Source organism: Babylonia areolata, chromosome 8, assembly GCF_041734735.1.
Source record: "Babylonia areolata isolate BAREFJ2019XMU chromosome 8, ASM4173473v1, whole genome shotgun sequence".
Lineage (NCBI taxonomy): Eukaryota > Metazoa > Mollusca > Gastropoda > Neogastropoda > Buccinidae > Babylonia > Babylonia areolata.
The window spans coordinates 9692810-9757809 of NC_134883.1; the positions used below are offsets into that span (position 1 = coordinate 9692810).

A 65000-nucleotide genomic window follows, 5' to 3' on the forward strand; every position below is an offset into this window, starting at 1 on the left:
TGTCCAGTAGAGGAGACCTCATACATACTGCTGGTGGATCACTGTGTTTGCCTGTGTATGTGTGTGTGAGTGTGTGTGTGTATGTATGTATGTATGTATTTGGTTTGTGTGTGTGTGTTTGTGTGTGTGTGTGTGTGGTGTGTGTGTGTGTTTGTGTGTGTGTATGTGTGTGCATGTTTTTGTGTGTGTTTGTTTTTGTATTTGTGCATATTCCTGTATTGCCTTGAAGCACAACTGTTTTTATTCAGATGGTACAATGATACAAGTACTCAGTTTCCAGAATTTTTTTTATCATCTTGTTTGGGGAGAATTTTCATGATTAAAGAAAAGAGATGGTTTTGTGCAGCCCTGTGAAAGACACAGTCGTCACCAATGACAGATGGGGAAATGGAGTGATGTGTCATCATGGAGGATTTTTTACCTGCTCAGACAGGTACAATCCAGGTAAGTAGATAATGGTGTCAGTGAGGCTGCACTCGATGCTCATATGTTTCATGATTCTGGTGTAACTACTCTTCAATTTATGTGCTGTAGTTTTGTTGTAGTTACTGTCAGTATTTATACTGCAGCCAAAATCAGAAATTGAATTGGAAGTCATCTTTGGTAGCATTGTTCATGAGCAAAAAGTACACCTTAGGAATACAGGTGACCATGATATCTGGCCTGTGCATTGCAACAATTTTACCCACCTCATTTTCTAAACGGTGTGTGAATTTTGTGTAAAAGCTTGCAGTATGTTGAATGACCACATATGTTGTCTGTCTTGACAGGATATGGCTTCTTGATCAACACAACAAATCCTGTACAGATTGAGGGATACATGCAGGGTTGTTTCATTATTAAACTGCTATCTTTGATGAATTAAAAGTGGTAATAGAAAACAGGAACAAGTTCAGAAAATGTGGAAAAGTGAATGCTCCGTATAGTTCCATGCAATTTGATATATTGCATTGAGAGCAGTCTTTTACATTGTGTTTGATTCAAGTTGTTTTGTTTAGGGTCATCCTGTGTGTTTGTTGTTGCTTATCCAGGAGTGTTGGCTTTAAAATCACAGGTCACTGATTGAAGGGAGTCTCTGGGCAGGTGTACTTCAGAAACGAAAATGGGAGAATGCTATGACACTCGACAAGCAGTCTTGGGGCTTCAGACGTACAGCACAGCTGAGTGATTACCTGACCATGGAGGAACTGCTGGCCACCTTTGCTTCCACTGTCAGGTCTGTGTCTCATGCACAGCATATCAACATGTGTGACCGGTATTGTTTTATGCTGTCCCATAGTCTGTATGAGAGAGAGAAGGCCATAGTTCTCACCACACTGCCCTATGGATGTGAATCATGGACGGTCTACAAACGCCACGCCAAAAAGCTGAACCACTTCCACACCACCAGCCTCAGAAAACTTCTCGGCATAAAGTGGCAAGAGAAGATCCCTGGCACAGAGGTGCTCACTCGTGCAAACTTGCCCAGCATCTACACCATCTTGATGCAGGCCCAGCTGCGCTGGGCAGGCCATGTAGTTTGCATGCCAGACCACCGGCTCGCCAAGAAACTGCTGTACGGCGAACTCCAACATGGCAAGCGCTCCTATGGAGGCCAAAAGAAGCGCTTCAAAGACACTCTGAAAGCTTCTCTGAAGTCCTTCAACATCAGCCATGACACGTGGGAGCTGAATGCAGTGGACAGACTAAAGTGGCGTTCAGCTGTCCACAAAGGCGCCAAATCCTGTGAGGCCAACAGAATCGCTGCAGCAGAGCAACGCAGACAGGCCAGGAAAAGCAGTGCCAGCAAGTCCCCGACAGCCGCCACCATCCCCTGTCAACACTGGCACGGATTGGCCTGACCAGTCATCTGCGCACCCACAGAGCCCAACCCACCCAGCCCCAGGATGACTAGATGGTCCTGGTCAATCCCGACGGACGAACCACACACGAGAGAGTGGGTTGTAACTCGGGCAAGAAACTCTCCATTGTAATCAAGTTCTGGCCTAGATAGTCAGGACAGCAGCTGCCTCCTCTGCTGTCCTGATGGTCCAAGTCGGACATAACTGTCATACTTTTATAATTATGGAACTCTCATGGTTATAGTAGGACATTACTATCATACCTTTATGATTATGGAACTCTCACACCATTCGTTCTGGATTACCCCATGTATAGCTGCATCAGGCATCCCTTCCTGCTGGAATTTTTTCCCTGCAATATCTGCAGCTTACTGTCTGTTTCAGTATGTGTGTGTATATATATATATATATATTTTTTTTTTTTTTCTTTCTTGACATTTAAGATCCATTATCTACAATGTGTGGATTGAAAGTGTGAAACAATGGATATGATGCTTTTACATGTGTCTTCATTATATAATCAAATCTGCTTTTAAAATCATGTTGCCATTTGAATACTGGTCTATGTCAGGATACTGCGTCTAGCCTAATTTATGTTTTAAGATGATCAAGTTATTATTTCATATGATCTTATCTTGAATAACTTGCCAGCTCAATCGTCTATTGAAATAACAGGAAGCTTCATAAATCAGGCTCATTCTGTGGCAGTCCAAATTCCAGCAGTCCAAGAAGGTCATTGTCAGAAGGCCTCTTACAACACATTTTGCTTTGTCATTGATAATGGTATCAGAATCACTTGTCATCTGCTGCATAAGCTTCGTATCTGAGGTGCACTCAGTGATTTTGCTGCTGTCGCACTGCAGTGCAATTCACAATTGGACTACATATCCCAAGCAAAGTCATGCAGAAATTTGTTAATGAGAGTTACTATTTTTTGTAAACATAATGTAATATAATTCATTAATGAGAGTTACTATTTTTGGTCATTTTTGGAGTGGTTTTAGGATCATGCATCAGTGGATAAATTTCCAGCTTTACTCATGTACAAATCTCATTTGTTTTAAAAGCCTTTTAGGTCAGTCTCAAGGGGAAAAAGTTGCAATTTACAGACTGTATATTACTTAGGTTCTATTACAATCCTTTTCAAAGTGTAGGTAGGAAGGAAATAGGAATGGAGGAAGAACACAGGGAGATTTGAAAGTAGATTTGTGAGACCAGGCAGAATGTCAGTGCAGAGACTGTTAGAACTGACCAGTTTAGTGGAAGAGGCCTGGCTTGCAAGAGCTGCTTTGCTTGAAATACTCACGTTTACTCTGTAAATGTTCTTTTCATGAACACCCAGATGTTGAGATGTATGTGTGTGTGTATGCATGCTGCTTGTGGATGTGATGGGTGTGTGTGTGTGTGTGTGTGTGTGTGTGCGCGCGCGCACATGCCTGTGTCATTAAACATTTGTATGTGTCAGTGTGTGTGGTGTGTGTGTGTGCATGCACCATGCCTGTGTTATTAAACTTGAATTCAGCTTTTAGCATAATACCATTTCAGCTGTGGAGGTAACATGCTGGTGAACGTGGGACCCACTCACAGCGGAATGATCGACCCTATCTTTGAGGAGCGTCTCCGACAGCTTGGCTCCTGGCTGCATGTCAATGGGGAGGCCATTTACAAGTCTCGACCCTGGTCCCATCAAAATGACACCAAAACACCCGGAATCTGGTGAGATATTGAGCCTGTTATTATTTTCTTTGCTGTGTATGCCTCTAAATACACTGTCTGCATGCATATTTGAGAGGTGTGTTTGTGTGGGTTTTGTTTTTGTTTTTGTTTTGTTTGTGTGTGTGTGTGTGTATGTGTGTGTGTGTGTGTGTGTGTGTGTGTGTGTGTTTGAGTCAGTCAAAATGATCTTTATTGAGGGTAAAAGAATAAGTTTATACAGCTTTTTGCCCTCAGAAAAAAAAGAAGAAAATACAAAAAAGGAAGAAATGGGGGAATTAGGGGTCAGGATAGGATATATAAAAATAAACCAATTAAAGTAACACACAAGAAATTTTATAGAAAAAAAAACAAAGAAACAAACAAACAAAAAAACCCAAACAGGAGCGCAAATAGCAAACAAACATCCACATATGATACTGACTCAATTATAACATGCAAAACAACATCCTTACACCTTTTACTTAATTCAGGAAGAAAAGAGCGAGGGTAAGAATGAGAGGGAGAGAGAGATGACAGACAAGAAGCCAGATAAAGGTGTCAGTCAAGAGAGGGAGTGTGTGTGTGTGTGTGTGTGTGTGTGTGTGTCCTGCTCTCACAGATAGTAGCCAGAGTTGTTAGCATTCTGGATTGATTGTTTAAAGATTGTGACTTGACCCTTTCATAACCAGCTTTCCATGTGCTGTTTTCAGCCCTGAGTCAGTAATTCTGCAGAACATTTATGATTCAACTCTTTCATTACTAGCTTTCCATGTTCAGTCTGCATTTCTGAGATCATCTTATAAACCATCACAGCTGAATACCAGTTTCAAGTACCAAATGATAAATCATCCCCTCTGATTTTAGTGGCAATGTATGCTTTCTAACCTTTTTTTTTTCATATGTCTTTTAAAGGAATATCATAAATGGTATCAACTGATTTTATTTTTTCAGTTTCACATCAAAATCAGACTGGGTGAATCAGTGTAGTACCCAGTGCTCTGTATAGACTTTTGCCAAATTTTCTATTCTGTGAGATAGTTTCTTTTCATAGGTTAATTTAATTTCAGTAATATATTTATGTGTTGTTCATATAAGTGGTTTGACATTAAGTTTTTCCATGTGGGTTGGGTTGATGTTTGTTTTTTTCTTTAGGACAGATGCTGGCTGCATTGTTTTCTTAAGACAGTTTTCATTCTTGAGACATATACAGGGTTTGTGCACAGTCAGAGAAGTTTGGAAAAGTCTTGGAATAATGGCAGAATCATTTGCAGGGTTGGAAAAGTCTGTGAAAGATACAGTTTGCCCTTCAGGGTATTGAAAATTCTTGGAATTTTAATAAAATTATTGACCAGTATCATTCAACGGTATTAGGTTTCTTCATGCGTATTTTGAATCAGAACAGACAGATCTGTTTAACTTAACCTCAAAAAGGTGAACACTTTAATCACGTTACATTGCTGTCTGTTCAAGGTATACAAAGGGGACTACAGCAGACGGAGGATACAATGTCTATGCCATTGTGTTGGAAATCAAAGGGGAGCCACTCTTCCTGGGTGCACCTCAGCCATCCCCCCAAACCACCGTCAGTATGCTTGGTTACCCTGGCAACTTTCACTGGGAGACTGGTCTGGATGGGATAATCGTCAGCATACCACCTATATCTGTGAATGACCGCCCTTGCCAATGGGCGTGGGTACTGAAGTTGACAAATCTTCTGAATTAATTAATATTCTGTCTCTTTTTTACCAAATACTGTGTGATTCAGTGAACCTTTTTTGTTTTTTTTTGGTATGTGTCTTTTTGTGCCATTCCAAAAGCTGTGCAGCAGGGATGCAAACTTTTGTCATATCTATTTTTGTGAGTGACGTTTTTCTGTATTTTGTGTGTGTGTGTGTGGTTTGTACTTTGTGTCTTTTATGTATGGTTTATGTTTTTCTTTTTGTGTGTGTGCAAAATCTGTTTTGGTTTTGGACAATTCTACATGTCTAGTCTTGATCATGTTGTACTTTAATGTTTGATTCAGCTGTTGGGTAGCACCATTGCACTAAAACAAATGTACTTAAAGTTTCAGTGTATTGTGCAATGCTTTTAAAGATAGAATGTTTATTCCAGTAGCAGCTGAATGTTAGTGAATAAAAATTGACATAATTTTGTAACTACAAGACTTTTAAAAATAATTTTTGTTTTGTATTTTTATATTTTATCATAAATATATATGTTGGTCATCTACGATATAAGGACAAATACTCTTGTTTATACAGGTGAGTCTGATTTGTACATGTTTCAGGGCCAGTATCAATCAGCTGCTTGTATCAATCAATATTTTTGTTAAGAAAGGAAATAGAAGAGTGTTGGTCAGGAATGTGAAATTTGCTTGTGCAATACAGGTTTTAAATGTGTTATCCTTGCTTGTATGCACTGGACTCAGTGTAATCTTGTCATTTATTTTTGTGTATCTGTTCTGTTTGTATCCACATCACAATTAATGTGTGTGTGTGTGTGTGTGCGTGTGTGTGCATGTGTGTTTGTGTGTGTGTGTATGTGTATGTGAGTGTGTAGTTATTTGTCTTTTTTATATCAAGATCATAATTTTATAAGTATACATGGTTCAACCATGAATAAACTATTATTTGAAAAAATGAATTCTGCATTTCACTACATCATTTGATATGTATGTATTTTGTTTCTGTGCATGCACTTTACAGCTTGTGTGATCATTAGAGGGAGAGAGTGTGCAGGGGTGTGTACACCCTCTTTTAATCTTATTGTTTCTACTTCACTTCTTTCTTCTCTGTTTGTCGGCCCTGGGCCAGCTCTCTCCAGCACATGTTTTATTTTTATCTCTCCTGAACCTCCTACATGATTAATGTCCAATCTCTGCAAGTTATTGTACATTGGATGATCGTTCTTGTTCCTTTATTCTCAAGAAAGAGTGAGTAAAGCCCAAATAATGAAGACCACTGACTGTTTACTGGAAAGTAAAATGTTCATAAGGGTATTCAAACAATAACTTTTAGATATCTGAATCAAATTGGATTGAGTATTCTGGAGAGAAAGAAGCCAGCTGTTATTTATATATTATTTAAAGATCTTTCATTGATGCACTCAAAGAAATCAACATTTTCAAAAAAGTCCATATCAAAGGCAAACTGTTTATTCAATGACATAAATTTTCAACAACAAAAAAAGAGGCAAACTCTTAACTATCTTACCAAACCTGTGAAACAAGAGATGACGGTTGAAGGCAATGGTATACACAGAGTATACATTAGCAGTGATATATCCTTCTATTCTTTGTTTACTTTTATCACCTTTTGATCTTGATTTTTATTTCTGGCCCATTGTCTGCACCATTCCATTCCATTACTCCCACGCTCATCATTCTAACTTCCCCACATATGGCCACACTCAGACTTGTCTGTCACAGTCCCAGCATCAACAGTCCACAGGGAGTTATTGATGTTAGATTGCCAGGAAGCCACAGGCTGGAAGAGACCCTGCACTGCTTCTGAGTCACTTTGGTGATGTTGTTGATGTCAGTTATGCCTGTTGTGATTGAACATTTGCAGAACACCACCTACTAAGTGCCCCTACAAACTACAATAATTACTTAGTCATGGAACCAGACTGAGAGAGTGTGCCCCCATGGTGTGGAGACCACCACCACATCCTTCCAGTGACGGTCTTCCATGATGACTTGGACACTGAAGACTGACAAAACCCATCCCAACCATGGGCATCAAGGCTGGGGGGTCAAAACTGAATAAGACACCATGAGAGTTGGGCATGAAAGGCCACAGAATTTGAGACATTTTTTTTGTATATTGATGATGAATGAAGATGATGAAGATGCTGTCCATTTAGGTTTTGAACTTAATGACAAGGCTGTACTCAATGCTTCCGTTCATAATGATATCCTGGCATTAACCAGGCCTGAGAGATACATACACACGGTCAGGAAATGCATATGTGAATTAGATAATACTTAGCTGCGTGGTTCTAGTCTTCCCATTTATGTCCATAGCACACTCAGCTCCGGGTAGGAGCTGGCTATGGGCCCAAAAAACACTACCGCCATTGGGAATTGAATCTACAAGTCCATAATACTAACCACTTTGCCATGGTGGCTGATTTTTTTTTATCAAATTGTTGTTTGGTTTTTTATCATAGACTGACAAAATCTGCACCAAGGCATCAAAATTGATCCTGTGATGTTCATAAATATAACAGCAGGAACAGACAAATTATAAACTGTTCATGGACAAACACACTGGGTACAGGTAAACAATTCATTATTAAAACTATCTCTAATATTTTTGTTCATACTAATGCACACCACACACGCCTGCATTCTTGCATGCACACACAAACACATTCTTACAGCTGCACTGAAAATACATGTGCACATGTATACACTGACACACATAAATGGCACATATGTGTGCACATACACATGCATACTTAAAGTGCTGAAGTGGATATATAACACATGACTGTGCTGTACTGATCTTCCACATACATAAACACATGATCTCTCTCATTTCGTTCTCTCTCTCATTCACATAATGTATGACATTTGCACATATACATGAAATAACATATGGCTCTGTTGTCCTGATCTTCCACACACACACACACGCATACAAACATACACACTCTTCTCCACACACACACACATATGTGCCCATCACACATAAATGCACACTTCAGTTACTGAAAAGAGGCATCACAAACTGCATTCAGACAAATCCTACAAATATGCAAAGCAGATGCCTGACCTGCAGTGTAACCCAAAGTGCTTAGTCAGGCCTTGAGGAAATGCATGAAATATACAAAGTAATATTTGACTGCATCTGTGCCACAGCACAGTCTACCTTAATTGATGGGTACTGGCCAAATAAGAAAAAGAAAAGAAAATTTTTTTTGATGAAATTCAAACTCATATATTCACAAGTCAAACTGCATCCATTCTTATTCAACCTTTTTATCCCTATTAAAAAAGAAAAAGAAAAGAAAAAAAAAAGAAAAAAAAAGATTAAGCTTACTTAGACTTGCACACTTCCCAATACATTTCGTCAGTTTGGCCTCACCCCCTCCCAAACTTTCTGTTCCAAACCTATTTATTTACTGCAATTAATTACATATTCAGTGATAAATCCAGATTAATACTTCAATAAACCATACAGTGAAAATACCAGCTCAGTAACGTAAAGGAGACACGGTGGGAAATGTTCTCAGAAGGACGTGTTCTGGTTCGATTCAGTTTCGGGCTGTAATTTTTACTCGGACTGCAGTCGTCCTTGAGTTGTAATCTGGTCAGGCATCTGCTTGGCAGATGTGGTGTAGCGTATATGGATTTGTCCGAACGCAGTGACGCCTCCTTGAGCTACTGAAACTGAAACTGTAATGTGGGTGCTGGTTTTTCAGTTGATACGTGGAAACTGCGGTCATATGCACAATGTATACACATGAAAAACAACAACAAAAAACAAACAAAAAACAAACAACAACAACAACAACAAAACAAACAAACAAACAAAACAAAACAAAAAACACCTTCAGCAACAATAAAATCATCCGCAAAAAATTCACTTTGATGTGAAGAAGAGTAAGATTGCGAGTCGGTGCATGCTCTCCCTTCTTTGTTCCATTTTAGGACCAGCATCAACATGCTGATGCATTTTGTCATGGATAATACATGCTGTGTAATCATATGCTTCCATAACCCACAATAATGATCTATACGACACAACACAATACAAAAAAAATTCATTACACCCCAGCTCAAGAGCATGCATCCAAGGGAACATGGGAACCATGTTAAGTGTTATTCAGTTTGTAGTTCTAACAGAAAAGTAATATTCTCTAGTGGTTTTTGTAATGTCTGTAGCAGTATCCGTGGCCGTATCGATTTCAGTCATTTAATGCTGTTTTTGACATTTCGCAAACACATCTCTCAACACCATAATTAGCATGCGGGGTTTGTTTACATCGAACAGCTGACTGAGATCTCGCGTGTTGAACTGAACTGTCAGTCACTTGACGACCTCTGACCTATATTTTACAAGGGCATTCATCTGTTACAATAAAAAATCAAAACGAAATTCTTTACCTTGATATAAATAAGATATCATTGATGGAAAACACTGAAGAAAACTGGTGAAAAAAAGGTGAAATATGATTGAAAATGGGCGTGACAATGAAATCCACGTGATCTGACGTCATTCTAGCAGAAGACTCCGCCATTAGCTGTTGTGTTTTGGAAGAGTTCGCTTGGAAGTAGATCATTTGGGTCAGTCGTGCAAATTTTTCTCCACAATGTCATCACCAAGTCCTGGCAAGCGTAGAATGGACACTGATGTCATCAAACTGTATCCTTTAAGAAAACTGTGTGTGTAGGTCATTGGTGAAGTGTGACTGATAGAAAACAAAGCCGTTTTCTGACGAATAATTCCCAGATGCAGCGATCAAGCTGAGGTCACAGCCGTGCTTTTTCAGCTGCCGAGAAACTGTTTACACGTCATAACTGAAGATTTGCAGTAAAATAAACCATAATGAAATTGCATTGAATAAATATGTTTCTATTTGATGCGCTAATATATTGCCTTGATTTTATATGAATTTCGCAAAAATAACGAGAAACCTCGAACGAAAAACTTCATGGTCTTTGTCAACTGTTCGTGCAACTGCAGAAACAGGTCAGAACTGGACCCCACCACCGCTTTTGTGCTGTAATAACTTAATCTGAGGAACACTTCAACATTAATCCTTTATTATCGAAGATGAAAAGAAAATATCGCAAACCTGATGTTTGTTGTTTTGTTTTTTTATACCAGTGGTTATTTGGAATATTTGCTATAAATTTTGTTTGTTCGGAGTGAGAGTGGAGATCGCGTACTTGTTTGCCAGGAGCTCGAGTCTGTCCAGAAATAAACCTGACATAAGTAAGACCTGACCACAGTACAGTGTGTTAGTATAATTAAATCACCCATTCCCAAATTCTCTAAGTTATTTTTATGACAGCTTATGTAATCAAGGTATGAACAGTCGAGTGTACAATATAGTTTTTTGGTGTTGACAAACATCCTGAAACATGTGATGTAGTATCACAAGTGACACCATATGTTTATAAATAGATCAGTAAGTTTAAAAGATGTAAAATCACACAGGTTTGAGCATCATTCAAGCAGGTTTTTCAAACAGGTAAGCACTGCATATCATTTTTCTATGGTCACATTCTATTTTAGTTGAAGAGGAGGACACCAAATCTGATTTATCTTCATGGATTTTCTGTGGTCATTAGTATCCATATTATTTAGTTTTTATCTTACTGGGAATATTATATCTTACACCAGTGTCTGGTTGTAAATAATGGGTATCACATATTTCTGTGTGTTTTTGTTAAAAAACTGTTAACGTGAGTCTTAGTATTTGAAACTCTTTGCCTTGCCTTGATCAAGACCTATAACTTAATAGTTTCAAGGCTCCTCCACCAGTTTGGAATTATTTTGATATATATTGCGTAATGTGTTACATCAGTTCTAACAGTTAATATATCATTCCAAGTAGCTTACAAAACATGGACTTGTCCAAACAATACCATATTAATTTTATTTGTTACTTTTTCTCCTTCCTGGTTAGTTGACTGTGTACTGTTTATGTGATGAAGATGGCTTACATGTATGATATTTATTATTTTATATATATGTATATACTGGTATTCCACACTGGGAAATCATTGTGAAAGTATGAAGGGAAGGAAGTATGGAAGGGTAGAGGGAGAACAGTGAGGAAGTACTTTGTTGGTCATAGTGTACACTATAACTTGTGTGATTGAGACACTTCTTTCATGATCATGTGTGCTAATTTTGTTTGTATGACTATTAGTCACACATAATTCCACACTATATATGAGAGGTCTGATATAAGAAATGACTTGATTAGATTATTGAATCAAATGAAAAAGTAAGGGGTCTTTGATCATGTGTATTTCCTTAGGCGGTGGCGGGGGTAGGATAATGGAATTTATGCATGTGTTTTCATAATTTCCTTGACACTTGTGTAGCATGGAAAGCAAACATGAAGTTACACTACTGAGTGGCCTGAATGAATTCATTGTCAAATTTTTTGGGCCACCTTCAAGTGAGTACTCACTGTTGTGAAAGTGATTGTGCTTGATGTTTAATGTTACATGTACTCATTGTGCTTGATGTGTTTGATATTATATGTACCCGAGCCAAAAGACCAATTTCTATGCATTTACAGACAATAAAGGTGTATCCTATCTTACATTTTTTGTAGAATTAGTAATTTATCATTTTGATATTCTGAAAGAGTCCTGCTTTCACTTCAGTTCACCAACATCTTCCTCTATTTCAGTATTTGTACAGATGCCAGTGAAAAGAGTGAATAACTTAAGTATGAGTGGTGTGGGAATTATACCACTGTAAAGGTGCAGATGATGGGGCAGTTTGAAAAAAAAAGTAGGTCATAACCTATTTTTAATTTCACCAGTATGTAAATACTGCGTCACTTTCTAATGTCTCCCATGCAACTATGCCCGCCCATCCCCACCCCACCCCTTTTTTTGTTTGTAAGTTTCACTTCTGATCCTATGCAGTACAGTTGCTTTGAAAATTTAATGAAAAATTGCTCATAGTATAAATAAAAGTATACTTTTGGTGTCATATGCTGTACCATGTCAAACTGATGCAACAAACTCCTCCTTTTTCTTTGGAGGAGAGGGGAATGATAGAGACCCATGGACTCTTTCTACACATGGAGCTTTGGAAGTCTTTATTTTTAGGACTGCTGTAATGAAGAGCATTTCAGGGTTGACCTTGCCTGAGGTTTGCTCAGACTGTGTTACAGATCTATATTTCTTAAGGTACTGGTACACTGACTTGTAGTTGTACTCAGGATGTGGAATAAATTTTTTTGTTAGACATTATTGTGTGTGGGCTTTCATAGGGTTGTAGATATATAAAGAAATGAATAGGTCACTGAAGAAGAGACTTAGCAAAACATTTAGTTTCTGCGTGCATGATGTATGCTCACAAACCAGGACTGCACACACACACACATGCACACGCACACACATGTACACACATTGTGCACAATCACATCTATAGCACACATCATAAATAATAAATTTGTTTTCTTAAGAATAGACATTTTTAATTGTAATTTGTATACATGTAGATGTCCGACTACAAGACACTTTCATGTGGCTGAGGAGGCCATTGTCTGACACTGACACACAGGCTGTTGTATCTTATATTGATAGATTTGAAGAAAGATTCTTCCCTACATGTTGTTTAGAAATACTGCAAACACGCTTGGCTGTCTTTGTCCTTGTCCTTCACCACTGCAAGCTATGACTCTCCATAAATTGGCTACACACACACACACACACACACACACACACACACATATACACACCCTATACCAGCACACAAACATACATGCATATATATGCAGACACACACATGTGCATGCACATACAGGGATGCTTACACACACACACTCGCAGACGCTTACAGATGAATATAAATGCACTCGCACATACTCACATTTGGGATCACATTCTTAATGGGGACTTCTTGGTGGTTTAAGGTGCAAATATCACTAGTCAGTCCTTACACTATAGATATTGGTACCACTGTTGCTTTGGGATTAATGTCACTTTATCATTGGACCAGCTGCATCGCTTAAGTGGAGATGGACATGCAGACTGTTGCCTGCTCCATATAGTCTTGCATAGTAAGGAGTCATTTGGATCAACATATGTTGCCCATGGCAACCTCACCAGTGTGTGTTTCTTCACAAGAAAAAGAAAACTTGACAAAGTTTCAAGAAGTATGGATTTTAGTGCATTGTATGTAATTCTAAGTATGCACACATTTTGTGTTGTTGTTTTCAAGATGGTTTATTATTCATTTTGATTTCCTGTCTGATGTGCTTCAGAATGATTGTCCCAATCTTGAACTGAATCTTGCTAATATATTATCTCTGCTCTGAGCTCAAAACAAAATTAGGTTAAATAAGATGGCATAAGAAAATGTCATTAAGGAGACTGGTGCAGGTTGAAAGTCTCTCTTTTCATTTCTCTCTCCTGAGCCTCTGTGGTGTCTCTGTGTGCGAGCTTTGTGTGTGTGTGTGTGTGTGTGTGTGTGCACTTGGGCGTGTGTGTGTGTGTGTGTGTGTGTGTGTGTGTGTTTGTGCGCACTTGGGCGTGTGTGTGTGTGTGTGTGTGGTGAATGAGAAAAAGATTGAAAGAGGTTAGCACTGAAGTGGCTTTTAAATACTTTGCCTTAACTTTGCATAAGTTAAAATAGTATTTAAATTATAGATGATGAAAACATACAAGCACTTTCTCTGACAGACTGAAAACTTGAGTAGCACACATTACATAAACACATGATCAGAAGAATAAGTCTAAGAGAGAGAGAGATGCACATTATTATAGTTCATATACTTTTAAAAAAAAACAGCAGGAGAGGTGATGACCATTTACAAGACAGATATTTCAACCACACGTTACATGTGTGTGTGTGTGTGTGTGTGTGCGTGCTTGAACACATGTAGGAGGATAATGTGACAAAAAAGATATTTTGATTGGTTGTTTGACTCGGTTTCACGCTTGGTTTGTTGTTGATAAAATTTACTGTTAGTTCACTGAATTCTTGCAGCAAGTCGATTTGTGTGTGTGTGAAAATAGTAGTTTTTTTTTTGTTTTTTGTTTTTAAATAGATAAACCAAAGAACAAATCTGGAGATGGCTTGACCATGGCATTCTTTATTGCCCAATATTTGGTTCAATATTATGCAGGTCTTCATGAGAGGTCTTTTTACTGAAGCTCCTTTCAAAAGACACCTTTACAAAGACGCTTCTAAAGACCTTTGAAGCTGTAATATCACACAAAAATATTGAGCACTAAATAACACCACAGCTAAGCTGTTTCAAGGTTTGTTCTCTTTTTGATAGCGTGATGGTTTATATGAGTGGCTGGTCTATTGTGAAGCACTGCCTTGGATAATATATATTAAAATAAGCTCAAGTTGTAATCAACACAGATCTTAGGTGATTGGATCTGTGAAGGTTATTTTTGCCATTTTGACTGGCAAGCATGATGAATCGTGAGGGGGGGGAAGAGAAAAAGTAAATGATTCTTGATTGAGATGATGATGATGATAATGAAAATAAGGGGGGATGAGGAGAGAAGTGGTGGGGTGTGAATGTTTTCTATTTTTTCATTACCATTTAAAAACTTTGTTTTAAACTTAATGTGCTGTCAGTATACCTGAAATATTGTAATGCTTTTCAAGACTAATTATGGATGTATATTGTATATAATGCTCCTGTTGGCAACTGGTTGACATGTTTAAAAACAAAGAAAAAAAGGCTACATGCCTCAGTATCATGGGTGAAAAGGTGTTCTGCTGATTCATGCTCCTCTGTGTCTTTATTATATTTCTTAAATTTTGGAGTCAGTATAGCCGTGTCACAACAATGCAAGTAGCTTAGAATTCTTATAGTTATGTCATTATGTGTGTTTGCTCTGTATAGCTAACGCACACTATGCACTCATACTCACACACACACACACACACACACACACACACATTCACACAGTCATATACAGATACACACAGACACAGACACACAGATCCCCCCACCCCCACCCCACCCCCAACACACACACACACACTCATACCCAGCAAGGACTCGGCAGAGATAATAACTAAGTCGTATCAAATCAATTGAGGATGCAACACATATGAGCTGCAGCACACACACGCACACATACACACACACACACACACACACACACTCTCTCTCTCTTTCTCATTCAGTGATTCACTCACTCATTCACACACACTCACATATGTACGTGTAAACACATACGTTGTTCCATGTGAATGCAGGCCCTCATGCATGGACAACTTCCTATGCAGGGCACGCATCACCCCATCACACCCCATGTCTTCCACAGCTTTGCAGGCAGGATTCAATTAATTTTCAGTTACTGTGATACCCAGCCTATCCAGAAATCAATAGAAGGTGGTTTGAGGTTGTAAAAGGTTCCCTGGTCCAGAAATCGATAGAAGGTGGCCCTGGGGTTGCACACAGGGTTCTGTAGTTTGGGTAGAACTAGAAGGGGTGTGTGTGTGGGGGGGTGGGGGGGCTGTAAATGGGATGGTTATTTTGTTTGGATGAATGAGGGAGTGAGCATCTGGCGAATTGTGTTTGCCAGCTGACCAGGTTGTCTGTCTCCTGCACTGCACATTCAGTCCCTGCTGTGGCATGGAGGTTAGTTCATTACACATTGCCCGCTTTTGGTTTCTGCTCAACTTTTGAGGAAAAAGGGGCAGGGGGGGTCTGGGATGGTGGGGGAAAGAAAGGAAGAGGGTGTTGACACAGAGAATTGACGAAAGGTGAGAGTAGGCTTGTGTGTTGAGAAGTGAAGCTGTGTGGATGTACACAGTGTGTGTAACTCTGCTGTTTGCGTCTGTTCCCAAATACTTTAATTAAAGGAAGGTAAAAAATTGTCAGTGCATGAACAGGTTTGTGTATGTGTGTGTGTGTGTGTGCATGTGTGTGTGGGTGTTTGACCCAGGTCCAGGTGAGACTGAAGAGGTACATTTTGTGTGGACTGTGAAAAAAACAAAAGACTGGAACAAGTGAAAAACAGAATGCTGTTGACAAAAAAATGCTGTGTAGCCATTTACCATTACAAAGGTATTGGAACGATACATATACTTGGTGCTCATTTCAGCGCCCTATGAAGGAGGGGTGTGGAAAGTTCGTGTTGACCTGCCAGAAAAGTATCCTTTCAAGTCTCCCTCCATTGGTAAGATGACAGAGATGTGATGAGTATGTGTTTTTTTTTGTTTTTTTTTAAACTAGTGTTCATGGAATGTTTAAATCGGGAAAGAAAAAAAAGTTTTGTGTATGTTATGTTCACGATACTAGGGAAAAAAACAACAAAAAAACTAGATGCAGCTTGAAAGTGTGTTATTCTGCTGTGTAAGGGAAGCCTTTCAAATGATCTTTCCTTTGTCTGTGGCCTTGATAAGTGTGTTACAAAAGTATTACTCATTTCCTGAAGTGATTTAAGTCATGACTCATCCCTGTGGTTGTGTAACTGTTAGTATACTTTTGGACAGGATATGTTAACACAGCACCTAAAGTCTCAGGCATTGTAAAACCATAATTTTTAAACAGATTGTTTTAAATTGAATTTGTGTGTTTGAAACTGACATTGTGTGTTACGTTTAGTATGGTAGTTTTTTTATGCACTTTAAATTACTCGTTTGTTCAAAGTAATAAAATTAGGGATGTATTGGATATGATTTAGAATTTATTTGAACAGCTCCTAGGTATCACATGTGGACAAAGTGTTAATATTTTAAAAGAATTACCCATAAAAAGAGGTAATATGATATGGTTGTGTGTTTAGAAGTTGTTTTTTAATCTGCGTTTTTCCCAGTCATCTGAAACTAACAAGAAAAGATATAAGATGGAAAGAGAATGAAAGCGCTTGCTTCAAAAAGCACAGTAATTCATATAATTTAAAATGGCAAGTTGTATTAAGATGCATTGCGTGAATCATAATTGTTACGGGTTATGTGTTTATCTACCTGTGGCTGACTTAGTTCTGTTATTTTCTGTTTCAGGATTCACAAACAAGATCTACCACCCAAACATTGATGAAGTGTAAGATATTATGTGTGCATGACTGATTCTTCCTTGTCTGTCATTATGTCCCACTGTATACCATGTACTTTTCTATTTATTTCAGTCTTGTTTTGTTTTTCCAGTTTTTGTGTGGTGTAGTTGCATTCTAGTATGATGTGTATGCTGTCTTTTGCCCAAAGATCACAACTCGGTTGGATAAACATATTCAAGTTGTATCCATTGTGGGGAGAAAAAAAAAAGGGGGTGTGGGTGGGTTATATTGGAAAGCGTCTATGTTAAACTGAATATTTTGTCCCAGCATTATCTGTTTTATTTATTTATTTATTTATTTATTTTTTTACATGTTATTAAGTGTGTTGTTGTAATGCATATGACAATATGACTGCAGACAAGTCGTATGCTTGTATGTAAACACACACACACACACACACACACACACACACACACACACACACCAGTGGTAGATTTACTTACTTTTATTTGGAGGGTGTGGAGGGATTTGTTTTAATTGAATTTTTTTTTTTTTTTTTATTGGAAGAAATCTGAAAAAATGATACCAGTGAATGATGTGAAGTATATTTTGAGACATACTAATTGAGAGAACATGCACTATACTGCTTTCAAACATTAAAATTATGTATTTAGACTGTAGAAAAAACACACAACAACAACAATCACTTGATAGATTTACTTTATCAACCTTTTCTTAACAGTATTACATATGTGTATGTATATATGCATTTTTTTTTTCTAAAGTAATAAATGAATTAAATAATTTCAGTCGTGGTTTTTGTTTCCAATGCAGGGTGAATGTGATGTGCTTTGTTTTGCTGTGATTTGGGCCTGTGTGATTTGAGACTGTGATGGTGCCTGTGTTGATTTACATATTTTTATGTCACTTAGTCTCAAATCTATATTAGTATATAGGTATATATTTTAGCCAATGTCATGTGACACCGTGTTGACTTTGTACATATTTTATGTCATGTGGTCTTAAATTATTTTTTTTTTTTATTGTAAAGCGCAGTGAACCCCATTTGAGATGGGGGTACTGCACTATATAAGACTGCATCTGATTATTATTGTTATTAAAATGAGTGTTGATTGTTTTCAGGTCTGGTACAGTGTGTCTTGATGTCATCAACCAGGCATGGACTGCACTCTATGGTCAGTGAGCTTTTTTTTTTTTTCTATGTTAATTGAGTTGCGAGTTTGTGTAGAACAGGTAGAAAAGAAGGGCTTCACAGCCTTTTGTCTGTTATCTTAGGTTTGTTAAAAAAGGGATTTGTATCTGAATCAGTCATCCATCTTCAAAATTCAGTATGTGCTGTTGATGTTGAACACCAGAAAATTTCAGCTTGTTTTCTTTATGCATAAGACATATTTCTGTGAGATCACAGACAATAAACTTGTCACTTCTCTGTCTTACCATATGTATGGGTGCTTGTGTGTATGTGGGGAGAGAAACTATAAAGGAACTATGAGGAAACTGACATAAGCAATTCGTTTCCAGCCATATTTGGGTGTACCTGCAATAAAAATGAGCTGATTTTATTCAACGAAGGAAGTTTAAAAAAAAAAAAAAAAATGATAGGAGGAAGCTGTCAGATTACCATTATTATTACTGTTATACTGTAACTGTGTCTGATTTTCTCCCCCCTACCCCCATTTCCTGAATTTTGTGATGTTTTTATTTTTTAAGGGAAAAACAGCAAAAGTTTTCTGTTTTGTTTTTGAGGAAAGGGAGATGGCATTTGAGGGAATTAAAAACTTCAATACAGTTATATATAAGAGCGAGAAACATGAGAACAAGAAATTTGATAATGGAAGGGAAAAAGAAAGGAATAAAGGAGGAAGTTGGGTGGTGATGGTTCGGGCAGGAGGCTGCGTGACTAGATTTAGTAATATTTTGATAACCCCTGGAAAGTTTTTATCCTTAACAATCACCTTAACAATCACCAATCTCCTGTAAAATACCAGCAGTTTCATAGTCAGTCTGACACTTTAACAGTTCTTGTTCCTGACTGATGTAGGCTTTTGTTTTGATTGTGTGTGTGTGTGTGTGTGTGTGTGTGTGTGTGTTTCAGATCTGTCGAACATCTTTGAATCCTTCTTGCCTCAGCTCCTCACCTACCCCAACCCTGTGGACCCCCTGAATGGGGATGCCGCTGCCTTGTACCTCCACAAGCCAGAAGAATACAAGAAAAAAGTGCAAGGTTTGTTGTGAAATAGTGTCTCAACCTTGAGAAATAGTGTCTCCACTAGCCATGCCTTTTTTTTTCTTTCAGTTCTGTCTCACTTTCATTGAGTTTTCTATTATAAGCCCTGATGTCTTTTCCAGCCATGGTTTACTGCTGCTTTCTTTTTCTTTTCTTTTTTTAATTTTTTTTTCTGAGCTTTGATGAATCTTAGTGATTATCCAGCTTTGAAAAAGTGAAAATTGGGTGGGAAAGTACATGTTTACTGGAAGGAGACAGTTTTTTTTGTTTTGTTTTTCTTTTATCTTGAGTGGTAGCTGCTTCTGTTCTGGCTGCATAGTGCACAGGATTCCAGGTGAACCTTACATTAACCCGCCGCTCCCCAAAAAACCCTACAGAAGTGTGTGTGTGTGAGTGAGTGAGTGTACTGCAGAGCAGATGTCTGTCCATCTGCCTTATCCAGTCTTTGTCACTGTGTGATGCAGAGATTGAAAGGAAAATGGTGTGATTTCCACTGCGTTCATTTTGGCAGTCTTCCAGAAAGATTCACTTGGTGTTTTTGTGTGCCAGAGAGATTCACTTGGTGCAGCCAGTGCTTTTGACAGTGTGCCAGAACAGATCCACAGGGTAGATCCTGTATGTGGTTCCTGTTACACAGGAATATAAAGGTCTGCATCAGCTGATAAAAGTGCTGAGCAGTTGCACAAGTTTAACAGAGACCATACTGATGTTGATAGATGATGTTGATAGATATAGACTATGGATACATGCAGTGTCTTGCATATGTTAAATCAGAACAGGCACAGCTGAATATACCACCAAAGTGATTCAGCAGCAATGCAGGCATTTTCTGGTGGGTGGCCTCACAGAATTCCAACATGGGTGGTTTTTGATAGACGGGGATTGCAACATGAGCATGGTTGTGGCTTTGGAAAGGATGTTAGATGAATACAGTGGGGTTTTGCCACAGAGACAGCATGTTGTATACATGTGTGTGTGTGTGTGTGTGTGTGTGTTATACAAAGGTTTTGTGCATAATAGTGTTTTGATTTGAAACTATTTACTGTCTAAAATGTCTTGCATTGTATTGAATTATATTTCTATAAATGTGTGCAACACAAGTGTTTTAGATTTAGATTGAATAAATTTAGACAGTTGAATTTGCTAAATCAGGTTTTTATTTAAGTGAAGACATCAGACCGATTTTTTTCATTGATGCAGAACTTCAGTTAGTTACTCTTGATTTCAGCTTTTAATTGAAAGGATCTGTTTTGTTTGTTTATACAAAATTATGGGGTGTCTGTTTTCCAGATTATGTCCAAAGATTCGCCACAGAAGAAGTTTTAAAAGAGCAAGAGGGTGGCGGTTCCGACTCTTCTAGTGATTCCAGCTTGAGTGATTTCTCAGAGGACGAAGCCCAGGACATGGAGCTATAACCCTTGCTGCTCTAGTGATCATTGTTTTCCAATTGGCTCATCTGTCATCTGTACATACAACATTGTGTGGGTATGCACACCTTGTCTGCTGTGGTGTTCACAGACCTCCTACTATTATACAGAGAAGCAAACATTTAAATTTTGAAAAAAGCTACCTTGTACATCTTTTTTTTTAATAATATTACTGAACATTTTTCCTCAAAGCTTCACAAATAGGCGGATGAAAGATGTCAGCATCTTGGGAGTGGACCTGATAAACATGACTTTGAGAATTAACAGTATCAACATTACTTGTTTCCTTCCAACTTTCATGTCTCCCATTTGTCCCTCAACCTCGTCCCCTTCGACATGTTCACTCTCTGCAAAAAAAAAAAAAAAAGTGTTGATAATCTTTTAAAACGTGATGGAGACCACAGTTTTTACTTCTGCTGAGATTTTATGGTAAGGTGTTGAAATTATTCAAATGGGAATTGGACTGTCAATGTGAAATACCCACATGGAGTCCTAGCATTAGGAAAACAATCTTCGCAGCTCTGAGATGTTTCACACAGTCGGCTCATTGATGGACAATGTAACCTTTTTTTTTTTTTTTTTTAGAAAGAAGTTTTTCAGCAAATTGTAAAAATATAAATTGAAAGCTTTCAGTGCAAAGAAGTTGGCTGAAGAGTAAGTTTGAGTCCAGTCTAGGACTATGCTGGGATTTGGTGATGCATCTTTGGGGAATAGTTTGTACCTAAAAACGAAAAGGTAAAGACGGTGATTTCAAGGGGACAGGTTCTACCTGTCAGTTGCTCATTTTAATCCTTTTATCTATAATAGTTTTCCTGTCAGCTGTTTTATTTCAATTCCCTTATTTTACACAGTGATTTTACTCATCAGGTTCATGGAATAAACTTTGTACTCAGGAATTTGATCAGGGCGACATTAGTGTGAAACTGCACAAAGTTGCAAGAACATAGTGGCACACATTTGGCCATGTGTTTATGGCACATAATCAACAGGTATAACTGAATTGCTTTGTATTGTATTGTATTGTATTGTATTACTCTTCAGTCAGAGCAGTTGTTTTTTTCTGTGTGAAATTTAAGACTACTCTTTCCAAGGAGGTCACAATGACAGGCCTAAATCTACATGCATCTCAGACTGGTGACATTCTGGTAAATGGTGTGGTTGTTGGGGAAGAAAATGTTATATTTACATTTCTGCATTACAAGATTTCCATCTGACTTTTCTGAAAATAAAGTTTCTGTGTGAAGCTTGTAACATAGAAGACAAGGTGTGTGTACGTGTACTTTAGCTGAGGTACTTTTTTTCCTTATCAGTTTTGGATGGTTGATGTATATGAAGTGAAAATGTTCTGTGTTTTAATAGATTGAACGATTGCGTCGATGGATACAGAGGAATGGACAAAGTTTATTTTTCACAAAAGATGTCTGTGCAGTGTATATTCTTCATACCCTTCCCATAACATGTGTGGTCACAGGAAAGGTGAAAGCGCATTTGATGGCAGTCCCTTTGTTGCAAACATCTTTTTTTTTCTGATGTTAATATGATTTCTTCTCTTTATTAATCTCTTTTTTCTTTTGGAGGAGAAATGAACAAAAATATTTCTTTGATAAAATGATTAGGATTCATTTTTCTCTATTTGTTACATTAATAAAAAATAATAAAAAAATGTCCAGAGAGAAATTTTGTAGGATATTGACCAGTGGTAATGTGCACTGGTCGTTTAGTTGATTTGGCATAGTTGGTTGTATGAGACGCATTGATTTTAAAGATTGGATTAACAGTTTTAGTTGATTCTGAATGAGTCTTGATTGGATGGAACTTTATTCATTTTATATACTGTATTAAAACTTCAGTTTATTTATGAAAAAAAAATCTTGTTGATAGAATTTTCAGATTCATCAGGTTGATATTGACGCATTCAAGAATGAAGAACCCTAAGTGAATCTGTCAAAATAATGACTGATGTGTTTCAGAAGGGGCAAGTTGGGTTTTATCATGTAATTAGGTCTGTTCAGTAGAAGTTTTTCTTTTGTGAATGCAGCTATGTGACTGCAGTAAACATGCATGTCAATTGAACAGAACTTGGTTGAATAACAGAACTTAACCTTCTGTCAGAAAGCATTTGACTTTGGTTTACCTTAACTCTTCAGTTGATGTGGACATTTTTTTTATCTATACTTTTCAGTGCACTGTATATATATGTGTGACTGTCTGTGTGTGTATGTGTGTGTACGTGCATATGCTTGAAGGTGACAGAAATTATGCAGGAAACTTCCAGAAATCTGTTTATTGTGTATCAAAGAATTCCAGTGTTTTATTAACACGGAGCAGCAGTGTAGAATATTATAAATGACTGTTCTTCCCCAAACTGCTCTCCTTGCTGTCACTCTGTGCTGCATCAGATGTGCTGTGGTTTACTTTGATACATTCAGAACTCTGGGGATTTTTTGTTTGTTTTTTCTTCAGCACTGTTCAGTTCTGCCTGCCTGCTTTTCTGGCTGTGGTTGTTGCCTGGATGCAGCCGTTATATGTTGTGTTGAAGTGAGCATGCATGTTTATGCCCAACTGATAGACTAGGAGAGTTCGTGTATGCAGATGCGTAATGTGCAGTCTTGTGAACCAGTTATTAGCCAGCTCACGTTTTGGCTTGTGTGTGTGTATGTGTACACACACATTTTAAGTCTCAAGACACTGGAACAGTGAGATTGATATATAGTTTGACATGCCTGTTCACATGAGTTATCAGTGCTTTGTTCAGTTGCTCCAGAAATGGAAACAAATGATTTTAGATGGCTTGATGGTGCGTGTATGTCTGTGTATGCGCACATTTATGCATATGCCCTAATGCATGGATGTTCCATTGTATAACTTTTTTGTTTATGAACCAAATTACCATTGGAACAGGTACTTCAAGTTCAGTACTTTAACGGATCTTAGTTTTAGTGAAAAATGTTTCCAGACTATTTCCAGCATGAGAATTTTTTTAAATTATTTTAATGAAGAACTGACAACTGTCTTGGATGTCTATGATTTACAATGCATGCAGTGTGCATGGAGCTAACTTTTCAAGGCAGGCACTGCATTTTAAGGTCACGATTTTTCAACCTTGGGAATGACAGACCTCAAGACTTGAACAAGAGCATTTTATTGCTCTTTACATTATGTATGTTTATTTCTCTTCAAAATTTGCTGCTAACCCAACATGGAAAATGAGTTTTAAGGGACAAGGTGCTTGTTTTTATTGTAATTGAATTAGGTTTTAGACGTCGATTGATGTGTCTTGACATCGTCTGTGATCGGAGCTTGTGATTGTTACTGTTGATGGAGAAACACTCCGGCACTTCCTTTTCCTCAGTGTTACTTGTTTATTGGCATATCACATTATCAGTGGTATGCAGCAGTCTTTCCTTCTGATTGCAGTTTACTTCTGGGCATTGATGAAGCTGTTAAATCATTCTAACTGGATAATTTCTCTAAAGGAAATACCGCCAGATCTTCATTTACATCGGTAACTTGCGTTACTGGTACATAGTATAAAAATTTTTTTAAAAACCCAAAAAACCTGAGGTTGGTTATTGCGCTCCTAAATAGGGGTATGTCCGAGTTGTACGACCTTAAGTGGTTTACAGCATGGTTGAAATAACTGAAGGCAAGTGCAGTAATTTATTGTTGACTCAATATTCCAGATAAAAAATCATCTTGTTTGTATATTCTCATTGAAAGTGTACCTTGCAGTGTCCCTTGCTTTGGTCAGGATCTTTGATCTTGTAACAGCAAGAGCAACTGTTTAAGATTTCCGGTGTTCTGTTGCAAGTCAGATTGTTTGCTAGCCTTGGTCATTCTGGACTGTTATTATTTCTCCCAGAGTCATCATGCCATTGTAATATATTCACTTCTTTTACGTTGATAATGGTCTGGGCAAATCTTGGGTTTGTGGAATAGATCAACACGGACAGTGTTTGTATTAACTGATCCCACAGTGATCAGATAAACAGCAGATATTTGTTCAGACTTTTCTGGCGATATTTACACACAAGTTTTGCATCTGTTTCAAACACAGAATGACATGGTTGATGTTAAATTAAATCACACTCAGAAATGGTAGCTTATAGTTAGATAAAGTCTGTAGGTGTAACTGAATCGCATTCGTCAAGTTTTAAATGATTTTTTGTTTTGGTGTTGTTGCTTTGTGTCACCAAAATTACCCTCTTCCTGAAATTGCTCTGTTAAAATTGCTATCTTGAAACACCAGTGGATCGTGTGTCTTGACTTTTTGAAAAAAAAAATTAATGAAGTTTTAGACCATGAAATGTAGTAGTGCACCACAAGACATAAAAGCTTATGAATTTTACATGAAAATGTAATTGATAGTTGTGACTACGTTTGTGGTAGAAGTTGATGATTGGTGATAAAGTATCTTCAGATTTAAAAAAAAATGAATTTGCTGTTATGTCCACTTTCCATTGTTTAATTTAAGAACATTGAACTGATTACAGACTAAAAATGGTAGTACCGGGTTGTTTAAAGACAAAATAGGGAAGCACTGTGAAGAAATGGACAAAAGGGAAAGCTGGTTTGGTTTGTGCTGTTTATTGATATGGATCTTTAAATTAAATGGATTTTTTTTCCTGCTTTACAACAAATTTCAAATTGGAGGCAACTACTTTGTGCAGTGGCAAAAAAATATGAACTGTCAAGCTGCAAGTGTAAGTGAATACATACAAATTATTGATCATTTGATTTTTTCCTTTTTTTTGTGTGTGTGTGTGTTTTTGCTTGGATGTCATGGTACTTCATGTGGAGAAATGGATAATGGTAGAATTTGTGTTTGCATTGGATGCTTGCAGTCTGACTGTGAACCATTCTTATGGAGAACCCAGGGAGTTGAGCACCCAGTGGAATTACTCAAATTTTGTTTGCCCCCATTAATTTTACTCTCTTTTTTTTTAAATACCTAATATAAATCAGGTTTTTCACCCCTCTTCTAATACGCTTTTCTACCAGGTCATACATTTGCCCTTTAATATTACCATTTCATTTTCATGCCCATTATTTGAGCAGCCTGTTAAAGACAGCTATAAATTGTTACAGCAAATTGTTTCCCGTCTTTTCTTTAGGTGGTACTGCAAAAAATGCCTTTGTTTTCACCTGGTTTAATACTTGCTCTGTGTAGAAATATGAAAGCATGCTGCAGTTGAAAATCCAGTATATTTTGTTTGATAAAAGCCTTTTTTCTCCCCAAATAATTATATAAGCCTTTCATTTTTCTTTTGGGAAAAAAACCCCAAGGTATTTTGTATCATATCCCCTCCTTTCACAATCCATGTTGTCATATTGTGGTATGCAACAGAATCTCCCTTTCAGCATCTTTTCTCCTGTTCTCAGTCTGTACTATGAATGGAATCGGGTTATCATCAGCACCAGTACTAACCATGTCTGCCTGTAATGACTAATGGACGCCTACCAGATTTTCACTGAATTATGATGCATAGTGTGTGAGGTGTTGACTGCCATTTGTGATTGTATTACATTTTATAAACTCTTGTATATATTATTTGAACTGTTTTAATGGTCATGTACTAACGAATAAAGAAAAGCAAACCTCATTCAGAGTTTTGTTGAATTATGAAAGAGGAGTGTTGAACTGTTCAGTGAGTACTGTTGAGTGCTTTGTGTGCAGGGAAGCATGTTTTCAGTAATGCAATTACATGCATCCAGGAACATGAATATTGTTACCACCATTATACTTTTCATTGTCATTTCAGCTTCTCGCATAATCCCTCCACTTTCCCTCTCTTCTTCTCAGAAAGAAAAATGTAATAAGCCTTCACCAATAAACGCCATTTAGAACGTATGTTTTCGTACGAGCATAAAACAAAAATTTTGATGGTTTGTGCCTGCTGATATTTTGTCAGTTCCATTCTCCCTTGCATTTTCATTTCTCTTGCTTGCATATTTTAAATAGAAGCGCTGTGGCAGACTGGACTTCTTCCTCCAGTGGTCGGGGTTCGAACCCCTGTTTTGGCCTATGTTGTGTCCTTGCGAAAATCACTTTACGCCGATTTTCTCACTCCATCGACTTGCGAGTGGGTAGCTGACTTGGTTAGGGAAGGTTAAAATGGAAGGAGAGAATTGGGGCCCCACCTTTCCTTGCTTGAGCCCTTGACACAGCGGACATGAATTCACTGCCCTGATTGCCAAAAAAGGCTATGGAAATTTTAACCTTTAACTTAAATATGAATATTTGGTTTGCTTAAAAAAAAAAAAAAAAAAAAAAAAATGATGATACAAAGTGAATATGAAATCTCAGGAAGGACAAATATTTCCGTAAGTTACATTCTTGTTTCACTGTTAAGGCTACCAGGACTGAAGCACACTGAGCTCTTGAACTGTACTGAGAACTGGGCTGTTGTATTGCTTCATTATTTTAATTATAACACAGGTTTTCTTTGGGGTGAATTGACCAGTAAAAAGCAAAAACAGAGGTAGAAAAGATTAAGAGGAAACTCCTGGTACATAATATCTTGAAGGCAGGGAAAAATATACTGGATAAATGTTCCCAGTATCCCTTACAGAGTCACTGACCAAAAGCTATTGAGTGAGTGTAATTCTTCACTTATTCCAGGTGGCTTTTCTTCCTGTATTGAAACAGATTCTACATTTCCAACAGCAAAATATAAATGTTTATTCACTTTCTCCACTCAAGAACTGACAGAAGCACATGAACACAAATGGCGAACAACTCTCACTCCAGCAAAGTTGTGAAATTAGAAAATAGAAGGAAAAACATTCTACACGTCTGAAACTTCAATCAGAAGGAGGATTTAACGGAAACATTTTCTGGAAGAAAAAAGAACTACCTTCGGATTTTATTGGTGGATGTTCTGATGTAATACTGGAAAAAAAAAAAAACTTTAATATTTTTAGCAGTTTACTAACCTCATTCACACAATTTTTGCCTTTCAGAATGTGATAAATCATTAAGTCAGTAATGGCAACAAAAGACTACAGTGAGGATACAATGAACCAGTCAAACTAACATATCATGACAAAGAACTTTATGCCTAGAATAGTATCAATCATTCCTGAACCCTGAACAGGTTTGAAATCATAACAATTCAAGTTCTTCAAGGACAAAAAACATCGATCACACAAAAGAACATGAAGTATGGCTTTTAGTGCAACTAACATTCAATCCAAAAACAAGTGTGAACAAACTATATATAACACAAAAACATGACCAATATCAACACATCAACAGAGACAAGATTCATGAAGGCTGGTGCAAAAGATACCGACTGCCAACAAAAATCCTCTTAGATTCTGTTACTTACTGGAAGTTGTATAATGACTGTGAGATGCAAATTGATAATTGAATGTTTGATACGACAGTACAAAATGACAAGTTTTCCATCAACATCATGACACTTATTGTATTGTATTTCTCTTTTTGTCACAACAGATTTCTCTGTGTGAAATTTGGGCTGTTCTCCCCAGTAGAGCTACACTACAGCACCACCCTTTTTTTTTTTTTTGCATGCAGTTTCATTTGTTTATCCTATTGAAGTGGAATTTTCTAAGAATTTTGCCAGGAACAACCCTTTTGCCACAGTGGGTTCTTTTATGTGCACTAAGTGCATGCTGCACACGGGACCTCGGTTTATCATCTCATCCAAAGGACTAGCATCCAGACCACCACTCATGGTCTAGTGGAGGGGGAGAAAATATCGGCAGCTGAGCCGTGATTTGAACCTACACGCTCAGATTCTCTCGCTTCCTAGGCAGACGCATTACCTCTAGGCCATCACTCCACTGTCAAATTCCATAATCTTTTGCTAATTTTTTTAAATCATACATACCAAAAAAACTGGCTGAATGGTCTGATACTGAAAAAAGATGTGAAGATTTTTTTTAACATTACTACTTTATTTGTATGTTCCTTTTCATATGATTATCATCAATACATACCTGTACACAGATCTTTTACAGATGTATCTTTTTTTTTCTATGAATCTATTACATGGAGTATCTTTCAACTGAGCAGACATGAACATTATACACAGTTAAAACTTCCCAAAATTTATGTTTCATACAAATTAAGCATCTCTCAATTAACAAGGGTTGGTAAAAAAAAAAAAAAAAAAAAAAAAAATCCCTGTCAGGTCATGATTAACCAAAAACAATATAATAAAACTGGAAACTTAAAAAAAACCAATCTCCTAACCTAATGACTAGAGTGCAGTATATTGTCATTTGCATACATGCACACACACAAACCTAATGACTGCTGCCTTGTGCAAAAGCCGAAAGTTGACTCCTTGTTAAGTTGTTGTTATTAAATTGGACAAAAAGGACAATGAGCAACCATTTCTCAGGCAAACCATCAAAGGAAAACTTTTTCAATTATGTTGCACCATAAAGAAAAATCCACCTGAAAACTCTCTCTGTCATAAAAGGAAAGGAAAAGGAGAATAACGAGTAACCCATATTTGGATAATATCAACACAGAACATAAAAAAACCCTAAGAATTAACAAAGAGCTAAAAAGGTGCAAAATAATGTGCATTTAATACTACTTACACAGCTAAAATAAAATATAACCAAACAAAACACACTCAAAAGCAAAAACAATAACAAAACAACTCACACACACAGACACACACATGCAAAACAACAACAAAAAGACCATACACACAACACAAACAAAACCAATGAAAAAAAAGCCTGGAAATTTGGATTTGTGGAACCCTTTCAGTCCTACTGCATGGTAGTGAGTACAATTCACTTTGCACATTTAAAGTTTATACATAATATGAAGTATGTGCACATTTTTTGGCAAGCTTTTTAGTTTTCTTCCTGATGTACACACATACAGGGCTCCTTCCAGTTTATTCTTAGAAAAGTGGGGTTGGGATGGGGGAGGGAGCTGATCTTGAAAAGGATGCCTGGTTTTATCTCTGAAGAGTTCTTAGTCACTGGGTCCCTCTCGTCCTCTACTTCTGCAGGTTGTTCACAATGTAACTGTTTCTGCTTCTTCCCCCTCTTCTTTATAACACTGTACATGTAGATTTGTCTGCTTCAGTCTGGAAATGAACATGCACAAGTTTCAGTTTCAGTTTCAGTAGCTCAAGGAGGCGTCACTGTGTCTGGACAAATCCATATACGCTACACCACATCTGCCAAGCAGATGCCTGACCAGCAGTGTAACCCAATGCGCTTAGTCAGGCCTTGAGACATGCACAAGTTCATACTTGGTACACCAAACACTGATGAGGTTGTTTTTTTTAACATCCAAAAAAACAAAATTAAACAAACAAAACAGCCACATATGGATGAATTGGTCAAAACATGATTAACTGATCAAGTGTGAAAAATTACACAGGTTAATCAGTTAAATACACAATGTATACTGTACAGTGCAAAAAACTGAGTCATGTGCACAGAGAGAACTCCATGCCTGAAGAATGTGAATCAAAGTGTGTGTGTGTGTGTGTGTGTGTGTGTGTGTGCATGTGTGTGCATGTTTGAAAGAGAGAGAGAAGAGACAGACTTAGCAAGAACAAAATATATTAATATGTCAATAAGATCTAAAAACGTAGCAGGAAAAAGGAGTGAAAATATAATTTCCAACTATTTCCTCCAGTACACAGCACAGCGGGCACCCTCATCTTCCACACTGGTCAATTTCTCAACACAGCAGGCAAAAACCTTGACACAACTCTGTGCAGTTTGTTTCAAGACACTATGAGACTTTCAGATTTAGTTTTTCAATGAAGCATCAAAGCATGTGGACTGATCCACATATGTTACACCACAGCTGCTTACCAACGACAACGCACACACACACACACAAAACTGTGAAAAAATAAGTGTGGGTGAGAACAACCAGAAAAGAGTTCGCTACCATTTTCATTGACAAAAAAACAGATAAGAAGACTCGGGGAATCTGCACACGACAGAGAAAAATGTTGCAAAAAAAGAGTAATACAATACAACTGTGCACATCTTTTCATGTTCTGAGTTTACAGTTTACAGTTGAAAGGTGAGGCAGAAAGTTTTACACACACACACATATATATATATATATTTTTTTTAAATATTTTTTTTGTTCCAGTTTTCACTGCCTCAAAGGGCCCCACTCTACCAGGTACTAGAACATGTGCAAATGAGCTTTACATTACCTCCCCCTGTCAGGAAATATACAAAGCAAATTTTATTTTTACTTGTTCGAAGTGCGCTCATTGTTGCACCCTTTGTTTGTAGCCAGTGCTCTAATTTACTGGTACATATTTTAGAAAAACAACACACCACACATCATCATATACACACATGCTTTTTCTGACAGCTTAGACATTGCTGTTAACACAATGAAACAAAAACAACAAATGGAAATAAATTTTTATCATCTGTATCCACAGATTTTAGAGATCCCAGTCAATGTGAAGAAATGAAAAAGTGTTCAGTTGGTCATGCCACATTAGTTTTTGAGCTGTAAAATTCCAACACAATGAAGCTGTTATGTACTACTGATTTCAAGAGCAGATCACACACACACACACGTATATACATATATATATATATATATATTTTTTTTTTTTTTTTTTTTTTTTTTTAAATAACTTTCTGTGGCGGGCAAGTCAATCAGTACAGTTAATGACTGAAGTTTACAGGCAAAGTCTGTGCCCTTCAGTTGCAAGACTACCTGCCCAACGTATATCATGGCATTCTTCTGGTGCAAATGACCTAGCTTACTGGTTTTTATTTTCACTCATGTTGGTGCACATGCACTGGGAAACTTGCAGTGACCTGATTCATATTTCTGTTTTCCATGCGGCTCTGCTACCTGTTGCAAATGTACATGTAAACAGGTGCAAAAGCTATAACAACTACCAAAGCTGAAATGTTGAGAACATGCCTGCATCTATGTTCACGTCTACCTGTATTTATACCCATTGGCAGAGCATATTTTCAAGAGGTGTGAAATGTCATCTGAATGCCTGAATCAATACTGACCACCAGCACTGTTCTGCCTCCATTTTCCAAGAGCTTCTCTTTTGCACTGACAACACTTTTAAATGTTTGGCTTTTGACACTGATTATTGTGCATGGTCATGACAAAGTATCCTTAAACATACTTGCCTTACATCAAAGATTTCAAATTTATGCAACAAATTAATTCCGTCCAAATATGCTGCATCATTTTGTGCAGCACATTAATCAGAAAATACCCTCTTCAACAACTACAAAAACAAAAAACACCAGTGAGTCTAATCAAAGATGTGTTAGAAGTAATAATAATGACCTGCATTTTTCAGGCTTATCATCACATCAGTAATGAATAAATGAAAATCTCAACTGTTATCTTTATCAGATATCTTCAATTCAATGATTTTATATGCCCTTCAAAACAAAATGATTCATCCTGAATCAGGATAATGACATACGAATATGTAGGCACATACAAAGCATTGCAACAACAACAAAAATCACCGTTTCAAATGCCTGCCTGGCCTGAATCAACCGTATCTTTTCCATTCAGTGCCGCATTCTTTCCTCTTCAATTCCACGTTTTGCACCTGGAAAGACCTCCACCTCTCTTCAAGTGCGCTCCAGGCATCAGATCTCTTGATGTTTTGGCAGGATCAAGCATGTGCATAAGCGCAAACCTTGGGTGAATGCTGCCTCTTATCAGTCATGTTCTGTCGTCATCCACTGACCCAGCAGTGAGATCCTGCATGCAATCTACAGTCTTTCCAGTCAACATGATGGATGCAAGGGGGATGCTGTCGTTAGCTGGGAGACTGGGACAGACTGGACAGATTGGACAGATCTGCAGCTTTCTTCTCGCTGTCAGGAGATGACCAAGCCTTCAGCACTTTGCGGATGCAGTGTAACCCTTCTACGATGGAGGACTGCAACACACACAAGTCTTCTCTTCAAACAACAACGCACAGCAAGGTTAATGAGGTTAATGCATAATTTAAGGAAAGCACCACTTCAAAAAAAAAAAAAAAAAAAAAAAAAAATTTAACTGATTTCAAATTCCCAAACTACTGGTGGCTTGTACCTGTGGTTGGACAAGCAACATAATCACAGAATCTGCAAAACATCACTGCTCATACATTCTGTCATACTATACATGCATACATTTATACACACATGCACTTAGAACATGTAAAAAAAACCCAAACAAACCCCACAGCAACAAAAAGGGTTGGCCTTGGCAAAATTCTACAGAAAAAATTTACTCTGACAGTAAAACAACTATAACTGACAAACAGCAAAACAATAAAAAGGAAAGATAAAATATGGGTGGTGCTGAACTGAAGTGACTAACTTTCCCTGAGTTGAAAGAGCAGCTTGAATTTCACCCAGAAAAATCTGTTGTGGCACAAAACAATAAAACAGACCATAGCATGATCCTGCCTGTCACATGATTCATACATACTCCCATTGCAAAATGTAATGCTACACAATACAGTGCTACAATACAACACACTGTGGTGCGATCCTGCCTTGCCTGTTTCACCAACTGCAAACAGTAATACAATATGATACAACAAACCATAGCATGACCCTGCCTCTCACCTGTTTACCTGTACATCCACTACTAAAAGGAATACAGTACAGTACACCTGCCTCTCACCTGTTTACCTGTACATCTACTACTAAAAGGAATACAGTACAGTACAACTGCCTCTCACCTGTTTACCTATACATCTACAACTAAAAAGAATACAGTACAGTACACCTGCCTCTCACCTGTTTACCTGTACATCTACTACTAAAAGGAATACAGTACAGTACACCTGCCTCTCACCTGTTTACCTGTACATCTACTACTAAAAGGAATACAGTACAGTACACCTGCCTCTCACCTGTTTACCTGTACATCTACTACTAAAAGGAATACAGTACAGTACACCTGCCTCTCACCTGTTTACCTGTACATCTACTACTAAAAGGAATAAAGTACAATACACCTGCCTCTCACCTGTTTACCTGTACATCTACTACTAAAAGGAATACAGTACAGTACACCTGCCTCTCACCTGTTTATCTGTACATCTACTACTAAAAGGAATAAAGTACAATACACCTGCCTCTCACCTGTTTCACCCACTGCAAAAAGCAATACAATGCAATACAATACACCTGCCTCTCACCTGTTTCACCTGTACATCTACTATCAAAAGTAATACAATACACCTGCCTCTCACCTCTTTCACCTACTACAAAAAGTAATACAATGCAATACAATACACCTGCCTCTCACCTGCTGCACAGGTATGCCAACAACAAAAGTTAGTACAACTACAATACACCTGCCTCTCATCTGTTTCACTTGTACACATACTACAAAAAGTAATACAATGCAATGCAATGCAATACAATACACCTGACTCTCACCTGCTGCACATGTACACCAACAACAAAAGGCAATTCAACACAATACAATACACCTGCCTCTCACAAGTCTCACCTGTACACCTACTACAAAAAGTTATACAAAGCAATACAATACACCTGCCTCTCACCTGTTTCACCTGCTGTACCAGACGCCGCGACTGGCTGAGCAGCCCGGGAGCCACCAGCCTCACCACCAGCACCCATGCTGGCTGCTTCTGGCACAGCACCCTCCCTGCGTCCCCCCCTCCTTGCCCTGGGCTGCCCCCGTCTGGCTGGACGGGAGGGGTCTGGGGGGTGGTGGGGGTGGGGGTCAGGCAGGGGGGCGAGGAGGAGCAAGGGGTGGAGGGGGCCTGGGGGGTGTTGTCGGGGATGGGCAGGAGGGTCATGGCGTCCTCAGAGGGCATGCGGAGCGCCACCCAGGGGCACCAGGTGTGGTGGCTTCCCACCGGGTCCAGCTGGGGCTGGGGCTCCTGGCAACACACCCAGCACAATGTCAGTCCTGTTCCCACACCTCCCACACAAGTATGTATGCGTACATGTATACCTATGTATGGGCCCAATAGCCAAGCATTAAATAAAGCGATGGACTTTCAATCTGAGGGTCTTGGGTTATGCATGGATGGGCGCAACAGCCCAGTGGTTAAAGAGTTGGACTTTCTTCTTCTTCTTCTGCGTTCACTCGTATGCACACGAGTGGGCTTTTACGTGTATGACCGTTTTTACCCCGCCATGTAGGTGGCCATACTCCGTTTTCGGGGGTGTGCATGCTGGGTATGTTCTTGTTTCCATAACCCACCGAACGCTGACATGGGTTACAGGATCTTTAACGTGCGTATTTGATCTTCTGCTTGCATATACACACGAAGGGGATTCAGGCACTAGCAAGTCTGCACATATGTTGACCTGGGAGATCGTAAAAATCTCCACCCTTTACCCACCAGGCGCCGTCACCGTGATTTGAACCCAGGACCCTCAGATTGACAGTCCAACGCTGTAACCACTCGGCTATTGCTCCCGTCCGAGGTGGACTTTTGATCTGAGGGTCTTGGGTTATCACAAAAGATCACAAAATCACAAGACAATTTATTGTCCTTAAAAGGAGATGCTTGGTGTGGTGGCACACAGTTCAATTCTATATAGTACAAATATGGACATACATAAGCCATTCAGCTGATTTGCATATGCTCAGAAGCACACAATCTCAGCTGCATCAAATATACATGTGTGCCTCCATTTCACACTTGTTATAAGAAATTACTAAAAACATGTAAAAGGACCTTCAAATATAAACATGTAGGTTACAATAATAAATAAGCCTGTGAATCAAGGAGAGTTTATAACATAGATGAATAATTAAATAATCAAATACATAAATAATGGCAACAACAATAACAATAATTGTAATAATAATAATGATGATGATGAAAATAATATCAACAACAGTGATAATAACAACAATGATACTGCTACTGATACTACTACCACCACAACAATCACCACAACCACCACCACTACTACTAATAATGAAAGAATGAATAAATTAAGACTCCTTGTCCTATACTAGAAACTAGGCACAGCCTGGGATTAAAATACAACACTAAAAATCTAAAAACTAACAATAGTAATAAAATTGCAGTATTAAAGAACACACACACACACACACACACACACATGTGCGTGCGACATTATCTAGACTTAAAATGAAGAAAAACAAATTAATAGTACACGATGAAAAATAATTTGTAAAGTCGTAGACACACACACACACACACATATCTATATATATATATATATATATATATATATATATATATGTAGCATTTCCTAAACAAAGTAAGAATAAATTACTAATACATGATAAAAAATATGAAAAATAAGCACAGTCAGTATAATGTAAGACTTACATTTGAAAAATATTGAAACAAACACAATCGAAATATTGAAACAAACACAATCGAAAAATAAACATAATCAGCATCTAAGACTTTCGGTTATAGATAAAACATGATAAATGGAATTGCTCTCTACATCACAACATAATAGACCATAATAGGGTTATGTATGTATGGGCGCAATAGCCCACTGGTTAAAGCATTGAGCTTTCAATCTGAGTGTCCTGGGTTCGAATCTCTTTAATGCTTAGTGAATAAAGGATGGAGATTTTTTCCATCACTCAAGCCAACAGATGTGCAGACCTGCTAAGTGTCTGAACCCCCTTTCGTGTGTATACGCACTCAGAAGATCAAATATGCATGTTAAAGATCCTGCAATTCATGTCAGTGTTTGGTGGGCTATGGAAACAAGAACATGCCCAGCATGTACACCCCAAAAACTGATATGGCTGCCTACATGGCAGGGTAAATAAATAAACACATGTAAAATGTCACATGTCTCAGTGTGTATGTATGCGTGACTTAAGCCTAACAGAATGACAAAGGAAATGAATGATGAGCGCCATATGGCAGCTGTCAGATGGCTCTACCCAGGTAGGCAGCCTGCTGTGCAAATGACCCCGTGTTTGTAAAGCGCTTGAACTTGGTCTCTGACCATGTATAGGTGCTACATAAATATCCATATCATTCATCATTCAAGTATGTATGATTGTCAGTCCTGTCCCACTATGACCATCAGAGCAGTAGAGGAGGCAACTACTGTTGCAACTAACTGGGCTAGAATTTGATCACAGTGGAGAGTGTCATGCTCGAGTTACGACCCCACTCTCCAAGAGGCCTTTAGGACAGTCGGCATTGGGAAGGTCCCTAAAGGCCAAGCAGCCCCTGTGGCTGCAGCACTAAGAGCCATAGTAATCTTTCATCTTAGTCTGAGAGTCATGGTCCTTCAAAAAAGTACATTCATATTCCCCAGTAAAAGAACAGTCATATTCCTTGGCACAAGTACTGTCATATTCCCTGGCACAAGTACTGTCATATTTCCCAACACAAGTACTGTCATATTCCCAAGCACAGTCTCACAACATCACCAAGCCTGTGCTTAAAATTTTTCTCAGAACAAACGCTGGCTCAAAACGTCACCAAGCCTTTAACCCTTTCCTTCTGATTACGGTAGCAGCCGGCACTGCTCGAGCGCGCAGCGCCTTGATGCGTCCGACGCCGGCGGCATGTGTATGGTACTTTTCCATCATGTGCTGACGCCGTGACTATGCTCAACAGGCACTAAAAGTTGGTGGAAAGTTCCCTAGTATAGACCAATAATCTGGCATCGCTATTTTTGGATGCTAGAACCACTTCCATTCACAAAGAAAGGAGGGAAACTGCGTGTGGAGAGTTGTGAATGAAACTGACCGATTTTCACAATGGGGTTGTCTGCATGCACCAGTGAGTTCAAGGACTATTTAGCGGAGGTCTTAGTCTTATTTTAGAAGAAGTGTCGAAATATGATGCGAATAAAGAGTGTGAAGAATTAGAAGAAGATTCTATGTGCATTTAGGTTCCGATCATGGAGAAGAAAGTGGTGAAAGTGATCCCAAGGACAATGTGCCACTCGCCGCTCTGCAAACCACGTGGCGACCAGCTACTCAGCCTACCAACGTGGCCACATTCCAGCAGCCGACAGGCCCTACGCATTCACTGCCTCTAGAGGTTCATTCTTGGTTATGGTGAAGCGTGAACTATACATACCCATTTTGAGGCTAAACTCACCAAAAGAATCCAAAATCTAGGGGAGTTTGGCCTCAGAGAATCTGAATACAAGAGGGTTAATAACATTTTTTCTGAGAACGAACTCAAACTCAGAACATTACGAAGCATGTTCCTACAATTTTCCTCAGAACCAACTCGAAAGTCAGAATTTCACCAAGCCTGCACTTATATTTTTTTCTGAGAACGAACTCAAACTCAGAACATCACCAAGAATGTACTTACAATTTTTCTCAGTTTGGAAAGAGGACCTGAGTCACCGGAACTGTCTTCATCTTCCTCCTCCGCAGCCTTTCCGTTGCCATTGGCGATGGTTCTGCTGTGGGCAGGTGTGAAGTTCCAGAGTCCTACCTGACGCCGGCACAGGCTACACACTATTATCTGCTGGTTGCCTTCACTGAAATAAAGATAAACATTTATTTCTTCTGGAAAACATATTCATTCCATATCTCACACAATAAGCAGAAGGGAAAATGCTGAGCAGAATTTTCTGCTCTATTGTCCAGTTAAACAGTGGATGGGCAGGTGAGAATGGGAGGGGCAACTGTTTTTCAATATCAAGCTAAAGCTGCAAATCTAACATAGACAAACCATTCTTTGAATACTGCAACAGACAACATGTAGTGTGAAAGTTACAGTTTGAGTATCAAATTGTGTGAAAATCAAAACAATTGTCTGCATGGGGCTGATGGTTTCAAACCATTCTGTTGTAAAAGAATGACACCTTAAAAAATAAAAACTATGACGATGAAACTGACATAAAATAAAGTCAATGGAAACACTGATTTAGAATATACTAAAAAAAATAACATAGATACAGAGTGGTGCCCATAATTGTCTTCAATTTGCATGCTCTCAAACCAAGTCAAGCAGGGTTTGCTCAGATTTTTCTCACGTCTAAATAAGACAACCCGAATCTCTTACAAGTCTGGCCAAAGCCAAGAAAAGGAAAACAAAAAACTGGTCACACCTTGCACCTGTCTGGCACAGTACAGTATACAATACTAAATAAAAAGTAGGCACAAATGGAACTAGGAGGAAAGGAAGTAAACATCACGGTGCAAACTCCCAAACTCATGGAGTATATGTGTTTTAGAGGGCCCAGAGTGTCAGCGAATCGATTGCGATAGCGCCTTAATTTTAGCGCGATCGCCCAATCGAGCTGTATAATTATGTGACCTGGTTGGAGACATAATTTGACAAAAAAGAAGAACACCAGAGAATCGACAGACAGACAGAAAATACGAAAAAAAACTTAGCCGTGTGAACAGCACAGGAACAGGAGTCATGATGGCTGCCGGAAAAAGAGGGCGCTAGTCAGGGGGGCAAAGGGGAGGTTACCTACTTCCAGGAGGTTATCGTCCGTAGCTACTTTCATTTTCTCCGCATAGGTGGATAGTAGTTTGCACAGGACAGGAATGTCAGACCCCTGCCGGAGTCTGCACTAGTGGGTCATGGTTAAGTAAGTATGTGTAATTAATGGCCGTGTATGGGGGAATCTAAATGAGCGGCGTGGGAGTAATGCCACTGAAACGGTGCAGATGATGGGGCAGCAAAAAAAAAAGAAAAAAAAAAAGAAAAAAGTATGTGTTATTAAAATGTGTTTATATGGAAACTACTGAGTGTAACTTAAGAAAAATGTGCAGACAGTAGCAGACAAACTCCACCGCTGAACAAACAGTTTCAGTTTCAGTTTCAGTAGCTCAAGGAGGCGTCACTGCGTTCGGACAAACCATATACGCTACACCACATCTGCCAAGCAGATGCCTGACCAGCAGTGTAACCCAACGCGCTTAGTCAGGCTTTGAGAAAAAAACAAAACAAAAAACAAAACAAAAAACCAACAACGGGGGAATAAATAATAGATAAGCTTACATAAATAAATAAATAAATAAATAATAATTATAATATAGAAAAAGGTAGTAGTAATAATAATAGTAATACTAATAAAATGATAATAATAAAAAATAAATAAATAAATAAATAAGACAACAATGGTGATAAATAAGCGAATAAATGTAAAATATGAAGACACACATTCACACATACACCCACACATGCATAACAGAAATGCACCAAACATGCAGTTTCACAGATATGAAAGTACAGTCAAATACATATTAACGTACATGAGCTCCAACACACACACACACACACACACACACACACATTACCTTGCACCTCCTCCACCCCCCTCCTCCACACACTCATTTCTAGTCTACGTATCGTAGCTTCCACGGCACGCACACACACACACACACACACAAACACACACTCACAGAGATGAACACTTACTTGTACAAGCACACACACATACGCCCATATCTCCCACCCCCAACCCCACACACAAATATACAAAGATATATATATATATATATATATATATATATATATATATATATACGTTCCAATATCCTGTTGCTCCCACAGTGAAGGCATGCATACACTCACATACCTCATCCTCTACCCCACCTCCCCCCGCACTCCCACCTCCCCTCACACACACACGTACACAGATCTCTCCTGACACTTGTGTACACTTACACTCTCGCGCATTCATAAACGCACTCAAAAGCACAGACCCACACATCCACACAAACACACACATCCACACACGCACAGAGGCTGCCACTGACTGGCCGCAAGAGGGATGGGAAAAGATCTCTGATGCCAAGAACGTGGCGTCTAGTGTGTTGCTCAGTCTATTGTATTTGGAAAGGCCCACAGAGACTCTGTTCCGTTTTGAAGAAATTTGCGCAATGCTTTTATTTCTTTGAGGCGATCGATGGTGTGATGGCCTTGTACCTGTTCTTTTTGGTATTTTTTGACTTTTCTGAGGATTTCCGATTTTCCTAGATGTAGGCCGCTCGTTGGTGTTGCGTTACCAGCAAGTCTGTCAGCTCGCTCATTTCCCTTAACACCTGCATGTCCCGGGCAGTATGACCATGTGAGTTTTTTAATCTGAAAGTTGCGCATTGCCTTATGCCACTCTGGGCTTCCCATTCCGTTTTCAATTTTCTGTATGAGGTTCATTGAGTCGGTTAGAATCATGGCATGTTGGTTTCCGGGCGTATGGATGGACGATAGCCACTGGAGGGCATGTGTCGCAGCTTCAACTTCCATCGTTAGGCTGGAGGTTGTGACTTTGTAGGCAGCATTCTCTTCCCAAATTGTTTTTCCATTTTGTTTCGCAGTGAATCCCCAGCCACACTGGTCTTTGGTGACTGAGCCATCTGTGTATATGATGATGTCCTCTTCTTTACTGTTTTCTTCTATGAGTAGCTTCACTTCCGCATCTGTTTTGCTCTCTGGCCATTCCCGACAATGTCTTCCTAGAGTGGGTGAAATGACTGTGTTGAATAGATGGTTGAGGTTTTTGGGGTTTTTCTCCCATTCTTTTGTTTCTTTCAGGTCTTGTAGTCGGCATACTAGCTGGATTGTATCTTCTGCTTGTCCCATCCATGATCTTCCTCGTCCTAGACGGCTGCCTTTTGGTTCTTTGACTGCGTCATGCAGTGGGTTTTGAGGGTTTTCTAATGCTTTGAAGTAGGTCTTGACCTGTTCTAACTTGTTTCTGGCCTGCACTGAAGGAAGGTCAAGCAGGTATCGCATGGTTTCTGTGGGCGTGTCTTTTGTTGTTCCAAGGATCAGCCTCATAGCTTCATTTTGTACTCTTTCTAATTTTAGGAGGTTGCTTTGAGACGGTGTTGTTAGCCCAAGTCCGTAGTCAATCACACTGAGGACGAGTGATTGGTATAGCAGGAAGAGGTGGCGTTGTTCAATTCCTTTGGTTGCCATTGCTTTTAAGACTGAAAGGCCCTTTTTGCATTTGAGAACAGTATTTTCCGTATGTTTTCTGAAGGTCAGCATCCTGTCGAAGTGTATTCCTAGGTAGCGTAGGCATTCAGTTTTCTCAATTTGAATTCCATCGAATGACACAGAAGGTGGTGATTTGCTCGCGGTTTTGTTGTTGAGGGTGCACAGCAACGTTTGGGCTTTCGCTGGATTGATGGAAGATCCTGTGTCTTTGCACCTTTGAGCAATATTGCACTATGGAACACATGCATGGAACAAATGACACAGTACTTACCGGACTGTCCATCCTGTGAAGGCCAGGGTGATGACTTGTGTGGGTGTGTCTGTTTCTGACATGTTTTCCTCTGCACAGAACTTGGCTGCATGGCTTTCTGCAAACCCCTGGAACACCAACACAAACAGTGCTTTGTTTATCCTTTTGTCTGCATTTGTATGTGTTTGTACTTTTGAAAACTGAAAGCATACTAGTCACCTCATTTCTAAGGTGTCATTTTCTACTACGAGTCTAAAGGTTTCTTATATTTTCGTTCTGTTTTGTTTGGTTGCTTGCTCGCTCACTTTTTGTTTCTTTGCCTGTTTGTTTTCTGTTGGTTTTTACATTGATTAATTAAGCGTTTCTATAGCACATGCAAATAAATGAAACACATTTGTTAGCATTTTAGTTTTCTGTTGGTTTTTGATGTGGATGAATAAAATGAAATGTTTCCACAGAACATGCAAAGGAAATACAACAATTTTATTAAAGTTTCAGACTGTAGGTGTACATGGTGCCTTCTAGAGGTAATGGTTGCCAGCCATATCATTGTATGCATTCTCAATCCAAAGCTGATTCTTCTGCTAAGTGTGGTTTTTTTGTTTTTTTTTCGATCATCATATTCATGCTGCCCAAATTTCACTGTACATGTTGACCTTTTGAATACTATAGAATCCATACTGTAGACCCAGTACACTGGCCATTCCACTGAATATACAGATGCATCTTTGATGAATGCCTTATTCACACTCTGACATTTATAAATGATAAGATTCTAAAACCTGCTGAAATCTGTACTTCTTTGCTCTTACAGCACTGTCAACACTGACAGGGAAAAGGTGCAATATCTACAAAACATGACACAGGTTGTATTCTATTACTTTTTGTCACAAAAGATTTCTGTTACTGAAATTTGTGCTGTTCTCACCGGGGAAAGCATGTTGCCACAGTGAAACGTACATGCAGAAATCTATTTTTTAATAAAGAGAAAAAACCCAACAACAAAGAAACAAGCATACAAAAATGATTAAATAGAAACAGACAGAGAGAGAAGCCTGAGCCACGAACCCATGTCTCCAGCTGTGTGTAGGCGAGGTCTGGAAGGTGCTGGGCACAGCGTCTGAGAGCTGCGACACGCTGCAGGAAACTCTGCCTCAGATCCTCCACGTCATGCAGCCCCACCTTCAGGAAGGCTTCTGCAACGGATCATGCAGGACTGCTGTCACTAGCAGCACGGTATGAGTTAACATGCTGTCATTGGCAGCACAGTATATTGTCACTGGCTGCACAGAATGAGTTAACATGCTTTCAATGGCAGCACAGTAAAAATTAACACACTGACACTGGCAGCGCATATAACATGCTTTCAATGGTAGCACAGTATAAATTAACACAATGTCACTGGCAGCGCAGTTTAAATCAACACGCACACACTGTCACTGGCAGCACAATGCAAATTAACACACAGTCACTGGCAGCAAATTTAACACACTTTCAATGACACCACAGTATTAATTAACACACAGTCACTGGCAGCACAGTACGAATTAACACACTGTTACTGGCAGCACAGTATGAATTAATAGACTGTCACTGGCAGTACAGTATGAATTAACACACTGTCTTTGGTAGCACAGTGTGAATTAACACACAGTCACTGGCATCACAGTATGAGTTGACACACTCTCTCTGGCAGCACAGTGGGAAATAACACACAGTCACAAGAAGCACAGTGTGATCTGTGAATTAACTAACATACTGTCACTGACAACACAGTGTGAATTTTCACACTGTCACTGACAGCACATTGTGAATAGTCACTGACAGAACAGTATAAATTAACAAATCTACTTCAGAAACATGAACTTAAGTGAACAAAAGCCAACTAAGTGTAGGCCTACGCTCTTTCTGAAAGGGGCTGGACACATGCAGTACCAATATCAAATACACCCACAAACCTACACACTACATAATGTACATATAATAAACACATCCACATACCTATAAAAAAAAACACCCAACTAATTTAGTAATAATATACACACTGATACTCCTATATATAACGTACTATGTATAATGTACAAACAATAAACACATATATATACATTCCTATATATAACCTAATGTACTGATGTAGTGATAGAATGAGGAAGCCTTAAAGTCAAGAATACAGTAGTACAGCGTACAACTATGCAAGTCCATGTTTGTTACTTTTAAGCAAAAGAAAACCCGACACTGCCAAAGATAAGAAGAAACAGAAACCAACTATTGTCTGCAAGAGTACATACAGAATTCATCACAAATCTTTTTTCCTCTGTCGTCATTTTTGTTACTTACGTCCTTCTCCATGCTCCCCCCCCTCTACCACATGACCCGCACCCCCATCTCCCTCTTCCATTCAGGCAAAGCCCCCAGTCAGCCGACTATTACTGCATGTGCCAGCTACAGCTCTAACACAGCTTTTGAACACTCTATGCTAATAACTTTCTCTCATTCCACACTGAGTAACAGCTGTTCATCAAGAAGTGGGAAAAAGGGAAGGGAGGGAGGATAGCAGAAGAATAATTGAAAAAACAACAACAACAACAAAAACACGAAAAAACAAACAACGAAGCAAAAAAGAAAGAAAGCATCAGGAGAAAATGAAACGTTTTCTATGATCTCTTTCATTCTCCAGAATACAAACCTGGACAAGGATTGACTGCCAACGTACAAAACTTCTCATGCGCTGTCAACAGTTTGTTCTGCAGCTCCTCACAGGCTTTGTGGTCTGCAAATAAGACAAAAGCTGAGTAAGGCCACAATAAATAATTCTGCTGTGAAAAGTGGGAAAAAAATCTTTCATAAACTATAGGAAAGGGGAAAAAAAAGTGAGAGCAACAGAACTGACTCATTTTGTTAACAGCTTTCTTCAAACTTTGCCGAAAACAGACTATCATTGTGTTAACACTGTAAAGTGTTAATCACCTGTGTTCAATATTCACACTTCACTTGGTTTCATCATGTGATACTTAAAGCATAGCTGACTAAATGCCAGCATCAAGATCAAGAACTCTTTCACCATGTACATGAAAGTACCGATCCTGCACAGCAAGTTTTGACAGAATGAACTGCAATGAATGCTGATCCATTTTTGACTCACTTTGTTTACACAAGTGAGTTTTAACCCGGTGTTCGGTTGTCTGTGTGTGTGTGTGTGTGTGTGTGTGTCCGTGTGTCTGTGTGTCCATGGTAAACTTTAACATTGACATTTTCTCTGCAAATACTTTGTCAGTTGACACCAAATTAGGCATAAAAATAGGAAAAATTCAGTTCTTTCCAGTCATCTTGTTTAAAACAATATTGCACCTCTGGGATGGGCACAAAAAAAATAAAAAAGAAGCCTAATTATATGCAAACTGCATTTACTGTTATATTTATATTTTTTGTATTCTCTGAACTTGGCACTTTGACCTCTTATTCTGACACAACTAGAGGAGTCATTATTATCATTTTTTGTTCAAACAGGAACTCCTTTTGCTAAGCACGGAATTTTTATTTATTTTGCAAACGTTTTGGTGCAGATAATAAAAAAGGGAAATTACTCTGTAATTAATGCTAGGGGACTTAATTTATCACAAGTGAGTCTTGAAGGCCTTGCCTCTCTTGTTACTCACATGTTGCAGCATCTGATTTGGTAGGCATGGTACCGCAAAGATGTGCACTGCAGGCAGTGCAGTGAAGCATGTCATACTCATTGTTCTCCCATCCAAAACGACTACACACCAACGGGGATAGCTCTGGTGGTTTTGCAAACCAGGTAATTGGGTGACAATGGTTAAGGTCAACATTTACTTCATAAGGTCACTAGCCTGTTTGATGCTACACCAATTAATGATATCTTCCACACTACGCCGTAACTTCAGTTCATCTTATAATGAAGTGAACATTACTGTTATCGCTAAAACAACATCTCAGATTATCAAATACAAACACATACACACTAAGGATAGGAATGATTTTTTAAGACCGCAACCATTCGCGATTCCACTCCTCTGTACAATAACAAAACCGGAGTATTTTGTCAAAGTATCAATGCATAATGGTTTTAATCATTTCACAGAAAAACAAATTCATACTAAATATCAAAATTATGGACAAAATATCAAAACTGTTTTTTTTACCAAATGTGTTGATAGTACATTAACATTGTCTCAATTCTTTAGGTTTTTCTCAAGTATTCTATCGGGAAAAAAACAAAAACTTGATAATTTAAAATCAAAGACTGAATACAACAACAACAAAAACACACATATATATACATTACTTTTCCATCTATTTAACAAAATCTTGTGGCTTGCTTTGTAAGTATACTGTATAGTCCAGCAAATGCTATGCACTTCTCAACCCAATATTTCTGTTCAATTACGCCACCCACAATTACATTCTTGAATGCTTCTCTGATTTTCCTTCTGAAATGTCAGTTTTTCTGTTCAAGATTTTTATGTTGAGAAATATATAATCTTGAGGTGGGTTCTTTGGAATGCAACCTGCTTAGCATGGCTCTCCCATCATCAGTACAAGTTAACACTATTTACATTATAAACACAGTTAGTTTTTACAATGACAAAAAAAGAGCATGGAGCACCGTGTCAACATATCATAACATCACTTCATAATCTACAGACATGTACACAATTTATAGACACAGACACTGTCAACTCAGCATTCTTATTCTCGCCCAGTCATACTCATTCAAAAAAATGCATTGAAAAAAAAAAGGATATGGAGAAGGTCTCAACACGCTTGAGAAAGCTTGCAAAAGTTCTCCTGTTGGATGCTACCTCTGGAGATACTGCATCAAAGCCAGGACTCTCTGAAGGTGATCCTCTCTGACGTGGGGGTGTTTTTGTGCTATCAGGTGAGGTCAACTTCTCAGGTCTGAAATACACTCTGTCAATGAAACAACTGTACTCTTCTGCAAAATATCCAACAAACTGATAGATATGGACCCAAATTCATAGTTCTGAGTCATATTGAGCAAATAAAAATCCTTACTGGGAACTAGTACAGTATGTAACAAAGAAACTAAACATCACAAGAAGTTTGTGTGCTTCTGATTAAAATGTGCTTTGAAAACAGTATCTGCTACTATAATGCTAGATAGAATCAACATAACTGGTTTAAAGAAAAGTTGACACTAAACAAAATTTACCTGTTATTTAATCTTAATGAAAAATGAACAAAATAAGTTTACTAGACATGATCAAATCAGTCAGTGTCCATTTGTCTTAGCAGAGTATTTTCTTCAAAAGGAAATTTTTCCGAAAATTTATGCTCATCTTGTTCTTTATTAAAAATATTTGTGTTCTGAATCATGACTCTTTGTTGCATGAAGTGAGTAGTCTTTTCCATGAACACTGCAACTACTTTGAAATTTAACTGAGACTGCATGTTTAGTGAGTTTTGAAGGCCCAGCCTTTGGGTAGGGTAAGTTATTTTATTTATCTTCAAAACATACAAGAGTACTCTTCTTGCTTTTCATCAATGCCCTCCGAGACTAACTTCTGGCAAAGACTCATCTTTCTGCAGATGACTGCATTGTCTACCAGACTATTAAAGCAAAGGTGCACTGTCAACTGCTCCAGGCCAACACCACACTGGCAGCCTAGAACAATAGGACAATAAATGGGGAATATTCCATCTTCAAAAGATATGAAGCCAGGATCCAGCAACCCCATTACCTTCCATTACAACTTGATGTTGAAGGGTCACTCTGAAACATTTGGACAACTCTAAATACCCAGGCGTCAAGATAACAACAATCTTAAAGTGGAATCATCATACTGATAGTACTAGAATTACAAAGATTAGGCAAATGGCATAGCTGGCTTCCAGAGAAGAAATCTGAAGGTAAAGAACAGAGCAAAAAAGACTGAGTCATTAACACATAAAATGTACAAACTGCTACAACTCCATCTGGAATAGTACTGCACTGTTTGTAATCCCTACACTGGAAACAAAACATGAATGACAGAAGCAATACAAAGGAGAGCAGCAAGACACATTTCCAACCAGTATGAAAGGACCTGCAGTGCTACTGCCCTGCTTCAAGACCTCAACTCTCGTCCCAGAAATCAAGGCACACTAACCCTCAAGTTCAGCTTCATCTAGTATACAAAATTATCAACAGTCAACATACCCTCTGACCCCTACTTTACCCCTGGCCATAACAGAACCTATCTCAAACGTTTCAAAAATGTTCAGGTACTACTCCACCAGAACAAAAGTGTCTATATAGCCTTTTCTCTAGAGATGTTCCAATCTGGAATTCCTTGCCAGTAACAGCAACTGGGGGTCCTACTTTATTTCTTTAAAGAGGGAGCTGAGAGTACTGTCCTTTTATCAATATTAACTGTCCCATGTTTTACAGGCATGTAAAGCACTGGCGAAAAATCCCTGGAATCTGACTTAAGAATCACACAGTTGGACAGTTTTCTGCCTTTCTACTCACACTCTGGCTTTACTGACAGAGTGCCAAGAGCATAAGGAACTTATTTCTGGGTGCAAAAGATGGGAAAGGAGAGGGGGGAAGTGAAGGGGGAATGCACAAGGGGGTCTCACATAGGGAAACTTATTTTTCAGACATCAGCGGCCAGATGCCCTGTGACCTGACCAGCAAGTTTATTTTCATTGTTTAAATGCTTATTCCTGACTGATGTAGGCTGTTAAACTTAGAACCCACATGAGCTATTATGATGAAGCAAAAATTATACTAATATCAACTGGATTGGTCTGCCACCTTCCCTTTGACGGACAGCGCAAATCTCAAATATGAATAGGTGAGCCGGCAACACATTACACAGGATTATTTTCTGAAACTTGCTAAACTGTCGGTTTTTATAATCATTTGATTCAATCATCAGATGTTCAGGTATCATTAAAAATATATCTGTGCAAATGTATCTATAGAGGTTTTAGTGTTTGTGGTCTGCCAGAATGCGATACGGTATACTGTTTATTTCTGTGATGAAAATTTGGTATAAAGCTGCCATTTTCCAAACAGAATCTGAAAAGGAAAAACCCAAAACACACTTGTTTTATATTGTGCTTTTATGTTTTAGCAAGTATAATTTACCCAAAATAGGGCCAATGAAGGCCAGGGCTGTGCCTGTCATGGTTAGCCCTCAGGGATAGAACTAAAAAAGTTAGCCTGGGTGGAGATGTAAAAACCTGGTTCAGCACTCGTTTATTCACAATTTCTTTGCTTTGATTATTATTTTCATTTCATTTCATTATCAGTTATGCTCTGGGTTTTGTACACATCATACTGTATCAGTATCAGTATCAGTAGCTCAAGGAGGCATCACTGCGTTCGGACAAATCCATATACACTGAACCACATCTGCCAAGCAGATGCCTGACCAGCAGCGTAACCCAACATCATACTGAGAAATGGCAAATGACATGGTTTGAAGGTGGCTGGAATTTATGCAAATTTAACAAACAACTTAACAAATACAAATCATATCCACCATGAGAAGGAACAGATGTGGTGTATGTGAGAGTGTGTGTGATTTCCACGGTGTCTGTGTCAAACACTGATGTAAAAGGTTAACAACAGCCACGTTGGAAATATAGACTCTCTCTGAAACTGATCAGTCGATATCATCATGATCATTATCTTAATCATTTAATGGTAATATAGCTCGTTTTTTTTAGGAATATGATATTAACCATTAATCAAAAATGTCATTGTTTTCAGTGTTCTAGTCTTCCACTCGGTTAATATTTCTGTAGATCGATACAGATCAAGTGCACCAACAGTCGGGTACAGGGTTCAAACCTTGACATAATTAAGAAACCAAGCTATATCTTAATTTCTTTTCAGCGCCCTAGACTCACTGAACTCAAACCAGAACAACCAACAGACTTAAATGTTCATACCACAACAGCTAGTTTCAGTTTCAGAATAGTCCACACCCTCTGTTGTCACTGATATTACAATCTATTTTTCCTTTATTGTCATGATCCGATTTATATGTTATACAAATACAGCACTGGAAAGTATTACTTACGAAGTTGGATGGGGACGTTTTTCACTGTCGTAAAGAAAAGACGATAAAATATCTCTCACGCGCTGTGGTGTTACAGTCTGCTCAGCCATTTTCAAACGTGACTACATTGGCTTATTACTCAATTCTGCCCAAACTTCTTTTCATCTCGCGAAATCGATACTTAAAATTGTTCGCTGAGCGTAAATGTTTATTCAGCCGAAGCGTAATTATCCATTTTTTCTCTGAGGATGTGAATGGTATCATAATTGTCAGAATGCCTTTGGGGACCGAATATCACAATGGGTCTGTGGCGTTATATCAGTGTCCTCTCAAGTTTCTCTTGTAATGATACGTCAGATTGTGTTGTATGATATTTACTTTGTGTACTCTTCTCTGGGTTAATGCTGGTTTAAAAAAAAAAAAAAAAAAAAAAAGAAGATATTTTCCATATTTCAAATACTTGTATATTCCTTCGATTTTAACAATGTCGACTACGCATACTGAGTTTTCCTTCCCCTTAAGAGGATGAGGACTATAATGATGAGATGGATCAGTCAGTAAAACCACCACCCAGTTTGCTAAATCCGTGACTAGGAAAAGAAGAAGTAGAAAAAAACACACACAAAAAACACAAAAAAAAACAACAACAACAACAACAAAAAACCAATACCGCTATTGTCTTTAAGACAAACTCCACACCGCAGTATAATCAAAATGAAGAACTGAAAATATCTTCAGGCATTCAACACAATTTCTCTTGTCTCGGTTGCTATGGGATTCAGCCGGCGAGTGTTCTTCAGTCTTATATCCAACACATATTCCCTTTATCGAAAAAAAAAAAAAAAGAAAGAAAAAAAAGAAAAGAAAAGAAAGAAAAATGAACTATTCAAAACCAACATAATTTGAACTGAACAAATTATTGGCGATTTACAATCAGTTATAATTATGATAAAAACGAAGACTGAGCAAATGATACAAGATGCAATAAAGCTTACATATTCAACAGTGTCCGACATTTCTCAAAGCTTTTGTGTGAATGTTTGTATCCCTTGTCACCCAAGATCATCTAATCATCCAAATAAGCTGGTATGTACCATGAAAGGATGACTTCTGTGGTGTTTTGTCTAAAGCATCCTCTCAGGTTCCTATACATGAAGGCACTGGTCTTGTCTGCCTTTGCTGTTGTGGCCTGGATGTGTGCTCCCCAGTGAAGGTCTTTAGACAATTCAACGCCCAGGTATTTGGCTTTCTCCACCTAGGAGTTCCTCATTATGCAGAAAGCAGGTGGTAGGGAAGGGCTTTTTCTTCCTTGTCACTGAGAGGACATGACATTTGCTGGCATTGAATGACATTTGCCAGATCTTCTCCCAACGCTCAAGTTCGTTCACTGATCTTGGAGGGCGTTGTATCTGCTTGGGACCTGATCTGCCGGTATAGGATGGTGTCATCGGCAAACAGACGGACCGTGGATCTGATGTTTTTGTTGATGTCATTGATGTAGATGATAAACAGAGACGGGACAAGGACAGATCCCTGAGGAATCCCAGAGGTCCCTTGGCCGATGGTGATCTGTCCTTCAACGTTCACTTGCTGGGTTCTGTTGGTGAGGAACTCTTCATTCCAGCGAAGTGTTTTTCCACGGATTCCGTAGTGACAGAGTTTGAGAAGTGGGTGGCGATGGGGCACCTTGTCAAAGGCCTTCGAGAAGTCAGTCCAGCAAGATGGTATCCGTTTGTTTCTTCAGGTGTGCTCCAGCTTTATCTAATCTCCCGACACTTTATCTAAGCGCTCATACGACTTACTTGTATCCCATGTTACCAGAATGTCACCACGACTCTTTGAAACTGTGCTGGTATCAAAGAAACAGCCGTAGGGAAGCCGTGTGTAAGTGTACAGGCCCTTGCGAGTGTTGATGGCCACATACTTGGGGATGTGAGTTCCTTAATCTGGGAATACGCGTGGGAGAAATCTATGTAGCTTAAGACAAAACCTTTTCCTATTCTTGCAACATCATCCAGGAATACGGTTCACACATGGAGATTAGGTTTACTGTAACAGTTTCAGCTCTAGTTTCCCAAGGAGGCGTCACTGCGCTCGGACAAATCCATATATGCTACACCACGTCTGCTTGGCAGATGCCTGACCAGCAGCATAACCCAATGCGCTTAATCAGGCCATGAGTGCATGCATATAATTTTATTTGTGTACCTATCAGAACCTGGACTTCTTCGACAAAATTTTGCAAGAGGACAACACTCTCGTTGCCATGGGTTCTTTTTCAGTGAGCCAAGTGCTTGCTGTACACGGGACCTCGGTTTATCGTCTCATCCAAATGAGTAGACGCTCAGTTCGATTTGCCAGTCAAATTTGGGGGAAAGGGCGATTCGAACCCTCACTTTGACTCTGCATTGCCGGACACTGAGATGAGTGTCTTAACCATTCTGCCACCTTCCTCCTAAACTGTAACAGATTCTTACCTCTCAGCCAGGCTTCGAAACTGGGATAATGGGAGCGGCCTAGTTACAAAACTGACTCAATTACACCGTCTTCTTCCTCCAGCTTCTGCGTTCGACTTACCTTCAACCTTTGTACGCATGGCATATGAAAGATGTCTGGATTTGGAGAAAACGGGTCTTTTGTCACTGTCAAAATGAACGTTTGCTTGCTGTCCCTCCAGATCCTCATCAGTCCTCCAGTGTTTTTTTTGCAGAGTTTACTCATGGCGAGCCGTGTCAATCTCACTGATCAGTTTGATACGCAATAACCCAAACTGATCTGTCAGATCCCTCAGACCACTACAAGCACAAGCACTGGTCGACCTGTGGAATATCTGATTTTTATCTCGGTTTCGTCAAGTTTCTATGGACAAGCACCTTGTTCATTGTCTGAATCGATGTTATTGTATACTACGAACCATTTGTCAGTTTCAAAGTTTATCATGTGACAGTTCACTCCAACATCACATTTCAAACGGAAAATCGTTTTCAGTCTCACCAAACTCGACCCGGCGCACACTTCTGCCAAGCTCACACCTGTCATCCAAATCAGTGTATTTCGCACTTTTTTTTTTCTTAAAAAAAAACAAAAACCCTTTGCTTTTACATGTCCCTTTTCTCACATTGAAAATAGTGCTTGTCTATGAAAAACAACAACAACAACATGTTGGGGGGGGATATATTGTGATCTGCAACGAAAACAGTTTGATGCCGGCAGTTTCCCCTCTTCCCCTCTCTTCAGCTTTATGGCATCCTCTGCACTTGTGTCTAGAGAATGCATTTATCGAGTGTTTCGTGCAGCTGCTTCAAGTGATTCAGCAATTGAGATCTTCATCAAAGGACAGTTCTGAACCAGGCATAGAGAGGATTTTCTCCTGGTTCAGTTTGTCACTGACACCAGCAACGAATCAGGACTAATTACTATATGTAGTCAATATTCTATCATCTAGCTGTTGGCGTTTAGTCAAATTAGTGCAAGTTCACAAAGTAGTTTCATTTAGGACTTACTATGGACAAATACACAATACTGAATAATCCTTATCGCCAGTTATGTCGTGTCTTAATCAGACAAATGTACACACAACATAAACACAATGAAGAAAACCGGTTCATGCTTTCAACACAATCTCAAATCTTGTTGCAAAATGAGATCACCCTCTGATAGTTGACCAGATAATAAACAATTATATCATCCAGACCAACAAACAAATATTAATCTTCTTTCGCGTTTCAGTTTTCATGCAGTATGGTCAGACTGGTTGAAGTGACAAATTCTGCAGTGTGCCGCCATGGCTTTGCCTGACCCCGAACCTCCTCCTTCAGGTCCACCATTTTAGGCCAGGTATGACACCGAAGGTCACTGAAGGTGGGGTAAACCTGGAAGGTATGTTCTGGAACTTGTGGACCTGTGCCGCATGGGTATCTCACTGTGTGGGCAGTCTACAGAAATGTGATGGAACGCATGGGCATTCCACTGTGTGGGTAATCTTCAAAGAGATCGTGGAAACTGGAAGTGACTAGTCCACAGCCTGATGATGATGACCTGTTTCTTTCTCCTTATGCGTGTAATAATGACACAGAGAAATCTGTTTGACAAAGACAGTAATACAATGCAATGCAATGCAATACAATACAATAACGCCAAAAACCATGCGCCAGTTTTCATGCTACGTTTTCAAAAAGACAGAAAAACTGCTTCGCGTAATTGTCTTTGAGATCGTTTTATTCATGTGACTATTTTTAAGATCGTTTGATTTGGTCAAGTTCGGAACCATCTTCCGACAGTCTGCTGCCTCCTAGATCCAAAACAACAACAACAACAACAAAACTCAACAGTGGGATGCAATCAGCAGTAGGACTGGTTGGTTCCGGAACAGATCCTACGTCTTGGTCATTTCTGGTGTTATGTGGTATCTGACTAGTTGGTGTTATGTCTCTGCAGTACTGCATGCATTGGAACAGAGATCTGCAGTCTGCCCAGATCAACGCGTTTAGGGTCAGTAATTCTGCTGTGATAAAATTAAGGAACCTGCCACCTTAAAGGAGGACCGAACTCTGTTTTAGTGGGACATTGGTGATAGGTAATGTACTAGTTGTTTTTAGTATAAATAACCTGCTGCTATATAATAATAATATTAATAATAATGTACATTTGTATAGCACCCTTTCTCTCTCAGGGCACTTTACATGAAAGAAAAATATTACAAGTTACATAAATCATTCATGACCTTTCTTTCTCAAAACCCCTCACCAACCTTCCCCCCCCCCCCCCCCACACACACACACGCACACACTATCCCTTTCCCACTCTTCACACATCTAAAGTGAGCTGACATGGGTGGTGTTGGAGAACAAGGAAGCTGAGAGTGCTTATAGATAGGTTTTAAAAAGATGAATTTTTAGTGATGAGCGAAAAGCAGAAATAGAATCAGATGCACAGATATGATGAGGAAGGTTTTTCCAGATGTGAGGAGCAACAAAGAAGAAAGAACGTTCACCACAGGTTCTTGTATTGACACGAGGAAGAATCAAAATGTAACAGACAGAGGAAGAGGGGAGATTTCTTGCGGGAGTGTAAACACTGATAAGGTCAGAAAGATATGTAGATCCTGCAGAATGGAAAGCAGAATAGCAGAGACACGCAACTTTGTATTTGATTCTCGCTTCAGTAGGGGGCCAATGTAGAGTGCGAAGGTGAGGAGAAATATGATCAGTACATGGGACTCTGAGAATCAGACGGGCAGCATTGTTTTGCATTTTTTTTAAATCGCTGAAGAAGCAGAAATAAGAGTTTTAATATTTTCAACAGAAAGGTTCTGACGGATAGAATTGATGCGATGAAGTTCACAATTGACTATGCGTATCAGATTTACTACCTGAGCGTGCATGCTGAGGTTTGAGTCTAGAATGACCCAAGGTTCCTCGCTGATTTAGAAAACTGAATAGTGGCATTACCAACCACAATAGAGGCAGGAAAAGAAGTAAACGTGGACATTCTCAGAGGAAATATTCATAGCTTCAGCTTTGTCTCATTTAACTTTAGTTTGTTGAATGTCATCCAGGATTTAACATCGAGAATACAATCCTGCATTGACAGAATCAGACTGTGTACTTGGTTTGGTTCTGCAGACTTGTGTAGCTGAGTATCATCAGCAACAGAGTGGTGAAGAACAGAATAACCAGAAACGACATCAGAAAGAGGAGCAGTGTACAAAACGAACAGAACGGGGCCCAGGACAGAGCCTTGTGGCACACCATAGGAGATCAGACTTAAAATTACTAACAGAGACAATTTGGAAGCGGTTGGATAGGTTTGAAGAAAACTAATTCAGAACAGTTCAGTGAATCCCAAAAACATGTTCAAGTCTGGAAAGGAGTACACTGTGGAATATTGTGTCAAACGCACTATGATCCCAACTTTTCTACTCTTCACAAACGTAGGCATGCAAGTCTGCAAGGATTTCTGAGGCCAGTGTCCCCAATTCACCTGGGAGTGGTTTTCTTTGTTGCCTACTCCAGGAAAGTTGGGGGCTACACTGGGAGCTACATTCACTTCTGTGGTGACACATTCCTCATAGTTATGAAGCAGTTCTGCATTCCGAGGAAAGGTCTTTGGAATGCCGCCTGTGTAGAGTCGTTGTGATGTGTTTAATGATCTGCTCCTTTAGTCTATTCTTCGTGTACTCCTGGAGGTTCACATACAGTTGGTGTGAAGGAAATCTTTAAATTTTATTTTTTTTATTTTTTTTGTTTTGCTATACTCTGCCGAAGCAACATCTCTTACCATCTTTCTTACAGTAAATGGAGTCCTACTATTTTCTCCATTGGTGTTATGGGCGAAATCTTGTTTATATCTCCTATGATGACTTGACGGGCAGCTTACCGAACCCAGACCAGCTTGGCTGTGCCAGGTTTTTCTGGCACTGGTCGCTTCAATTTCAATTTCAAGAAGGCGTCAAAGCGTGTGTTTTGACCAATAAAACAAAAGGAAAATGTATGTTGGTAGGGAAAGGGGTGGGAGAGGGGCAGATGTCTGTTCTAAGCATAAACCCAAATGTTGGTCTCGTCTTGAAAGTCTACCAAATGCTATAAACACACACACATGCGTGCTCGCGCGCGCGCGCACTCACACACACACACGCACGCGCGCGCGCACACATAGAGCAAGGAAGAAATAATGTTCACGTATAATTCCATGTGCATCCCAGCTCCACCTCTCCATTCTTCTGCCAGTTTCTGAAGTCCAGAGAATTTAAACTTCTATTGGCAGAAGAGCCGATTGATCGAGTTCGAGTGCAGAGATGAAGGAGTTCCTGAAAATAAGAAGAGGCAAAACAAAACATGATGCTGTAACAAACAGTGGCTGTCTCGCATTCAGACATGTTGGAATCATGCAACCAGTGCAGCTGAAACAAGAGGGGAGTGATGAGGTATCGTTTGCATGCTCTGAACATGGGTATTGCACATTAGCAACATTGCGCTTTTTGTCAATGTAACATTGTGCATAATGTCAATGCATTTCTGACGGATGCCAGGAATGCCACACACGATCACTTTCTGGATCTGGATGTTTTCAAAGTACTTCTCAAGGATGTTAGCTTAAAGCGAGTTTTTAGTAATGCCCTGTCTTGAATGAGAGGCAAAGAGGATGTGAGGAGTTTGCTCTGACAAATACACACAACACACCATGAGTTTTGTCAACGTATTGCAAGGAAAAATAATCAATTATTTGATCCCGCTTTCACAGACCCCTTAAGTCTTGATTTAAACATTTCTACCATTTTATCTTCTTGTGCCTGCTTACTTCGATGTGTTGTGGTAGTCCACAAGCAGAGAAGTGGGTTGATACCAGAGGTAAGTGGTAACACGAAAACAACCATAGTGTCGTGAATGTGGTCTGAGAAACGAACGTCGCTGGAATACAGCATCCTTATCAAACTGAATGAGAACCAGCAAACTGCACCTGCCACTGCCATTTTCCTCATCAGATGCACTGAGGAATACACTGATCGCTTGGTGGGGTCAAGTGCAATTCTGTATTTTGGTGTTTGTCTGGAAATGATAATCTGGCCATTCATAATCATTATGAACAAAACGAAGTTAATCACCGCAATGATTGTGAACCACCTGAACTCTTGGTAAGCATTATAGCGATCAAATAAAGCCAGCCGGCACAGACCAGACTGGCCCGTGGATGCCCCAGTGTGACAGTCCAGGAAGAAATGGTATCAGCGATATCACCATTCCGAAAAGCCACGATATGGAACAAATTACACATGGTGAAACGTGCCCCAGTCTCTTTGAATTCCTAGTGAAACAGAGAACGGTGATGTGATTCAAAGTGATGAACCAGGTGACGAAAACAGACACTACTGTCGACAAAAGGAAAAGAAACCCACTTGCTTTGCAAGTCATACTATTGGTCCACAGCGTTTCAAATTGGAGATATTTTCCATAAAATGTTTCATTCGCTATTAAAGCAATACTGACATGGCTTCCCATACATATGTCAACAAACTGCAGACTGACAATAAGCTTGATAAAACTGCTTGTAAACATTTTTCCCACTGCAAGTAAAACAATGAAGAAAACCAAATTCCCCACAATAGCAGACGTGCAAATCAACCAAAAGAAAGCCCTGTGTAATTTATTTGGTATCAGCTGCTTACATGAATTGAGTACAGTTGGAACTGTTATACAGTTTATTTCATTCGAGTGACTGTGATGTATATTATTGCAACAAAATCTGTAGTTTGATGACAAAATGGTTTTTAAATGAGTGGACCTTGACAACAGATCGTAAGGAAAGTTGTTCAACGGGTTTCCTCTTATATCCAGTAAACGCAAGCCTGGCTTGTTTTTAAGACATCGAGGTCCAAAAGTTTCGATGCCAGAAAAGGATATATTTAAATGTTTAACACGAGGTAAGTAAGCAAATAACGCAGTATGAAAAATATCAAGATGAGTTTTCGATATATCCACTTTATCTAGTGAATAGTGAACGTGCCTCACTAGTCTGTTTGTCAACTGCCTTAGAGGGTTGTTTGCTAAATGTAGAGTTCTCAGATTTGGTAGCTCGAGAAAAACCGCCATATCAAGAGCTTTCAAATAGTTATTGCTGAGATCTATAAAATGTAAATTGGTATGCTTCAAACTCGTAACATTGATTAAAGAACAGTAGGACAGCCTAAGGTAAGTAAGATAATTAGCGTCATTGAAATTAGTTACAGTCATTCCTGATTCTGTGGCGTCCACATAGCGAAGCTGAGGGAAAATGTCAGCAGAGAAAGTATGGTGACACATGAACGAGTGACCATAACACAGGCAACCTTCAGGACAGGCCATATCACACATCAGTTCATCATCCTGCTGTGGGCACTGACCCCAGCCATCACACAGGTGATGTCCATGAACACAAACAAGAGAAGCTCGGCACTGATAGAAACCAAGACATGTTGATTTTTCACAGTCCTGTTCGTCTTCTCCATAAACACAGTCAGAATATCCATTGCACCGTGTGTAAATGGGCAGACAGTAAAGCCATTCCGATGTACAACGATAATGACTACTTGGACACGACTCATCATCTTTCATTATGGTTTGTGTGAAGTAACCAGTACCATCCAGGTTGATATGAAATCGTTGCTTTATATCTCTCTTCCTGACCGTCTTAAGGTAGCTATTATCTTCCGTACAGCTGACCTCGTCTGAATGGTCCAGACACTCTGCATATTCATTACACCGTTGGCTCGGTGACACACATTGACCATTCGCGCACAGAAAGCCATCACATAAAGGATGTTGACAGAATGACTCATCACTATTATCTGGGCAATCCTGTATAAAGTCACACACTAGAGTATAACGCACTGTTGTGATTTCATCATCACACCTAAACATAACGTATTTAAATGGAACATTTTCCCCATATAAACCCTTCTTAGCGTCTTGTTTGCCACTCGTGTTAAAGAACCCAGAAAAATGTGAATATGTTTTTCCACAACCACTCTTTGGATCAAATGAAAACCACGTATGAGTCACATGACCACCAGGACAACTAGACAGGAACTGTTGAGTGTTTGTGAAGAGGAATTCAGATGATTTTGAATAAGTGAGCACAGAGTCAGAAGGAAATGCACCGAGTGATTGCAGGTTAAGTTCACACAGTGCTGCTTCGAACCCACAGTTGCTTATCTGATTAAACCAGTTGAATCCCTTCCTGTTGAGGACCATAGTCTTTCGTTCTCTTGAAGGACGGTATGGCATTGCCGTTCTGAAGTAACTGTTGTAGATCAGTGTATTGTCCTGCCACCGTTGAAACTTGCTGTACATGAATGGCGTTGAGTTCAAGCTTTTTTCACCAAAAATAACTGATAGCTGGAAGTATTTTTTTGAAATATGCAGAAAATCTTCCCATTCGTTTTTCGTTTTTATGGAAGCATGTGTCCCACCTATGCTCAGGCATTCATAAACTAGAAAGCTGTAGATGGACACTTCTCTGTAAATAACCAAAAAGAAACATTTGTTTCGTGAAGCCACAAGCCCCTGACAGTTAGGACTGCTGAAGGGGCAGTGCTCTGTTTCATCTCGTCCGTCTTCACACTCTCGTTTTAGATTGCAATCCAAGTGCTGCTGAAATACGGAGTAATGATTCACAGAACAGTTGAACAAATCATTCGGGAGCTTTTCCGGTTGTACATCCAGAGGAACAATGGAAAACAATACCTTTATACCAGGATTTTTATGTCGGTCATACCAAAGTTGAATGTTAAGATAAAGTGCAGAGAAAGTTTTAGCTGCAGACGAAAGTGGATCACATATTTCTGTGACGCACTGGTGAGTTGTGTTGGGTGCTTTGTAAATCAGACGTACCGCTGCCATCACGTCTGAGCAAGTCTGAGGTCTAAACGACTGCTGAATACTGACCATGATGATATGTTTAGAGGGCACAATCAATGTAGTATTTAAACGAGGGCCTGGTGAATGCGCATATGACACGATCACATAGCCAGTATGTTTTGATGTATACTTTTTAATAAAATCATGGTATTTCATAGTCTCGACATCAATTGTAACCAGTGGATAGTTTTTGTGTAAAATCATCACGTAGTTTCTGAGAGTTTCAATGAACAGTTCTTCAAGGCTAAGGTGATGACATTCCACACCGTAGAAAAAATATCTGTTTGAGATATATATCTCAGTTTTCCATTCACGGGACTCACACCAGTACGCCAGCCTCAAAAGACGAACACGTGGGTTCATGCGTTTTATTTTTGGTACCTCCACTCGCAGTTTGCAAAATGCAGCCTCCACACCACACACTCCATACACGGCTCCCTGTTGAGCTGTAAACTGTGGCAAGCTGTTCTGACAGTCTGTCGTATTGACCCGAACAACCGTGTTATCTGTGTTGTTCTGGCTGAGAAGGAAGTCCAGTCCTGGACACATCTCACTGACTTTCAGTGACTCGGAGCGCGCTGTGGTATTGCTCATACCTCTGTGTTTCGTGGCAAGGTCAGCACAGGCAACAAGAGGGCAGTGCATCAGGCTGTAAACCACCAGAAGCAGACCAAGGACTGCTGCGTCATATTCTCTGCTGAATCTTGAAAATGACACATCAGTCATTGTGATTTGACTAGTTTATATGCTACGTACTTTGTAAAACAGACGCAGAATCAAAAATTCAATTAAACTAAAATATATTTGTAAAGGAATTAAACCAAACCAACTGCATGAAAAACAAGAGAGGCAAAACCTTCATGGGTCATGTGATAACAAAATAACGACATTGAAAACAAGAGAGGCAAAACCTTCATGGGTCATGTGATAACAAAATAACGACATTGAAAACAAGAGAGGCAAAACCTTCATGGGTCACGTGATAACAAAATAACGACATTGAAAACAATGGAGGCAAAACCTTCATGGGTCACGTGATAACAAAATAACGACATTGAAAACAAGAGAGGCAAAACCTTCATGGGTCATGTGATAACAAAATAACGACATTGAAAACAAGAGAGGCAAAACCTTCATGGGTCATGTGATAACAAAATAACGACATTGAAAACAAGAGAGGCAAAACCTTCATGGGTCACGTGATAACAAAATAACGACATTGAAAACAAGAGAGGCAAAACCTTCATGGGTCACGTGATAACAAAATAACGACATTGAAAACAAGAGAGGCAAAACCTTCATGGCTCACGAGATAGCAAAATAACGACATTGAAAACAAGAGAGGCAAAACCTTCATGGGTCACGTGATAACAAAATAACGACATTGAAAACAAGAGAGGCAAAACCTTCATGGGTCACGTGATAACAAAATAACGACATTGAAAACAAGAGAGGAAAAGCCTTCATGGCTCATGTGATTCCTACTGGTTAAATATAACAAAAATGATAACGGACACCGCCCTCCTTTTCTAGTTACTGTTGGAAGCACGAGTCCTTGCAACTCCCTTGGAACAAATGAAATTGATACTTTGAGTATGGAACATCCACGCGACAGTATGTTTCTATAGCCATGTAGTTTTGTAACGTTTTTAACGTGTGTTCATGGTACACAGCGGGACAATCAGTCAAGTCAGGTGTAAAAAATCAGTTTAAAAAATAGATTTGTGTTCCATTATTTTGGCGTACTATTTACAGCATCCAGTCCGGACAGGTCTAGTTCTTTCAACACGTGTTTCGAGTTTCATGCAGAACTACAAGTTTCCCGAACGAGAACTAAACTCACCCAAACACATATTTAAGCCGTTTCTTTGACTTCAATTCTTCATCCATTCTTCTTAAAATTTTTATCACGATGTAACCACGCATGGAAGAATATACATAACTATTTTCGAAGATTTTTACCTTGTTGTTGTCAAGGATCGTTACTATTTTCTATTTGTGTTTACTGAATCCACCCACCCACCCCCACCCCTCTGTAATTTTGTATCGTGCCCCCATGTTTCCAGCTCGGTTGTGAGGCTTCAATAACACATACATCTTCTGAACTTTGTAGCGTTCTGATCACATAGTTTTCTTTGTTTGTTCTCAATTTCTTTTGAAACTTTATGGACAGTCATAAATCAAAGAACACATCTTTTTAAGAAAGTTTAGTGTATGTCATAACCCTGCTTGCATTCGACTGTGAATCTGCACACAACTGTGCATGAGCGAGAGAGAGAGAGAGAGAGAGAGAGAGAGAGAGGGAGAGGGAGAGAGACAGAGAGGGGGGGGGTAAGGGGCTGGTAAGAGAGGGAGAGAGATAGAGAGAGAGGTGTAGGTGTACAATCGCGTGGTACGTGTGTGTGTGTGTGTGTGTGTGTGTGTGTGTTTGCGCATTGCGCGCGAGCGTATGCGCGCGTGTGCATGTTCGACTAGGCCTACTTTCCTCTCATAGGCCCCTACACACACACACGCACACACACACACACACACACACACACACACACACACACACACACGTACGTGCGCGCGCGTGCGCGCACACGCGATCTGAATAAGAGTAACAGATACAGAGACATAGATTCCCATTGGTGTGTTTGATTTCTCATGAAAAGGAATACGTTGCTGTAGTTTACGAATAAGTGGTAAATGTCATAAAACTCTCCAAAGCAAAATATGCGAAGCAAGAATGTAGTGCAACAGGCTGCCATAAAACGATTTATGAGATATTCTAATTTATTTTCAAATTCATCCTTGGCATTGAACAGAAACCTCTCTGGAGATCACTTTACAGTGGTGGAACACTATTGATTTCAAGTGTGCTCTGACAGAAGCGAAAGCAAGATGTCATTGATTTCTTACTCGTTTATTCTATGTTGGCTGGAACTAGTACAGTAGGGTATACTGCGATAAGCTAAAGTTAACTGCTTACCATTTTGCACGTTATCGTAAACACATGTTTGGAGCCGCTCTGTTCGTACCTCACGTATTGCTTTAAAACTGAACACGCGTATGATATGTCAGGGACAACGCAGCTTAACGATCAACGATTGAAAAAGGGTAAGCCACTGCTACCCTTTCCAATTTCAATATAATGAACATGTTTTGAATCCGTTTTTCCATGTGACATATGAGCAAACGAAAATGCAACATGCTTTTTATTTTGACCCTGCCCAACTGCAGTCCGGTGTGAAGCGCGCTACGGGCCTCAAATTGGGAAAGCCAGGACCACACAGTCGAGTGTCAACAATTTCATGGACATGTCTTTGAGAGTGTTGCTCAGTTTTCTTATCAGGCAACTGTATCTCTCAGTTTGTGTATAATGCTGCGGAATAACCCGACAAGTAAAGAACAGAAACTTGGTCTTCATCCCGCCTGCACTGGTGTTAAGAATAATTACCGTTCAATGTTCACAAGAGAGTGGTCTTGGTGATGGGTCCTATTGAAAAGGCTGATTGGAAAGATGTGAACCTGGTGAATAAAGAACATTTTCCATATTTCAGGGAAAAGGGTGTAGTACTTAAGCTGGCTTTTGGCAAGTGGTTTCTTAATAGGGCTTTCACAATGGCGGTCTTAAGAAAACTGATAACAATCTCCGAGGTAAATGAAGTGTTTGTGCTATTTGTAATAACCGAAAGAATAATGTCAGTATTTTCATACTGTTGTTTTGTGGGGGAATGGACCAAGTTCAAAGAATGAACAGCCCTGTTGAAATTTTACAAAACAAAGAGCTCAGAAGTGGGTGTATATGATTCAAGGAGAGTCCTCGAGTATATTGGCAGGTGATGAGAGCGGCAGTTGATGAGAAATATGATCTGATGGTACGGATCTTCTTCGAAAAGTATTCAAGAAACACAAATTGTCGTTAGTCTGGTTGATAGTTGGATGGTACAGGTGAACTTTTTTTTTTTTTTTTTTAGCACGTATAGTATTGAAAATTTGGAAGGATGTTTTGCAAGCTCAGCTGGCCATTATGTTAGCAGATAGAATGCTATTTTAGCGTTGTCGATAAGATCAGTTACTATAATATATCCAAGAGCTCATTTTGATGTATACTGAGCAAAATCATTACTACTTGACGAACATTTTTAAACGCCCTAATCTTATAAAAACACACATAATTATTATTAAATACAATGGCAAATTTCACTTCAGAAAACTAACACTTTTCTGACGGCTAGCAAAAACACATTTTGCTTTTGGTGAGTCTCAGGGTATACAGTTAATTGTTCTATCATTTAGTGTGTTCCTATATGAAATTATGTCTGGAATGTTTATGTATGTTGTGTGAAAACTATAAAAAAAAAATAAAAAAAAGAAGAAGAAGATATTTTAAAGTGTTCTGTCACTCTTTCATGCACATTGTTGAAAACTGATACCCGTTTTACCACTTTCTTGGTGTACCCCCTGTGTGGGGACTAGAATGTACTTAAAGTCATTATATACAGTTTCTCTCAGCTCTTCCCGTGTACATTTCATCCCCTGACTTCAGGAACACTTTCGTCATTTAACTTGG

At 39.1% G+C, this 65000-nt stretch overlaps 3 protein-coding genes across 3 annotated transcripts in view; 2 read left to right on the top strand and 1 right to left on the bottom strand.

Moving 5' to 3' along the window:
* The window catches only part of LOC143284523 (alpha-L-fucosidase-like), a 12305-nt gene extending 6154 nt beyond the window's left edge, over window positions 1-6151 (top strand). The window contains exons 7-10 of the mRNA XM_076591233.1: window positions 347-444; window positions 1084-1216; window positions 3387-3557; window positions 5007-6151. Of these exons, the coding sequence (XP_076447348.1) occupies window positions 347-444; window positions 1084-1216; window positions 3387-3557; window positions 5007-5259 (655 nt within the window). The 3' untranslated portion in view covers window positions 5260-6151. The remainder of the gene's footprint in view (window positions 1-346; window positions 445-1083; window positions 1217-3386; window positions 3558-5006) is intronic.
* Window positions 6152-9768: 3617 nt separating this feature from the next.
* Window positions 9769-26486, top strand: LOC143284526 (ubiquitin-conjugating enzyme E2 H-like). Its single transcript, XM_076591235.1, has 7 exons — window positions 9769-9907; window positions 11602-11678; window positions 16315-16389; window positions 17216-17255; window positions 18352-18404; window positions 19325-19453; window positions 20747-26486. Exons 1-7 carry the CDS (start codon window positions 9855-9857, stop codon window positions 20869-20871), a joined length of 552 nt encoding a protein of 183 aa, XP_076447350.1. The 5' UTR covers window positions 9769-9854; the 3' UTR covers window positions 20872-26486.
* Window positions 26487-31476: 4990 nt separating this feature from the next.
* On the bottom strand, window positions 31477-50168 carry LOC143284527 (zinc finger C3HC-type protein 1-like). Its single transcript, XM_076591236.1, has 9 exons — window positions 50073-50168; window positions 46782-46935; window positions 45672-45822; window positions 44702-44785; window positions 43084-43211; window positions 42037-42143; window positions 38172-38343; window positions 34419-34760; window positions 31477-32792 (listed from the first exon to the last, which is right to left on the bottom strand). Exons 1-9 carry the CDS (start codon window positions 50159-50161, stop codon window positions 32670-32672), a joined length of 1350 nt encoding a protein of 449 aa, XP_076447351.1. The 5' UTR covers window positions 50162-50168; the 3' UTR covers window positions 31477-32669.
* Between the last annotated feature and the right edge of the window lie 14832 nt (window positions 50169-65000).

What these genes read in the sequence shown, in the direction of transcription:
- LOC143284526 (XM_076591235.1), top strand. Translation starts at nt 9,855, where the DNA reads ATGTCATCACCAAGTCCTGGCAAGCGTAGAATGGACACTGATGTCATC. An exon ending in ATTTTTTGGGCCACCTTCAA is followed by an intron (nt 11,679 to 16,314) that starts GTGAGTACTCAC and finishes TGCTCATTTCAG; the next exon opens with CGCCCTATGAAGGAGGGGTG. An exon ending in ATACAAGAAAAAAGTGCAAG is followed by an intron (nt 19,454 to 20,746) that starts GTTTGTTGTGAA and finishes TCTGTTTTCCAG; the next exon opens with ATTATGTCCAAAGATTCGCC.
- LOC143284527 (XM_076591236.1), bottom strand. Translation starts at nt 50,161, where the DNA reads ATGGCTGAGCAGACTGTAACACCACAGCGCGTGAGAGATATTTTATCG. An exon ending in AGCGTGTTGAGACCTTCTCC is followed by an intron (nt 45,823 to 46,781) that starts ATATCCTTTTTT and finishes AACCATTGTCAC; the next exon opens with CCAATTACCTGGTTTGCAAA. An exon ending in GGCAGTCAATCCTTGTCCAG is followed by an intron (nt 43,212 to 44,701) that starts GTTTGTATTCTG and finishes GATCCGTTGCAG; the next exon opens with AAGCCTTCCTGAAGGTGGGG.